Here is a 72089-nt window from a genome sequence, read left to right as displayed (position 1 = left end):
ATAAAATGAACATATCTCGTTATTTTCAAATCCAGAAAAGATTTGTTCCTAATATTTTTGAAATACTTGTGAAAACACATATGAGAATGTTTTTCATGCAACATTTGAGAATCGCAAAAAGTTAAAACAGCTTCTTAGCCAAAAAATTTTTGAGTATTCTTTCATAAAATAATTTGCCCACATAACATGTAATATTTTTGCGAAACGTTTTTAGGAATATTTTTTAGTATGTTTTAACAAGCATTTTATCATGTTCCCATTTCAGAAAAGTAACGTTTTGTGAAATATTTGTAATATATGTTTTAAATATTTTTCAGAAAACATATCACGATACATTTTCTTCATGTTTTATGTTTATAAAGATCTAGAACATTTATTGAAAACGTTTGATTAGAAAACGTTTTTAAAACTGACTTCTAATATTTTAAGAAAGTAATTACTCAGTTTTTAAAAATATTTTATAAATGATTCAGGCATTCTTGTTTTGATTATGTAACATTGCCTATATTATTGCTGCAATGTTTACAAAATATTTTAAGGAAAATTTTTTAAAATCATTCATTTATATTTCTCAGTAAAAAAAACAAATTTCACGTATTATTTTAACAAGATTTACGCAACATTGTTTGACATATTTAAGTATAAAAAAATAATGTAACCGTGAAATTCTTTTTGAAATATTATAAAATTATTTGTTGTAATATTTTTTTTATAATGTGAAAAGTTTAATCAAAATATTTCGTATAATTTTTATACGACTTTACAACCACATTTCCCTTCGCCTTCTCCAACCTTGCTCTCTCGACCAACTTCCACCTCACCCTTCTCTCCTCCATCGTCAAATTCTCATCTACCTCCACCCCCCAATTTCGTCTTATTTCCCATCCTTTCTCTAATAATTCCGACCTGTCCCTCAACAGGTCGGAATAAAACCCTCTGACTTTCCCATCTTAACTCAGCACCGTGCCATCCCCTTCTTCTTTTTTTTTTGTTTTTTTTTTGTTTTTGTTTATTGACAGAGGAAAATGCATTACGCACACCCCCCGGTGCATTCGGCGCACCAGGGGTAGTGTTGGACTCCCCGGCCCTTGAGAGAAGGCTAGCTCCTCTCCCAAGGAGTGCAATGCCGGGTATACCAACTAAAAACCCCTGTCACGCAGCCTCCTTTGCTGCTCTCGCCGCCCGATTGGCCCCGGGTACCCGCTCTCGCAATACCCTGGAGCCGGGCATGGCCCAAGCCATTTAAGGCTCCCTTCTCTTCGAGGTGCCGTTATCCCATTCTCCTCCTATTGGAGCGGAAAGGGCGACTCAGGGCTGAGTTCTGAATCGCCCCTTCCGGTCCCGCCTCTTCTTCGTCGGGGCCGGTGAAGCGGATGAGGACTCCGGTTGTTGCTCCTCGGCCATCTCCTGTCCACTCTGGACGGGGGGGGGACCGCTCCGACACAGTCCTCTTCAGCGACGACCTAGTCGGACGACTCCCCCCGACTTCGGTGGAGCCTTTTTTCGAGAGGGAAGAGGAGGGACCCTCCAGGGTTCCCCCTTCCCTCCCGCAGGCCCTTCTGGGGTGAGGGTTTCGGAGGGTTCTGCCCCACAGGGGCCCCTCTTACTCCCCTCACCAGGTCTCGTCGGGGACTTGTCCTTGGAGGACAAAGTCTCCCGGGCTTTGGCCTTCAATTTGGCCAGCCTCCGCTGGGCGACTCGCCTGCCGGAAACGCAGGCGGCCGCACCGAGGGAGTGCTCCGAGTTTTATCCGAGAGGGACCGCTTCTATCTACCTCCTTACACATAGTCGCTCCGTACCCTACCTCCAGGCATCGGAAGCACCGCATCCGGCGTTCCGGCAGCGGCAGAGCCGCAGGCCTGGCCAGCCCGACGCGGGGCATCCCCTCCTCTAAAATCATCCCCTTCCTCTCCTTAACCTCACTAATCTCTACTTCTCTCCCCAACTCTTCCTCCACAATCCCTTCCATATTATTTTTAATATTTTTTATATTTTCGGCAGCTTTTATTGATGTTTTATTAAATCATTTCTGAAATATGCCTGCGAAGTTTCTGTAACGTGATAAAATGCTTGTTAAAACATTACAAAAAAATATTCCTGAAAATGTTTGCAGAAATATTATATTCTATGGGTGATTAATATATTATTTTTCTTTTAACATCTGATTATATTAAATACAATCTGATTATATTGAATAAATATGTTGATTAATTATACGTTAATAGTAGCAAAGCTTTAAACGAATATATAAAATAATATCATCATTGGTCCGTTGAAATAAAATTTTCGTGGCGGAACTCCTCTCTATTTAAGAACAAAATTCGATGAAGTCGGAGGGTTTTATTCTAGAAAAATATTTTACTCTGTGGTAGTCCGATTTTGGCATACCTCACCGCTGCCACCAAAATTTTGCTTATTGTTACGTCTCACTCTCTGTTTCCTCAGAACAAATCTGCAAGGCTTACCTATGCAGGCGAGTGAGGTGTTGAAATACATTCAAATTAATTCTGCCATACATACATCCATTTCCTTGAATAAATCAGAAGTCCACATAGATCTAAATCTCTCGGCATCCCGAGGTATAGCCAGCATCGCAGGTTGCCTCGAAAAATAAATTCAGAGATTCACCTCACTCGCCTTGCAGATCTGTTCTGAGGAAACAGAGAGGTGTGAAGCGTTAGGACGTAACAATAAACAAAATTTTGATTGAATGTTTATAATATTGAAATAAACTTTCAATAACTTTCCTTTATTTTTGATTATTCTTAATACAATTTTATAACCGTGGAGATAATGGTAACATATATATCTTGTATGAATGGTCTATTTATGTTTATTTTACGTTCTGAGGATAGTTCAAGGTCGTCAATGCAGCCTAAGAACTCCTCACTACTGAGGTAGTTGAGGGTATAGTTAATTTCTTCATCTGCTGAATCTTCAAGCGTCAGTAGACGTCTCAGAAAATAGCCGGCTTAGCAGGTTGCTCTAAAAAATAAATATAGAGTCATAATTTCTTCCCCTCAAAGTAAACCCTGCGGAGTCTCTCGAGACGTAACAGAGTGAAACGTGACATCTTAAGATCCTCAAAGATCTCGAGAGGAATTTATATTTCTTCCCTGGTTTCTTTCGAACAGGGCTATTTCAAAGTAAGAAAATACACACTCACAAGGGAACACCGCGAACCCGAACTCTTCGATTTGGATCAAACTTTGGGAATATGTAGAGGCACTTAATACATGAATAACGATATAAAAAGTTCGTACCCGTTTTCACTTTAAAGATATAATTCTCGACCTCAAGGGTAAAAGGGCGCTTATACTTTTTTGCGTATACCTCGTAAAATACAAGAGATACAAAAAAATGTTTGAAATAAAAGTTTAACGGCAAGTTAATTGTTACAAAGTGGCATAAACAGAAATAAAAAAAAAGTTTTGTTTATTGAAAAAAAAAATTTTTTTTGTTTAAAAATATTTCTTGTAATTTGGAAAATTACAAGAAATTTCTTGTAATAATGAAAGAAAGAGAGTATTTTTCTGAATTCAACCATATATATGTTTTTTATGACACACTGTTTCATAATGCATTTACATGTCAAAAATCCTTCATCTAGTACGCGCATTTGCGTATTTGACATTTAAATATTCTTGCCTGACCTGTATATTGATACATAAAAATATGGGATTAAGCAGATGAAATAATAAATGTTAATAATGTGATAATAAAGAGATATAATGAAAGTCAGACATATAATATCAAAATAGTGAATTGTAAGTTTATTATAAATATATATTATATTTTAAATATAAAATTTTATGTTTCTTCTTGAGAGCTTTGTAAAGCCCATTTTTTTAAATCAATATCATGAATCATGAATCCTGATTCAACAGCTGCAATAAATTTATTATGTGTAAATTTGGAGATGTAAGATAATTTTTCTATACGACTTACACTTGATTGTATTTGTTCATCGTTTTAACTGACGTTCAGATGAAACTCTTCTAAATTTACTTCGTATTACTTTTAGAGGACGATTTCTTTTTTTTGTCATTACTGTTTTCATTAGTGTCCCGATGTTGCTAATACTCAAGAGCTCGTCTTTTATAAGAACTATCAAAATTTGTATCATCATTTGAACAATGAGGATGAGAATTTAAATTATCTTCATTCCATGCTTCTTCATCATCTTCAATTATTTCAAAACTATGTAATTTATAAAATTTTTCATAATCGAGATATATTTCTTCCGTTAATTACTTCCAATAATTATAATGAAAAACGCTAGGGAGCGTTTATAACTAATTTTCAAAAACGATATTTTGTAACATAACTTTATTACACATGGTTGAATTTGAAAAAAAAAAAGTTTTAAATTAGGTAAAGAAATTTTAATTTCGAAAAAAAATAAGTAGGATTTAAAAAAATAAAAATAAAAAAATTTTGATCATATAATTTTAAAGTACTTCAAGCCATTAAACTTGGTTGCACGTTTTTTTTTCTTTAACTCTTATAGTTTAGCAGATATTCGAGACAATACTTCGAGACTTTCGAGAATCGATTTAATCGATGCACTTTTTAGAAAGGAACTCACCGACGTAATCCAATGAAAAATACGATATGCAAAATAATTATCCAACTCATACTTAAAAATTTTAAACCGTGAATGACAGGTATTTCGTCAGCATTCAATTTCGTGTTTAATATTATTTTTGTATTTGTGTATATGGAAAAACACATTAATATTTGTCCAGTTCTACTTTCTCGACTAAAGATGTTATTTCCATTTCCTCGGATATATTCTTCATATCTGAATCGCAATACAGAATTTTCACAATAGTATATTTATATAAAAAGTCAACATATGCTCAATATTATAAATGTGATTTATTGTTGAAAAAAGTTTTTAAGTGATTTCAAATACGATTTGTGCATCAAAAATATTTCATCGTAACGGATAAAACTATCGCTAGTAAGCTTACTAGCAAATATAGAATAATAATAATTATATTTTATTTGCACATATTAATATATTTAAGATAAATATTTTTATATAACATCCAAATATTTTGAAATAACAGATATATTTTTTGTATTTATTTTATAATTATAGTGTTTTAGCGCTTACTTTTTCTATGATGATAATCAGAACAACATATGATATATTTGTGCATCAAAAATATTTCATCGTAACGGATAAAACTATCGCTAGTAAACTTACTATCGCTAGTAAGCTTATTATCGCTAGTTTTATCCGTTACGATGAAATATTTTTGATGCACAAATATATCATATGTTGTTCTGATTATCATCATAGAAAAAGTAAGCGCTAAAACACTATAATTATAAAATAAATACAAAAAATATATCTGTTATTTCAAAATATTTGGATGTTATATAAAAATATTTATCTTAAATATATTAATATGTGCAAATAAAATATAATTATTATTATTCTATATTATTATTGGTAAAGTTAAATTAATTGTATATTTTGTTCGTATTTTTCGACATATCAGATAAAAAATATTACATCCTTAAATAACTCTTACTGATTATATTTTAAATTTTTAACTTCGACCAATTTGAAGTCTATAGAATAAAAGTCATTAATAAAAAAACTTTATTACGAAATATTTGTTCCAAAATTAAATTTAAATCATTTACAGAACATGATGCCGGTAAACAAAAACCGATGTTCAAGCAATGAGCAATGGTTATGAATTTGGCCTTGATCGCAGTTAGGACGGCTCGACTTAGGATACGGAAAGTTAACCAGACCTAGTTGATATAAGATTGACTTTATTCGCGAAACGAGAATGCTCTAAAAATGTTGCTCGTGATTAGATCGATTCTTGTACAGGCCAGAAAAGAGAGCGAGATCTCACAAAAGCATCGCTTAAATAGATCGATCGGGAAGAATCTCCTTACTACCTTATCGGACCAATTATTACCGCCAGTTGAATTCTATCGCTCTGATTAGTCGCAGTATCGGTGGTAGCAATCGAATTCGACACATGATTTTGACTCTCGAGGAGATAACTCCCGTCCCAAGAGAGAGAACTCTATCGGCTCCAAAACAAATAGAATCAGTTGAAATACCGTTCGCTATTTGAAATCGACTTGTCTTCTAAGATTATTGCCTACTGTTATATCCTATTTATGTGTTCATCTTTTGTGTTTACATATGATATACACATTTATTGTAATATACGCTAAGTGTTATTAGTCTTCGGAAGTTTCTCGAAATAATAAGAAATCATAAGTGCGCATATACAGGATGGCCCTGAACGTTCCAGCCAGACTTCAAGATCTTATAGGAAATTTAATTCTGAACAAAAAATTTACGATAAACATGGATCGAAAAATGCTTCCTTAAGAAGTTATCGCTCAAAAACCTTTGATGAAGGAAAAGGTGAAAGGAAAATGAAATAAAAAGAAAATGAAACTAAATAAATTTCTTGAAAAAATGATAAAAATAAAAAATAAAAATCTTTTTCTTTTATGAAAATAAAATAATTTTTTTTTAACTAACTTTTATTTTATTTTCATAAAAGAAAAAGATTTTTATTTTTATTTTTATCGTTTTTTTTTTCAAGAAATTTATTTAGTTTCATTTTCTTTTCACCTTTTGCTCTTCCTTCATCAGAGTTTTTGAGTGATAACTTCTTAAGGAAACATTTTTCGACCCATGTTTATAGGAAATTTTTTGTTCAGAATTAAATTTCCTATAAGATCTCAAAGTCCGGCTGAAATGTTAGGGGCCACCCTGTATATTTTTCATGTTACAATGATAGTGGATAAAACATTAATTTATTGCAGCTAATTATTATAACGAAACATACACTTGCATAGAATTTGTAGTATATCTCATTATACAAAGTAAGTTATTCAAAATTCAGTTTATTTTTATATATTTGTCTTAATTCTTTCTTTTTTTTCACTAAATCATGGTAGAGACAGTGCTGTGTTTAATTTGTCCGTTTGTACTTTCTAACAAAAATATATTTTTACAAACATCTAAGATAAAAGTAGTATCATGTTTTTTAAACTTGTTAAAATTGTTAAGTAACAGTTTAACAATCATCGTCGCGGTGGCTTTTTTAACCGACGCTCAGATAATTAAAATATCTCAAGAAGAAATTTTCTGAACAATCAAATATTATTTTAATAAAATATATCTTAGAATATCAATTGTTTGTATTATTTGTTTCGGTTCTATCAATTTAATAAAATACTTTTATTTTTCTAAAAACAAAAATGTGCATTATTAACTATTCTAACTTCTATATTATATTTAATATTATAGATAATTACATATTAATCGTACCTTCTCCTTTTAACAAATCTTTCCAGGAATTGCATATTATCGAAAAATTCAAACGTTTTTCTTTTTGATACTCCACTTCCAGTGGTTGTTTCTTCTTGTTGTTGCTTTTTTTCGCGTGAATAGCGCTCCCTCAGTCGAATCCATCTGGTTTGACACTCTTCCACTTGCAATAAAAATTTCATTAAATTAAAATATAATAATTTAATAATATTTATAATAATTTAACAATGGATGCTTTTCATTTACAAGTCGACATAATGTAAAACAAAAATAGAATGACGCTTGTGTTGATTTGTATTGCTAAATGGAAAGCACCTAATAAAATTTATTTTAAATATAAGTTTTAATTATTCAAAAAAATGTCAAAATTCTTTTATAATTTTATTAATTAGTAACTACTTTTTTTTATTGAAAATGAGTTAAAATAATAACTTAATATAATTCAAATGTAGAAAGGCATTATGTACGTACCTGTCATGTTCATGATACTTGCTATTTCTACCCAAGCATTCTGTTTCTTAATGGCATCTTTAAAATCCGTCAGTTCCTTATTGTATAAATAAGGATGGTCACGCACTAAAGAAATCAGCAAAGCATCTCCACTCACTTCTTCATTTTTATTTTCATCATAATCAAAATTTTCATCATCCTCATCTTGATATAATGAATCATGATCCATTTTCCTATCAATATTTATATAATTAATAATAGAAAAAAAAATAATTTTATGATAATCAAAGAATTTTATTTAATAATAATAAAGAATATTTAAACACACCTTCTCAGATATATTTCGAAGGAGATTTTTGAATGAAGTTATGTGACGTCGATAGTGGGTTTTTCCAGTTTGATCACCGGTTGGTGAAATAATGTCTTTAACCTCGTATTGAGGTTATATGATGTCTATGACGTCGATATATTTCGAAAAGGTTAGAAAGGTTGGAAACAATCTTGGGCCTGTTCTTTTTAGCTGCACTGCTGCACTAGTGCAATTAGTTTAGAGTGAAAGAAAGTGTTTGTCTCTTTCTTAATTTATTGCACTAGTGCAGCAGTGCAGCTAAAAAGAACAGACCCCTTGTAAAATTCATCGACTCTTGCACAACCACAACCCATAACCATAAAAAATTCGTTCTTACGAATTTTTCGACGCCTTATGCATTATGCTGTATGCACAATGCAAGCTCCTCGGGACAAGGAGTGGGGATAAAAATAAAAGATCCTGATTGGCTCATTTCTTTATGCTTATGCGTTATGCGCTTATGCGAAAGTGTGTGCTCCCCGCTTAACCATGGGTGCTTTCCATTTAGCGACACAAGTCGACACAAATGTCATTCTATCTTTTTTCAATGAATAACAATAAACAAAGATAGAATGACACTTGTGTCGATTTGTGTCGCTAAATGGAAAGCACCCCATGTCGGCTATTGGTGAAAAGTTTCACGCTAAATATCTCACTCCTTCACCGGGGTGTTTACGACAACTAATCGGATCTCTGATCGGACTGAGCAGTGGTACTCAACGATAGACTTCCTAAATTTCCCTAGATTAATCCGGATCAATGATGTGTCTCTGAAGTAATCGAATTAGATTAACAGCCATCGAAAGAATTAGCGGTCGGAATGCCCAGACTCTGGAAGTTTAGACAAATTTTCATACATATCTAGGGGAACTGGCATTTGGGTTCCAGTTGCCAGATTAGAATATCCGGCGACATTATCTACCCACTGAATCACGTGATGTGTGGCGGTGTCTGGCCCTTTTAGAAATAGTAGCGGGGCATATCTGTACAAATCGATGGTTACTGATATATGAACATTATGGCTGCCCAACTCTGGTTTGGCAATTATACCCATGATGTTTTTTGACCCGTAATGTCGAAGAGAGGTTACAGTGACACCGGTGGGGCTGAGGTGGAAAGGCGAGATCCCACTGAAGTTGTATGCGACGGCACGGCGACGCGCGTCATGCTTGTCTGCTTGGTCTAAGTTAAATTTGTTCGATTTCATTTTTCCTGTCTTGTCCAGTGCACTACCATCATAAGTCCAGCTACCCCAGAGTGGGAGAGCCGAAGCTCTCCCCTGTCTCTTCGATATTATATTATCTCTCTATACTTTGCGTGATTCTCAGTACAATTTTGTACCTGTATTGACAACGCCTGAAAAAGGATTGGAATTTTAAGGGAAGTCGAAAGAGGAATCAGCTCTCGAAGATTTAATTAAAATAGGAGTAAACAGTGCTATAGAGCTCCAAGGTGAACGAGGAGTTCGTGAATCGCTTTGTAGAGATTCTGGACGAACAAGGAATTGTTCGTGAACTGCCTTGCGGAGATTCTAGACGAACAGAGAATTGTTCGTGAACCGCCTTACGGAGATTCTAGACGAACAGGGAATTGTTCGTGAACCGCCTTACGGAGATTCTAGACGAACAGGGAATTGTTCGTGAACCGCCTTGCGGAGATTCTCGACGAACAAGGAATTGTGTGAAGGTGGATTAAGGAAAAGGAATGAGCCAGAGAACAAGATTTAAATGGTTGATGAAATGAAGATAATTATTTTTATTGTTGATTTAGGTAAAAAATAAAAAAAAATATATTTCCCAATGACAACTTAATCGTGAAAGGTTAAAGGGAGTATAATCGGATGAGACTTACTAATTATTGAGTGCGTTGACAATAAAAAATTTTGATTCAGGCCGGAGCGTGAGTTGCAAGCCAACAAGTAATTGATTGTGAAACTGCAACGTCTGGAGGAGCCCAGGGATCACACTCACTTCAAACTATTCAATTGATTTTTTTTTTTTCTTAATATTGCGAACTGGTGTAAAAATTAGCGGAGAAATGCAGTCAAAAAAATCCTGAGAATTAACTATGTGTCCGCGCTTTCGGCTCGTGAGTTTTAAAGTTTTTGCTCCTCCTTCCTGCTTGGAATCTTTTTTAGTCGAATCAAATAATTTCTATTACTCCCTTCTTAGGATCAAGGAGTTAGATTTTTAGGAAGAGAGGAGTGTCTTAAGGCTCTAATTAATTAAGCCCCTTTTGCTCGAGATTTAGCTCCATCCAGTAGAGAGTGAGAGCGAGGAGCTGATTATCTTATTGCTTAATGATTTGACGATTGAGAATGGCCTGTCGAACGAGCGCACGTGCAATATTAATTTCAGAGGTTTGTTTTATGTTTACCTTTGATCAATTTCTCGAGGACCACAGGCTCTTTAATCTCTAAGAAACAAGTTATAGCCATAGATACGGGTGGTTCAAATTTGTTGAACAGTGGCAAAGAGATTCTTGTGTAACGAAAAAACAAATCTTCATCACTTTTCAAATCTTGAAAAAGTGTTTCATAATCTCCGTATCTGTACCTTAATTGGTTTATTGGTCTCACGTGCCATCTTCTAATATACTTAATACATCTTCTCTTACGTATTAATTTATATAAAATCATCCAATATAATGCAACTATCAACAATTTCTTTCTCCTTTGCATTTTATTTTGCACTTTTAACATTAGACGTTTATCTGTAAAAGAATTTTTCAGTTTAATTTTAACATTTTATGATAAATTGTACATGCATGCGTGTATGTGTGTTTGATACAGGTGATCTCCTTGTACGATATATCATTTTAATGAAAATTTATATAAAATAAAAGAAATACAACTGTATGTTCTAATTTTAATTTTATAAAAATGATATAGCGCAATATATATCTTGTTCAATTTTTTAGAAAAAAAGTAGTTCTACTATTTGAATAACGAGATAATTATTTTAGAAATATAATAATAATTAAACATATAATTAGATGTAAACATGTAATATTGGATAAAAAATTTGATTTATAAGTGTCATAACGAATCTCTTTTAACAAAGAAGTTAGGTTATATTCGTTTATTGCAATACACTTCAACGTATAAAATTGTTATTACATATTAAAACATTTAAATATATTATATTATAAATGTTTATGAAAACTTACCTATTATTAGCAGTCGTATATTATACACTATTGCTTTTTTACGTATATTCCTCACATACGCATACGCGAGTTCTTGCAAAACGCACCGTTAAGACTCAATACACAAGACAGTATTGTGCATGAAGACAAAGTCTTAAGACATAAAGACATGTCTTAATACTATAAGGCAGCCATTCTGCTCAGGCCCTTAGACTTTCTTTACCGCTATCTCGACTGGCTATTCTGGTTGTTGACGCGAGTTAGGTTCCGTTTGCTTATTTCAAATTCGAGCCTATCTTTAATTACTTCTAAGATAGCGTTTCAAAGAAAGAAAAGAATCGTGAAATCCACCGGACGTAACAATATAATCATGTAATATATTTTCATTTTCTATGTTCGAAGAATATTTTCCAACAATTTAGCGGTATCTTTTGGTTAAATTCTGTATATATATATATATATAATTTATAAATAATTAAATAAATTGTAAAATAAAACATAAATTTTACTTTGAATTTTATTTTCTGATAAAGATTCCAAATTTGATATTGTCGGAATAGCATGTGGTTGAGGCCTATTTTTCAAATTGTTTCAAAAACATTGAAAATGTGAAATGTTCACTACAAATCCTGTAATTATTATATAATTTTTCCAAAGGTGTTTCTATATATCTATTACAAAATTTTAACCATAGTTGAGCTCTAAAACACATATGAAAATTAGTATTTTTAAATAAAAAGTAATAAGAACTATAAATCAAGTTAAATTTAATTCACAATAAACACAATAAGTTTAACAATAAGTTTGATGCTACATAATTAAAATTACAAAGATCTTTCTAACAAGAGTGTAATTTATTTACTGTCGTATATTATTATAATAACATTAATAAATTTTATCTTTGAGGATCTTTCGGAAATCTAAAAAAACTAATTCCTTTTATACCTGTAACGTTTTTACAGTTTTTGACCGCGCAAGCATATCCACCCATTTTTATTACTTTTTTATTATTTTATATAGCCTATTCATAATCTATTTATAACCTATTCACTATAATAACATGACATAAATCATAGACATAGTAAGTATAGCATCCATTGTATAAGCGTTAAGGGGGGAAACCACATTATGAGGCTGATTTTTAAGCTTTTTTTGTGAATTTGTTTGAGACGGAAAAAATAATTAGAATTTATTTAAACTTTGAGGTCATTTTATTCATGTTTTGAACTACATCTCAAATTTTTTTCAAGTTGTTTTTGACGGAAATGTCAAAGTTATAAGCTGCCGCTCATCGAAGGTCGTCGTCAGAGTTAATTGCTTGCGTGCAATGTGGAGGTCACAATTGTCACGTCACAGACAAATATTTAAATTTTTAAACTTAAATCTGTTTACATAAACAATTGTTGTTTGTTCATATATAAACAGGTATGTTTTCATAATAGAAAACATACACTTTTTTATATTTACACAATTATTTGCCCTTATAGTTGATTGCTCTGTTAAATATAAAACAGGAATAGATAGAGCATCGTACATCATGATTAGTATAAAATAATAGAGAAAGCAAAAACTATTAAAACTATCAAAGTTTTTCCAACCTTGAAGGTCGTTGACATTTCTTTAAGAATTTACTGTTGAGTGAAGTTTGCTGACTCCATAGTCTGTCTTTATAAAAAAAATCTTTTATAAAAAAAAGTTTATTTTTATCTTTGTTAATCTTATTTTTATCTTTAATGAATAAAATATTTTAGCATTATTACTTATTTTTATAGCATATATACTACTATTTGCTAATAAGCGCTTATTTCAATAAACTTTCTAAATTGCAAACTTTTTCTAAAACGTTGGCATGTTTCCGTAAGAAATTTATTTTCTTGACCACGCTATTTTGTTAGCGGACACTCGGTTTCATGCTAAGAATATCGACGCGGTTAGGCGGATTCTTTCGAACAATTGCTTTCCGAATCAAATCATCAACCGTCATGTGCAAAAAAGATTATATTTTTTGAAACATCGCGATAACACGAATACTGACAATGAATTTGACAATGCAGCTACACCTTCGTACATTTCCTTGCCGTTTGTTGACGGCTGGAGTGATGATGTGGATAGCGTTTTTAAAAAAATAGGCTTTAAAGTCGTTTATAATGTACCTAAAAAACTCAACTCATTAATTAAACGTGGTAAAGATAGGTTGCCCATTAATAATAGAACGGAAGTCGTTTACAAACTAGACTGCAAAAATTGTAACGTATCATATATCGGCCAAACAAAAAGACATGTAAGCACTCGTATAAAAGAACATCGCAACAACATAAAAGTGCACGAAAGTAATTTTTCCGTTATTAGCAAGCATAAAGTGGAATTTAACCATGACTTCGATTGGTCATCACCGACTATTTTACACAATGAGAAACACGTGAGAAAGAGAGAAATTGCCGAAATGTTTTATATAAAAAAGTTTGACAACACGATTAACTTACAAAAGGACACTGAAAATTTAAACAATATTTATGATAGAATAATAAAGGTTGTCTAGTCTTTCTCCGTGTGTTGATGGAGACAGTGACATGATAATCTTGACGAAGTGATTTCTTATTTCTCACGATAGAACCGTTAATTTAATTACTGTATGTATATAACTTGTTGCTCAAATCTTATTTGAACATCTATGTAATTTAAAGTATCATTAATTTTTCTTGTTTGTTTTATTACTGGAAATAATTTTTTTATAGTTCACTCGAAAAGGACCTAAACCTATGGTCGAAACGTCGTGATTGTGATTTTTTACCTCAATAAATATTGCCAGTGTTGATCGATTTTAACTACTTCTTAAATTTATTTTCATTATGTCATCTAGGAATTTCATCTGATTATACAAGGCAAAAACAATCTTCTTATTTTGTACACCAGGAGATCCACTTGGCACGTATGCCTTTTCTTTTTTTTTCGCCTTAACATAACTGTCACGAAGTTGCTTCCATCGTTTTTGAACGAATTCTACATCATTTGTACCTTCCATTAAATTTGCGATTTCATTCCATAATGCCTTTTTTTTTTCAAACTTGTCCTTTCTTTTATTGGTAAACGATAGTCGTATAATGCAGGTCTAGCGTACACAGCATTAATCAGCGCTTCATTGTAATCAGTAATATTGTTTGCTTGGATGTCTTTTGATTGATCCTTTTCAACTGTAAAATATACATAATGTAAAATATACATAAAATATACATAAAATATACATAAATATATATATATATATATATATATATATATATATATATATATACAGGGTGTCAATTAAGTCCCGGGACGGCTGAATATTTTCTCATGTAAGGTATTTTTGAAAAAGGTCAAGGTCATTTCTGAAGTAATTTTCAATGAGGAATTCAACGGTGACCTTCAATTTGACCTTGAGCTTGACCTTCAAGGTTATTTGAAGGTCAAAGTGTTTTTTTTAAATAGGAACCCCTATTTTTGATTGTATATTCTTATAGCTGACCTCGAGAGCTTTCCAAAACACTATAATAAAATATTTTTCCCTCAAGCATTTATCGAGTTATGATGCTTCAAATCATTTCTTAATTTTACATAAACCGTAAAATATCTTGTAAAATATTGACTTTTCGATTATTTTACCTTAATACTTTTATGTACAAAATAATGAGAGGAATCAATTGGCGTAAAGAAAACATATAGTTGTTTTTAAGAAAAAATATGTAATTTGCAATTAACAATTCCATATTTTTTCTTAAAAACAACTATATGTTTTCTTTACGCCAATTGATTCCTCTCATTATTTTGTACATAAAAGTATGAAGGTAAAATAATCGAAAAGTGAATATTTTACAAGATATTTTACGGTTTATGTAAAATTAAGAAATGATTTGAAGCATCATAACTCGATAAATGCTTGAGGGAAAAATATTTTATTATAGTGTTTTGGAAAGCTCTCGAGGTCAGCTATAAGAATATACAATCAAAAATAGGGGTTCCTATTTAAAAAAAACACTTTGACCTTCAAATAACCTTGAAGGTCAAGCTCAAGGTCAAATTGAAGGTCACCGTTGAATTCCTCGTTGAAAATTACTTCAGAAATGACCTTGACCTTTTTCAAAAATACCTTACATGAGAAAATATTCAGCCGTCCCGGGACTTAATTGACACCCTGTATATATATATATATATACAGGGTCTACCAAAAGTGTGGAAACCCCTAAATATCTCGGAAAATATACGTTTTAGAAAAGTGTTTCCAACAAAAGTTGTAGGGTTTAAGAAGATCTATATACTGATTCTATCAGTTTGACCTTGGATGGCGTCGTCAAGGTCAGGTCAAGGTCACATTGACTTTTTTAAATGACACCCCCTACATTTGATTGCATATTCTTATAGCTTAATTCAAGAGCTTTCCAAAACACTATAATAATGTTCATTTTTATTAAGTACTTTGCGAGTTATGAGGGTTGAATGATAGAGTAGCGCCGGTATTAACATTATCCAAGGTGTACTACATGGAGGTTACTCGCTCGGATTTGCATCTGTTGTGTGTGTGATCCAGCTAACTAAGGCAAGATCGGTCGTGGATCCAGTCAGCAAAAGCAAAGACCCAACCAAATTACAATCGAGCATTTAAAGACCTGGAAAGCAATCGACATAGTAAACAGTAAATAAATTTGTGGATGCTCATTTATCATAATAATTGTTCGAAATGTGTGCGTGTGCGTGCGTGCGGTGCGTGTATACAGAGATCAGGTTAGGTTGCACCAAACGATTGCAAATGTGTTTCAATGTGTTAAAGTAAATGCTGAAAGTGGCTGCCATTTACTTCCTGACAATATGCTAATCTTTGGTAGAATGTAGAAATGACTTTACGATTCGTTTCAAAAGGTATCAAAGCCATTTCATCCCTTATTCGCTGTATCAATTCGTGAATGGTTTTAGGTTTTGTTCTGTAAACCTTACTCTTCAGATATCCCCATAGATAATAATCAAGAGGAGTTAGATCTGGTGACCGAGGTGGCCAATCCTCTCCTCCCTCATTTCCGTTCCTTCTTCCTATCCACCGTAGCGGAAAAGTCTCATTTAAAATACGACGTGGTCCTGCACCAAAATGAGCAGGAGCTCCATCATGCTGAAACCATATTTCTTGGAAATTATTTGGAAAAGTATTCTGTATGGCTGGAATTATTTGATCAACAAGTAATCTCTCATACCTTGAGCGTAGCGTTCAAATATTCTTCAAAAAAAAACGGCCCTATTAAATAGCCATCTATTATTCCGCACCATACATTTATTTTTTGTGGATGTTGTGTGTGAGTTTCCCGCACCCAATTCGGATTCTCATCTGACCAGAAACGAAAATTTTGATTATTAACTTCTCCCGTTAAGGTAAAAGTTGCCTCGTCTGTGAAAACAATTTGATAAGGGAAGATGGGCCGGACATCTATTAGTGCCATCATTCTTTCACAGAAATGTATACGACGCTCCTCATCTCCGTTTTGCAATTCTTGAACGTATTGCAATTTATATGGATGGAACTTGTTCTTCTTTAAAATTCTCCAAACCGACATGGGAGCAATATCGTGAGTTTGAGCGACTCTCTGAACACTAGAATTGGGATCTTCAATAAATGTCTGCAGAACATCAAGTTGTTTTTCTTCGTTGGTTGCAGACAATGGTCTTCCTGACTTAGAGCGATTTCTTACGCTACCAGTTTGTCTAAAACGTTCTATTGTTTTTAACACAGTGGACTTATTAATTCGACGGTTCGGATACGTGTCATTAAATAATCGAACGACATCAGAGAACGATCTTTCGTTATTTCATATGTACTGTATTATACTGTATTATATTTCATATGTACTGTATTATGTAACTGTATTATGTATTCCAACTGTATTATATATTTATTTATTCACCATTCAATTCATCAGCAACTTCTTGCCAAAGTCGTTTCCGGATTTCCCTGGATCTCTGGTCTATCGGCTGGCTAATGTCCCACAGTGGTTTTCTATTTTGGACGGCCAAAATTAAATGCTCTTCTTCTTCTAGCGACAATTTCTTTGAGGCCTTTCTTTTGGAAGGAACTTTAGATGTTTTGCTGCCCACATTCTTTACAAGATTTTCTTCAGATTGACAGCTGGAATTCGCCAATTGACAATTTCCTGCCACGACTAAAATCAAATAAAAAAATATTTAATTTCATTGAAGAGGAGCAGAAGAGTTCATTATTGTGCCAACTGATCCATAACTTACGTATATCCTGGCTGAAAGTTGCACCAATTTCGGCCTCAACTATTTGCTCTTCGCCGTTAATGTAGGCACGGCGTAGGCACGTTTTTCCATCACATATAAAAAAAATATTAAGTTTAGAAATATACGGACAACAAAATAAAATGCACTTATAAAAAATAAAATATATACTTAAAAGCGGGTAAAAATAGCGTGTCGCAGCATCCACATAACACCCGTATCCCTTCAAACATTCGTGGTTGGACACTTCGGCGAGGTAGCAAATTGTTTCGCAAACCCCGCAAGTCTGCACCATTGCAATTTCCTAAAAGAAATCATTATTAATTGTTTAATATATCCAACTAATCCAAACATAGATCTATCCGTCTACAAAAGTTTTATCATTCATTGCGACGCCGTTGCCCGCCTCGAGAACGCCGATCTCGAGGAGGTAGCGTGCAAGGTCTTGGCCGGTATAAAAATTAGATTATAAAAATTCAGTAGGGTATCTGAGAAACGGTATCGTGCGGTAACTGAAAATGCGGTAACTTATAATACGGTAACTTATGTAATTGGGCGCCAGGCGCGGTACTTCCGCGCCACGATAACGATACGGTAACGGCAAGATCCGGTAATCCCGGGCTCAGTATTTGGCAGAGGGGCAGGGTTCTCTGTGGATTAGATGTCGAGAGAGAGAGCGCTAGACAGTATTGAGGAGAGAGAAATAATCGACAGTCGGTTATTTTACTTATAATTATCTAAATATATTAAACAATAATGGTACAGATAGTAAACGGTATAACAAAGATAAGATCCATATAATATATAACTTTCGGTATCAAAAAAAAACAAACTAAGAACGAACAGATAAATCTCGGAATATAAACAATCGAAGATCCGAGTTTGAAAGACAAAGGACTTGACTTGTAACGGCTGACGCGAAGGTCAGTGATAACGAAAACGGTCTATTCAAAATGTGTGACTATAATACAACGATGAAAGCGGTAATAAAGTGATGGATAATATCTCTCAACTCGCGATACGGAAGCTCAAATAATAAGTTACAGCGGGATAATCTTGCATACGCGAGATACGATACTCAGTCAAATTTCCAAACACGGCCGGAGTCGTGAGACCCGCCGCAAGATTTCGATATAAATTGAACGGTATTTCTTACAATAATTCACTAATAATGAGCGGTAATCGACTACAGGATAAAACTCGCGGTCGGCGTACAACCAACACGTACGACTTCGGAACACCGGTCGAGGCACGAGCCTCGCGCGAATCTCGATATTAATCGAACAGAACTAAATACACTAGTTGACGGTAATTTGCGATACAATTATTCAACAGTAACGGATAATGAATAGAATATCATAATCGAGTATCCTGTTAGTATCGTTTCAACGGCACACGTCTCTTCAAAAATTTCGATATATCTCGAATCGAGTTTACGGTACGGTAATCGGCGATAATATTTCACGGTATATTTTTGGCAGAAAAACCAAGGCTTCGGAAAACGGTAGCGGTAACAATGTTTATGCGGAACTGTTTGCTTGATTTAACGGTCTTCTCGCGACCTTGTGTACTCGGCAACAAAGACTCTCAGTCGAACAATAGAATTTTTGAATAAGCGGTAACAGGAAGATGATTCAGCGGAGATTTCGCGTTAACAAATATTCTTGCAGAGCGAATTGTTCATTTACGGTAACACACGCTCGCGAAGAAATTTTTCGCGCAAATCCCGCCTTTCGATATGCGATACGAAACGACCAAAATTGCCACGTCACGCTAGGACTTAGATTTCGGCACGTAACATAACAGTACCTACACGCTTAATATGACACGAAACAACATTTAACGGTAATTAACGATATCAAATTCTACGGTACGGCACGAGACTGTCGGCGCGAGCCCCCTGAGAGGAACAAATCCGCGACACCCGGGGACAGCTGGCGTCCGGTAATTACGGTACAAGTACAATTACTTTACACGGTAGCTTTACGAAATATTCGTCGCCCTGCGACGGTATCTCTAGACGACGCCAACTGATCCCGGATGAACAATAATTAGGCTACCTGTGCGACGGCTTACACTGATCGTCGGCTATGGCTTCCTTCGGGGTCGCTTCCTCGAGGTTCGTCACACGTGTATTCGTGGCACGAGCTCACCGAACAGTGACGAATTTCAAGTGCTTCCGTGAGGTCCTCGGATCCCGCGCCGATCTTCCGCGCATTTCGTCAATTTCGGATGAACGGGGGTTGATTCTCCGCCCCCTTCCAAAGTTGCTGCTGTTGTACGGCGTTGCCCTTACGCAGGGGTTCAGAATCCACGGGCGACGGTAACTTGTGATGATGCCGATTCTCGGGGACGTGAACGGCTGGCCAGGCCGTATCCGCGTCTGCTTCCGAGATTTCTGTTTTCCAGTCAGCTGCCTGGAAAGTTGCCCTCATCACCGTCGTCTGGATTTGCTACCGTTTCTTTATCAATCTGAAAAAATGCAGATTTAATTTCCCATTATATTATAAAGAGCGGCGGCGCGGGACCTTATTACTTGACCTTTTGTTTTCTTGCGGTATCTTCGGTATCTTCTGCGGTATATCCGGTATCTTCCTATACGGCTCCCTCTCCTTCCGGTATCTTACTGTATCTTCATGTACAAAGGAGATAACGCACGCTCGCACAGCAGCCGCACTTTATTCGCGGATCTTACATTAAAGCTAAAATAAGTCTAAACAATCAGAGTATAGTTATTTCAAGTTCCCTCTCAGGCGCGAGGAACGACCCCGTGCACGCTGTTTCCCCTCGACAGGGCAATGGTGACGGAGCTCAAAAGCGTCACGTCACATCATATATTTGCAGATATCGAACTAACCTAAAAATATAGTTTTCATGACTTATTAATATCCAAAAAAGCAGCTTATTTCTGCACAACAAGAATGATCAAAATATTCCACACACACACACACACACACATATACTATATAATATTAATATATTATTATATTACTTACTTCATTCTCGTAATTAATCATTATTAATCTGTATTACATATACACTATATACACTATATACATTATATTACACATCAAATTCTACAAATTACACATCAAATATTACATTACACATCTTCTTCTAAAACAAAAATGCGAAGGACGCGCAGAACACGTCCGCTCTCGTCCAAAGACGGTAACGGACTTTTTACAAATTACACAATGGATCTGTTCTTTTCAGCTGAACTGCTGCACTAGTGCAATTAGTTAGAGTGAAAGAAAGTATGTTTGTCTCTTTCTAACTTATTGCACTAGTGCAGCAGTACAGCTGAAAAGAACAGACCCTTACACTTGAATTTTGCGACACGCTGAAAAAGTTAAAACTGTTTGAACTTTATTTTATTGACGCTGAATCTAGAGAAAGTCTAGTAATTTTAATTTGCCGCTGGTTTCTAGCGTCAATGAGGCCGCACCTTTACATGGAGCATATTTTGAATGGAAAAGCGGAACGGAGAATTATAAAATATTAATTTTTAACTGTATTTGTTGATTAAAATGCTCATATTCATTAGACAAGCTGATAAGGTAAGCATATTAATAAAAATTGCAATGAATTAAGTATACATAATTTTTAAAAATGAATATAAATACCTATTTGTCACTATATCGTTCCGCTTTTCCGCGTAATTGTCCTCCATGTAATATAAGGACAAACAAATTCGCAGAACGAGCGCGAAAATCTGTTGTCAACGCGAATATTCATTCCTTCGCGGAGTGTATTCTGAAGTGTCATTAAATTTCGGAACCGGAATAACAAAGAAAATTGTTAATTCTTCTATTATATTTTAAAATAAGTGGCTGTATATAATGGATCCAAATATCATACTAATAATTATTATGAAGTATCTTATGCAAGCAAGAGATGAACCATTGAGATATGCTGAGATAACTATAAAAAAAGTTATTTCATTGTTTTATTTGTATTTGCGTTACAAAAAATTGGGAGAACGCAAAAATGATCGTAAAATGGGTACGGCCTATTTTTACCGAGAGAAGAAGACTTCTGCAAGGTGCCAGCGACAATTTACTTGTGGAGATGCGATTGACAGATCCGGAAAAATACTTCAACTACCTTAGAATGTCACCAACAACCTTCAATGAATTACTTAATATTGTTGGACCACTAATTGAAAAACAAAATGTAGTTCGAAAATTAATACCGGCCAGAACGAGATTAGAAGTGACTGTACGATGGTTGGCATCTGGCGACAGCATGACATCGTTATCATATGCTTATCGTATTGCCCAATGTACGCTATCACAAATTATTCCGGAAACTTGTCAAGCAATTTGGCTTTCCTTAAAGGAAAAAGTTATGATTGATCCAACTGAAGAAAATTGGAGTATGATTGCAGGCGATTTTGAAACAACATGCCAATTTACCAATTGTATAGGCGCTATCGATGGGAAGCATGTCGTTATTCAGGTATGTATATTAGGAATTTATTATATATTATTTATTAAATTTATTATATATATATTTGGAATGAAAATGTGTTTATTACAATGATAGTTTCCAATTTCACGCCTCGTAGTGGTTCATGCTATTACAACTATAAAGGAAATCATAGCATAAACCTGCTCGCAATAAGTGATGTCAAGAACCGCTTCACTATTGTTGATATTGGAGCTGAAGGAAGGCACAGCGACGGAGGTGTTTTTGATAGTAGCGGATTACCGCATTTACTTGAGACGAATGCTCTCCATATTCCTCCACCTAGGCGTCTAAATAATATGGATTTTGATTTTCCGTACGTTTTATTGGGAGATGAGGCCTTTCCTCTAAGCACATATATGATGCGACCATATCCTCGGAGTCGACGGCTGAATATCAGCAGAAAAATTTTTAACTATCGCCTGAGTCGAGCAAGAAGAACAGTTGAATGTGCTTTCGGGATTTTGGTTGCAAGATGGAGAATATATCGTCAACCTATTGTTGCACGCACATCTACTGCCGTAAAAGCTGTACAAGCAACGGTTATTTTGCATAATTTTATTATTAATAAAGAACTGGACTTACCATTTCCAGAAAGAAGATACTGTAATATACAAGAAGAAGAGCGCATTCTCTTGGCTACAAGTAATGGACTTACAGCTGTAAGTTACAGAAATGCTTCGCAAAAATCTGCAGCAGTGAAAATTCGAGATAACTTTGCACATTATTTCGAGCATGTCAATCCTCTATCGTGGCAGTGGGACAAAGTTTTAACTAACAACTTTTGAAACATCATGTAATTTTAACGCACTTGTCAATAATTTTGTAAAAGTATTTTTTAAAAGTATATAATTCGAAAGTTTTTTACGACACAACATTCGTACGTAGTCTTTTTATATATTTTCAAAGTTTAATAATACAGAGTACTTCGTACAACAATTAATGAACTGAATGCAAAAATATATTTTATTCTTTATAATAACACAAATATATTTTATTCTTTATAATAAACAAAATGAAAAATTTATATTTAAAATAAAATTGATAATATTAAACTTAATACTTATAATATTTAAAATAAAATTTATAATAAAAAAGAACATTTCTATTACATCTTATCATTCCCTTTCTCCAGAAATTCGGCATCCTCCTCTTCTATAGCAATATTCATAAGTCTTCTTTGCAGGTTTCTACGTCGTACGTATGATAGTCGGCGTAGAATGTCACCAAGTTGGTCCATAAAACTATCGACTATATGTAGAAAGGCATTATGTACGTACCTGTCATGTTCATGATACTTGCTATTTCTACCCAAGCATTCTGTTTCTTAATGGCATCTTTAAAATCCGTCAGTTCCTTATTGTATAAATAAGGATGGTCACGCACTAAAGAAATCAGCAAAGCATCTCCACTCACTTCTTCATTTTTATTTTCATCATAATCAAAATTTTCATCATCCTCATCTTGATATAATGTAGCATAATAATATGAATCATGATCCATTTTCCTATCAATATTTATATAATTAATAATAGAAAAAAAAATAATTTTATGATAATCAAAGAATTTTATTTAATAATAATAAAGAATATTTAAACACACCTTCTCAGATATATTTCGAAGGAGATTTTTAATGAAGTTATATGACGTCGATAGTGGATTTTTCCAGTTTGATCACCGGTTGGTGAAATAATGTCTTTAACCTCGTATTGAGGTTATATGATGTCTATGACGTCGATATATTTCGAAAAGGTTAGAAAGATTGGAAACAATCTTGGGTCTGTTCTTTTTAGCTGCACTGCTGCACTAGTGCAATTAGTTTAGAGTGAAAGAAAGTATGTTTGTCTCTTTCTTAACTTATTGCACTAGTGCAGCAGTGCAGCTAAAAAGAACAGACCCCTTGTAAAATTCATCGACTCTTGCACAACCACAACCCATAACCATAAAAAATTCGTTCTTACGAATTTTTCGACGCCTTATGCATTATGCTGTATGCACAATGCAAGCTCCTCGGGACAAGGAGTGGGGATAAAAATAAAAGATCCTGATTGGCTCATTTCTTTATGCTTATGCGTTATGCGCTTATGCGAAAGTGTGTGCTCCCCGCTTTATACTTAAAAACTTAGCCTCGATTTCTGCTTGCCTTTGCGCATCTGTAATATATGCGTATATATGGTAAGTACCTAAAAAACACAAAACCAAAAAAACAATTGCCACTTACTTTTCCTTTTCACCCCTGGCGATAAACATGACGATTTTCGTGATGATTCTGATGGTGAACCTGCAGAATTCTGTGTAGAATCATCAAAATCGATCAAGTTGTCTGCAGTCATGTCCACTTGCATATTATCCATGTCAACATGGGATGAATTCGCTTCAGAAATGTGCTGGATGGAGCTGACAGTCCTGAAATCAAAATGATTTTACAAATTATTAAATCCAATTGCACACAATTTGAATATTTATAAAATCTCAGTTATAAAAAACAATGCAAATACTTACGGTGCTGTCTTTATTGTATCGTCGAGAAATCTCATTTCTTCGTGATGAGCAAAAGAACTTCGTAATGGATGGCCAGATTCCACCCCTGATCCACTTCGCACGTATCCTCGCATTTTCTTTCTAGCCTTCATATACGAATCTCGAAGGTGTTTCCATCTCTGCTTTATTGCTTCCATAGACAGGGATCCTATGATTGTATAAAGAATCGTTTATTATTTACTTTTATACACAGATAATATAATTCATACAAGTAATTAAAAAATGATCTTACCATCAAATGCGTTTACAATCTCTTGCCATAAACTATCTTTTTTTAATCTTGTTCTTTCGCTGGTCGGAAGGGAATGGTCCCACAAACCCCTTCGGATACGAACAAATTCAATCAGCAACTCATCTTGTGTGAGTATAGACTGTGTAGATTGTACAGCTCCTTCTTTCGAATGCTGTACATCTTCAGTTTCATGTCTCTTTCCTTTAAAATAAATAAGTAAACAATGACTTACCGAAAATGTTTACCGTAACAGACAAAATTTATAACGGATAATAAAACCTTTCTCAAGAACTACACAAATAAATAAATATAATAACTTACTCATAGTGACCACGGCATTTTCGTCAACATTAATGACGTGGGCATTTTCGTCGTATGTACTGAAGCAATGGTGGTCTAAAATTGTTCCACATGACCTTCGTAAAATAAACCCGCAATAGCCACATTTCGTTGCCTGCGAACAAATATACAATTATTTAATTATCTTTATTTTACATAAAGTGAGGTTATGACAATGTTATAATCACTTTAATTCTGTTCAATTTGATTACGGCTGTTGGGTATGCCGAAATTAAGCACTGGAAATCTATATGTCAGGGTGCCGTCACATGAGGCGTAACCTGCGTAAAGCGTAATCTGCGTATTCTAGTGTTATCTAGTAATTTAATAAAAGTTACGCCATTCTGAAAGTCGGCATTCACATAGAGCGTATTGCGCGGAACGCGTAACTAATACAACCAATCGAAGATTAGAGTTTCCGATGTATGCTCTAACAGAAATGCTAAATATGATTTGTGATTGGTTTTGGTAACCTACGCGTTACAAAAAGTGCGCTTCATGGGGAACCGATACTTTTGGTTCCGTAAAATGTGCATGTTTAATAAAAACCGGCAAGATAAACGTAGAAGACGAATGCGTAGTAGTCGATGCAGGACAGCTTTGCATTTAGCAGCATTTTTAAGGTAATAATATATTTCTAATAATCAAAATATTAAATTTAATCTCCTTAAGGCTCCATAAGAAGAAAGATTAATGCAGATGTCCTTTTTGTCCTTTCTTTAATGTTTAAAAAGATAAACTATGTTGAAAGAGATGTTTGTTCCAACTTGTAATTTAATTACTTCTGCATTGATCTGTAATATTAGTTTTATGTATATACCGATGTTTTTTTTACAAATGTTATCTATAATATAACTTGCTTTTTTATAAGCAGTCTTCGGCAAGTTTTAAGAAGCCAAGGTCAAGTTCTGCTAGAAGTATACGAACATCAAGGAGGACAGCGAGAAAAGTACGTATAGCAAGTACGTAAGTAATAATGGATCCTGACATAGTATTATTAATTATATGGAAACGATGGCGAAAATGGAAGAAGATGAAGCAAACACTTCAACATCGGAAAGTTGGGAAACGCCATATATTAAAACTGTTTGCAATATGGAAATTGATGATTGAAGAGGGAAAAGCTCATGATAAAATGTGGGTGCGCCCGATATTTAGAGAAAGACAAAGATTTTTACAAGGTGCCAGTGACAATCTGGTCAGAGAAATGGAATTTGAAGATCACGAAATGTTTTATAATTATTGTCGAATCTCCACAGAGATGTTCCATCAGTTGTTGAGTATTGTTGGGCCATTCATTGAAAAGCAGTATGTCATTCGAGATCCAATATCAAGCCGTACACGGCTTTTGGTATGTTTACGGTATTTAGCGTCTGGGGACAGTATGGCTTCAATAGCCTATTCTTTTCGGATTGGAGTAAACACTGTCTCAAAAATTATTTCTGAGACATGTGAGGAATTGTGGAATACTCTCCACAAATCAGTTTTCCCTGAAATAAAGGAAGAGAATTGGCTGAGAATTGCGAATGATTTTGCAATAAAGTGGAATTTTCCGCATTGCATAGGTGTGATAGATGGGAAGCACGTAATAATACAGGTAAATCGATTTTAAATATACTTATATTTATATTTACTTTATTGTATTTATATTTACTTTAAGAGATGAAAATGGTCATTTTCTATTTCAGTCACCTCCTCATAGTGGCTCAACTTTCTATAATTATAAGGAGAATCATAGCATTAATTTATTAGCGGTTTGTGATGCCAATTACTGTTTTACATTAGTTGACATTGGTGGAGAAGGCAGACAGAGCGACGGTGGCATCTTCACGCATTCAAACTTTGGTCAGCGATTCCAAAAAAATCAAATAAATTTGCCACAACCGAGACCAATTGAAGCTTCCGGCCCAGCATTACCGTTCGTATTAGTAGCGGATGAGGCATTCGCTTTGACTCATTACATGATGCGACCGTATCCACGAAGTGGACGTCTAAATCGTCAAAGAAAAATCTTTAATTACCGTCTTAGTCGAGCACGAAGAATGATCGAAAGTGTGTTTGGCATTTTGGCAGCGAAATGGCGAATTTATCGTCGACCGATAATCGCATCTGTCTCCACCGCAGTTAAAATTGTTCAAGCGACTGTATGCTTGCATAATTTCGTGATTCACAATGAAAACAAATTGCCACTCTCCGAAAGACGTTATTGTCGTATTCTCAGTGAAGGGGGAGTTATGACAAGCGGTGCATTGCAAGAAATGAACAATGCTAACAGAACTAACGCTTATACCCGACTTGCCTCTAGAATTCGAGATGACTTTGCTACATATTTCGAAAACAACGGGGCAGTACCCTGGCAGTGGGAAAAAGTTCTGCTCAACGATTTTTAAAAAGATAGTTGTATTTATATTAACAATGAAGATAAATAGATATTTTTTATGTTTTATTTTCATAAGATATTGATACATTTGTATTAAGTTGCAACTCCACTACCATTTATATATACAGTTAATAACTGAATAATAGTAACGTTTCTTCTACGTACGGAATTTTAAACCTAAATTAATCGAGCTATCATTCTCAAAAGTTCTTAGATTATTACATAGATCACAATATCGTTTTACATTGTTTGCAATTTTCATTCATCTTCTTGCGCATGCACACGTATGTACACATTATATTACATTTAAGTATCCAACTTTTTTATCAATATAAGCGTAATGTGTGTAAATAAACTTATTCATATTTAACTTCAAAATAAAAAATCTAACAAGAACTTTCTTAATAATACAATAAATATAGACTTAGAACTACGGATGGATCATTCCAGAAAAGAATATCGAGAGATACGAAACGTGTCAAGAGTCTGTATTCAGCTTAGCAAAATAAAAATAAAAATAAAAACCTTTTAATTAATAACGCGTTGATGGATAAAGATCTTCTATTTCAGCGAGCAACGTCAAAAATCGTATTTCCAGGTGAGCTCTGTCGCGATATGGCAACCTTCGCATGCCTTCTCCCAACCGTGCTAAAAACCCATCTAACGGATCAACAGTTTGCGTTGTTGGCTCTTTTAAAGCTTCTATTAAAGCTGTTTGCAGGACATCAGTCTTTTGCTTTGAAACGTAAATAATATACATTTTATTAAAATTTATTATATTATTTATTTATTTTTTTAATTTATTAAAATTTTAATATTAAAATTAAATTATTATTAATCTTTTCATTGTTAATAAACTATTTTATTCTAAACTAAAACGGGTTTCATCGAAATAGTTGTCAACAGTTTGCAACGGTCCTGAAAACAAGGCAACAATGTTATTGTAGCGATACATATTTCGATACGTGTAGTTAATATCATCAAGGGACACAGAAGAAAATATACTAACTTTTCGCATTTGTGGCCGGTATTCGCGAAGTCGTACTAAATGACGTTTGTGGAGAGACGTTTCTGGGTGTTGAGGTCCTTGGAGGAACGAGAGTTGGTGTAGGCGTTCGTAGAGGAACACAAGTGGAAGTCAGTATCGGTGGAGAAGCATCAATGGTAGTCTGCGTTAAAGGAGAACTATTGGTGAATCCCAAAGCACTGTTACTATCATCCTCGTGTGACTCTAATGTTCCATATTTTTCACTTTCATCAATGTCTGGCAATGAGCTCACAGTCCTGAAATAAATATATATTTATATATACATATAGCATCCTATGTGAGTGTATTGAACATGAAAAATTGTCTTCTATATCTATTTTCCTTTACAAATTGACAAAAAAAAAGTGAAACATTTTTGCACATTGAAGAGAAAGAACTTACTGCCGTGTCTCAAGAAAGTCGTTCAAAAATGTCATAAGGTCGTAAAATCTGAACTTGGACTTCTTTTGTCCACTAGCAGTATTGGCTGCCGATCCACTGGGAATGTAGCCTTTAACCTTTTTGCGAGCTTTTGCATAATTATCTCTCAAATATTTCCAGCGGGCCTTAGCCTCCTCTGGATTAAAAGCCCCTAAAAATTTAATTTCATTATTTAATTATAATGTATAAAATACATATATATTCACAAAAGATATTAATAGTACCTCCTAGAGTGTTAGACACTTCTGCCCACAATGCATTTTTACGCAAATTGGTTCTTTCATTAACAGGTATACGATAGTCGTAAAGTCCCTTTCTTGCCTTCACTGCTTCAATCAAGAGTTCATCCAAAGAATCTGCACACACAGGACCTTCCGCAGTCTTTGTATTCTCTTGGATTATTAAGCAAAGAAATACATTCAATTATTATGATAAAATAAAATGATACAATAAAATATATATGCAAAGAATACAAGAATGCAGTAAACATACTGTCATAACATATTGTCACAACAAAATTTTCATCTACACATATGCGATCCTTATTCTCCACATAATGCTTGAAACATTCATGCTCGAAAAAATTAGTAGTGAAATTAAACAGCCATCCACAATACCCACATTTGTACTGAAAAGATTAAGCATGCAATGTAAAAAAACAATGCATTAAGATGTTCATATTGCTTAAAATTCTCAAATTCATGCATTTAAAACAAGAAAATAAATATACGTTAAATATTGGAGAAAGAGAAAACAGATTTCAAATGCAAAAAGTGCGAAGACCTACTTATATACAATTGTAACCTTTAAATTTTGTCACATGCCGTGAGCAGTGGATCGGTTATTATAATCGAACGCTTTAAGTTTTATATAATAAATTCGATATTTGTTAACTTACCCTGTTTTGATTATTCTTGTTCATCTTTATTTATTTATACTTAGAAACGCTGATATATATGGATTAATAATAATTAACAAACGCCGCACAATTATTAAATACGCATATATCAGCGTTTCTTCCGCCAGAAATTGGATTCGGCGTAATGATAATAGCGTAAAGAACGTAAAATAACTAAGCGGAAGCTGATACTTAAATGAAACGATGTGATTGGTCGGCACAAGTTACGCTTACGCAAGTTACGCCGCATGTGACGGCACCCTGAATCTCCTCCTGCTTGATTCGTTGCGTAGTTTCCTTTTCTAAGTTTTTTCTAGTGTTTCTTCTAGTGATCTTTTTAAATCAACAACTTCATTTTTTGTATCCTTATGTTTCTCCTGCGAAGGATTTTTGTGTTTATTATGATAAATAATATCCAGTTTATACAAATTGTGTGGTCAATTCAATATCGTATATATATATATAGGTTTTTCTGTAGCAACCCATGTACCAGTTTTTCAGTAAGAAGAATGTTTTCTTTTCTTAGGCGATAATTTAATTCATTAACTACTACTTGTAATGGACACATTGATACTTTTGATGATTTAAAAGTCTGCACATGGTCAGCATTCCATTGAAGAGATATCATAATTGGCTATTATTCCTTTTTTTCTCAATTTTTTATGTACTCTGCCATTCGTTACATCAGAGAGCATATATCTTGGTCCTGGCAATCTTTTTGCCTTCTCTTTTTTTTCCCTCGCACCTTTTCACCCCGGCATTGCGAAGGGATAGTGCGGGACTCGGCCTATTTAACGACCCCTGGCCCGCTAAAAACTCCTCTCTTCCGCGTCCTTCCGCGTTTCGGTCAGACCAGGAGCCCGTTACCTGTTTAACAAAATCCCCGGGCTACTGGTTTACGATGTTACGTGCTGTCAGCAGCACTCAATCCTATTCCGGGGTTTTCCTTCCCTTCCTGACTATCTGCCCTTGCCCTGCCTTCCCTATCAAGATCTTCTATTGAAGGTTTTTATCCACGATCTCCTGCGCCCGATTATCTCTTCCGTTTCGATAATCAATCCGTTTCTCCTTTCTGGTTCTATCATCCATATTCTCAATTTTGTTTCTGTTGAAATAATAATTTTATATTTCCAGGTGCACGCTAAATTACTAGTAACACTAGTAATTTGTTAGTTATAAGAAGAAAGATTTTTTGTTTTTTTTTGTCTTTTTTTTGGATGACACTTCTTGATATACGTCGTCGCTGAACATATATCCGAATTCTCAGTTATGTACGATTACTAAATATAAAAGTAAATGTATCAATGCGATTATATTAGCTGTAAAATGAATAGCTAAAGTTTAAGGTCGAATGACCAATCTAATTAATTCAATTAATACTATAAAAGGTATAAGGATGATTCGTGTTCCTTGTGGGATTAAATGAGAAAAAAATCATTTAAGAAAAATAATATATATTATTATTGAAGTTCATAAAGATAAAGACAGAGATAAGGAAAAGAATCCTTAAGGCCCTTGAACGTAACAATTCGAGAAATAATCCAAAAAGAAACGTAGTAATCGATCAGAAAATTATTTAGAATTGCTTTAATAAAAGGCATGTATTAATTATTACTGCGTCTTAAATTTAAGGGTCTTGTACCAATTGGATTTTTCTTTGACTCTTGGATGATCTTTGGTCTTATTCCTGGTTTTATCTTTGGAGGATATTTGCCAATTGTTGCATGTATATCTGTTGATGAAAGCGCGGTGATAACCAAAGGGCGATGGATGGCACTGATTGATCACGTTGCCAATTGGTCAATTTAAAATAAAATTCTCTGACTGAATTGTTGCTAGTTATCCTAGACACAAGTTGATATAATGGTCAATTGCAATGTGATCAAACAGGACATTTCCATGTGAATTTTATCGTAGATGTTTATTGTATCTTGGAAAAAACAGCGCCTAATATTGTAATGGCCTCCCATTGATTATTTTTAATATTTAAAACGGTTTTATAACGTAGCTTTTAAATAATTAATATTAATAATTAAGCTCTAATGTATGAACATAATGATGGCCCTTCAAATCGAATCTGCGTGACCAGCTTCTGGACATTGTATGAGTGGAACAATAATATTTCCTAGATTCTTCTGAATATAATCACCTGGAAATCGGATAGCGAAATGAGTCGTGAAGTGGAATTGCTTGTGACCAGCGCAGCCGAGCTGTATCGCAAAATTTCGCGCCCATACGAAAACCTCATGAGACTATGGGATCAAGATTACGCGGTTGAGGCATGTCCACAAGTCCTAAAAAAATTGCTGGACCAAGTTCGAGGCATTAGGCGACAAGTTGTTGGACCACCTGAATCAAGTTACTGATCTGAATGATCTTATGTAAAGCAAAACATACTTACTTTGGCTGAAAATTGACCAAAGGCATGATCTTAGACTTGATATGCAGTCTCGAAACGAAGAATTCTGCTTCTCCCTCAATACCACAGCAGGAAACATTCTCGCAAGTATCACACATCACACTTCCTCGTATTCCATTGCTGCACTTTTTGAGGAAGTATGAAGATTCACCAACGTTTCACGATCTTTTCGATTCGATCTTGGGAAAGGATTCGAAATCATCACATGTAGAAAAGCTCTTACTTGATCATATCTTCAAGGATTGGAGCTGGCTGATCCAGAGTATTACTCTGGTTGACTTGCTGCGCTTCTATCCTTACTCAAAGTCTTCAGGAAGGAGGAGAACCTGCAGTAGAGAATGTTACACTGGGATCGACTTCAGGAACGACTTTATGTTGATACAGTTTCCAGATATTATTATTTACTCTTACCAATATTGAGGTGAGGGGAATTTCGCCAGTTTGGTCAATTTCGTCAATTCTGAAAACAGAAGGAAGTTTCTTCGCTTGGAACTGACTCTCTTTAAGGAAGACCAATAGTGCGAGGAGCACTTCATCCGCACGCACTTACGCTCGAAGGATTCTGGTAGCTGTTACTCGGTGCGATTTTCTTCTCTTCACCAATGCTGGATCTAGTCAGTCACGTCCAGCTCGTGCAAGTATGCATCGCCACATCGAGCTTCGCCAAGTCCATCAGCAAGCTCCTCATCTCCTTCCTACGAGCGTCACATCGAAGAATCAGACAAGTAAGGTAAGCGAATAACTTTCATAAATTTGGTCTCTGATTTGTTTTCGAAAATTCGTGAAATTTAATTTTTAACGTACAGGGTGTTTCAGACCACCCATTTAAAAACTAAAGAAGTAGTTATTTCAAAAAAGTAAAAATATTTTCTTTATAAATCGGGCGCTCTATCGAATGGTGATATTTTCAACATCTGGTTCCGGAAATAGGCGATTCAGACCGGAAGTGCATTTTTTTTAAATGGAATCCCCTATTTTTCATTATATATTCTTGTAGCTTACCTCGCGAGCTTTCCAAAACACTATAATAAATTATTTTTCCATGAAGTACTTTTCGAGTTATGAAGCTTGAAATCATTTCTTAATTTTACATAAACTATAAAATATCTTGTAAAATATTCATTTTTCGATTTTCTTACATTAATACTTTTATGTACAAAATAATGAGAGGAATCAATTGGTGTAAAGAAAACATACATTGTTTTTAAGAAAAAATATGGAATTGTTAATTGCAAATTACATATTTTTTCTTAGAAACAACTATGTGTTTTCTTTACACCAATTGATTCCTCTCGTTATTTTGTACATAAAAGAATTAAGGTAAAATAATCGAAAAATGAATATTTTACAAGATATTTTATAGTTTATGTAAAATTAAGAAATTATTTCAATGCATAACTCGACAAGTACTTCATGGAAAAATAATTTATTATAGTGTTTTGGAAAGCTCTCGAGGTAAGCTACAAAAATATGCAATGAAAAATAGGGGGTTCCATTTAAAAAAAATGCACTTCCAGTCTGAATCGCCTATTTTCGGCCGGAATTAAAAGTTGAAAATATCACCATTCGATGGAGCGCGCCCGATTTATAAAGAAAATGTTTTTACTTTTTTGAAATAACCACTTTTCTAGCTTTTAAATGGGTGGTACGAATAGTCTGAAACACCCTGTATATTAGTAGTGTAAAAAGTTTTCTTGTACATATGGAGCAAAAAAACGAGATATTTATAAACATTAAAAATACTATTATTTATGCGTTTTACTCCTTGCAATTCAATTAATCTTGGAAAATATCAATATTCTGCTTCACAAACATCTTGAAATAAAAAATTCACTTTAATCTTTCTTGTTGTAATAGAGCAAGACGCTTAGCTGCCTTCGGCCACACGCGATTCCAGCTGCCAGTTATCGAATAAAGTGGGTCCACTCAATAAACATGGGACATCGTCGATCAAGGTCACAGATGATAGGTCACAGATTTCACAGTTCTCATCACCTAACCACTCACGCAACCAGATACGACCGCCAGCAACACATGCGTTAAATTAGATGTAACTATCGTAGAGTATTAATAATAATAAATAATCAACTGATTGTGCGATCAACGCGATATCAATATCTATACAGCACAGAACCTTGCAGTAACATTGCTATCATGTTGCAACATTGTACATTGCAGTATAATGTAGTAAAGGTATTGCAAAGATATTATTTTATAATATTATTTTACAATATTATTTTAGCAATGTTGCAGCAATATTTAAAAATAGTGAAAATATATAATAGTGGTACACGTATCTTTCGAAGTATATTTCTTTTCTTTTATCAATTTAATTTCTAATGAACTGATTTAATTCAAAATAATTTAATAATCTGGATTCCTTGTTGGATTTAGAATATTAAACAAATTATTTAAAATTAGACGGATAAATAGGAAATAGTCCATTTATTGCGTGTAAGATTACTATTGCCGAGTGTATGTAAGATAGTTGTATAGATTATCGACATAAAAAAATAGATTTTTTAATTAAAAGTTTGTTATTAAATTTATTTTGATAATTTATACAACTATTATTAATAGATGTTTTTTTTTAAATATTTTATAAGCAGTTAATGGACTTTTAAATAAATGTTTTATAGAGATCTAATTCGAAAGACAAAAATGTCTAATCGACCACATTTTATATATCTTTATAAATTTCCAAGATTTTTATAAATTTTCTATTTTATATATTTTTATCAATTTTCATGTATCAAAAGTAAAAATATTCTGTATGCAATATTACTAGTTACAATAACGTTGCGTTTTTTCAACTATATTACATTGCAATATTGCTATTATATTTCATTGTAATATTACAAAAAACGGACATTTTAACGTTGCTACAATTTTACAACCGATTTGCAATATTGCAATGTTTCAATGAAATTATTCTCAACTTTTCTGTGCTGTATGGGAATCACATGTATAAACAAAAGTTAAGTGTTAGTGTTGTAGGTTTAGTGCGAAAGTTTCATAGAGTTCAAACAGATTAGATAAAAATATATAAGTACATATATATAACGTTAATCAATGTTTTAGATAAAAAAATGTAGCATTGGTCATTCGTATATTTTTGCAATTTTTATAAAAAATTTTATAATTTTATAAAAATTTTTATAAAATTACATACAAATGATTCGAATAGTACATATTTTTATACATATGTATATAATAAAATTGCATGACCAATAATGCTACATTTTTTTCTATAAAGATTGATTGGCGTTAAATTGACTTCGCCTCGCATGCGCGAAAAAATTAAAAGTTCTACCACCGACGATTTATTAAATTTAATAATTGCGAAATATAAATAATAACAGCGAATTATTTTTAAGTTATAAATATGTAGTTTCAATTTTGAAGTCATTTGACAATTTAATCTCATATAGAGGTCTTGAAATTCAATTGTAATTAATTAATTCGTAAATTTCATTATATGACGTGGAAATGTTCGAGGTCAAACGTTAATTGTAACATATAAAAAGAAAGAAATCTAGTGCGCTACGAAAGCCAATGGAAATCAAGCCTGTATCAAAAACCTATCGATATAAGCCAGGCCGCTAAAAGAAAATAATAAAAATTTGAATTAATTTTTTGCGATCTTCTCTCCAATTAAACCGACGAAAAATCCATTGTTCTCGCAATAGTTTAAGATCTTTCTCGAATCTCAATGTCTCACCGGAGACAGTGTGTTGTCATCACGAGAAAATTAAAATCGCTCGCTTTAATTTTTAACAAAGCTAATCGTCGAATGTCACCGAGTTATAGTGATTTCGTGGAGTTTTATCGCTCGTTATTATTATTATTTATCACAACTATTTCATTCGCAATATTTTGACCGGTCAAGTGAATCGTTTTTTTTCGTCTCCGTTTTTCGCGAAACTCCACTTCTTTTCCATCATTTGTAGAACTCGGCTTCTCTCTTTGTCGCTCGCGATATATTAAAACTTGTATAAATATTAAAACCTTGTATATATTCGGTAAATATATTTTGATGTAATATTTTGTAATATTTTGATGTAATATCAAATATAAAGGCTGTGAGATGAATTTAATTAAATCTCTATGTTAAGTCAATAATCCTTCCATCGCATTGTACTCGAACAATATTAATTTTACTAATAATAATAGGTATATAGTTAATTTCACAAAATTATTTCTTATAAAACTTGCCTTATAATTCTTTAAAAAATAAAAAAATTTTTTAAGAATTCTATAAGTAAACTTGCATAATTTTAAATGTGTTTAGTAATTAATTGAATTTATAAATTCATATAAATATTCATAAATTCATATAAATATAATTCGTTATAAATTTAAGTTATAAAATAAATATAAGGAAAGTTACTTTTAATAGTTTACGATTCTTGTAAGTTTCGATTCTTTAAATTTGAAACAAAATATATTAGTATCTCATTTAAGAAATTAAATTGACAAAAATTTTTAAATAATGAAATTAGATTAGTTTTCTGCCAAGAATGCATCTTTATATAATTACAAAAGTAAATATATCTAATTTGCAGGCTAAATGACCACATGGAATAAGAATATGGTAAGTAACTAATAAAATTATAATTAATATACCTTAATTATGAAAATCTATAATGACGATTAAAATTGATAAAATCAAGTAAAATTGAAATATAAGCAAGCAGATTAAATTTCCATTTTATAAGTATAATACAGAAATGAAATTAATAAGCAAATAGCACTGAAAATAGAATTTGAAAATGGCGGGACAGTAAAAATGGAATAGTTCTATATTTAGAAATTGAAAAAAAACAAAGGATAAGAAGTATAAGTTCAAAAATAAAAAACAAACATCCAATAACATCGATTGTTTGACGTTATTTATTTGGAAAGAAAGATAAAGATAGACATATATTTAAGGCCGGGTCTATAATAGGTAATTTAAGCTTTAAGAAATTGACCAATCACAATCAAGTATGAAGAGAATACTCGACTGTGATTGGTCAATTTTTTAAGGCTTAGAGCTTAAATTACCTAGAGAACCTCAAGGAGAGAGAATGGACAACTGATCATGTGACATGTGATCAAGCTTTTTCATGATTGGCTGGCAGAAAATGTATCAATTTTAGCTATTGCGACGCCAATGCAAAATATGATGACACACAAATAGGACACACATGACACACATATATTAACTTATTTGTGTGCATCATATTTTGCATTGGCGTCCCAATAGCTAAAATTGATACATTTTCTGCCAGCCAATCATGAAAAAGCTTGATCAGTTGTCCATTCTCTCTCCTAGAGGTTCTCTAAAATTACCTATTGTAAATTGGGACTAAAGCCGGGTTTACAATCTCTTAAGGCTTGAGGCTTAAATTGCCTAATGTAGAATCGGCAGCGTTTGCTGGTATCTAGATAAACTTATCTAGATAATCATCTAGATAAAGAAATGAATCATCTTTATTTTTAACTAGATGAAGAAATACAATGTATCTTTATCTTAGATGAAAAATATGTCATCTTATCTAAAAATTGTCTAAGATGACGTTTTCATTATGCAAAAAAGTTTTCCAGACAAGCTTCTAAAAATTTATCTAAAATATCTAAAATAATTTTTTATATTATTATTATAAATATATTATAAATATAAATTAATAAATAAATATTTATAATATCATTTATACCTTTTTGCTATTATTTCTTTATAATATTAAATATTTTTTAGGAAAAGAGAAAGAATATGTGTTTATGATTTTAATATCTCATTTATAATCTGCGTCACATTTTTTATAAATATTTATAGTCTTCTAAAATAAACAAAAATATCTAGATAGTTATCTAAATTATCGCAATAATCATCTCATCTTTCATCTAGATTAAGTAAAAGCAAAATCATCTTTATCTCATCTAAGATAAATTTACAGATTTTTATCTTTATCTTTATCTAGATAATTTTGAAATTATCTACAGCAAACATTGAGAATCGGCCTAACAATTGAACATGATTGGTTTTTACTTTCAGATTCGGCCAATCAGCGTCGAATTGCATCGGAAGATTTAGTAATATTGCCCAATCCATCTGAATGCGGCCATTTAGATAGCTAAATAAAAAACACCCTATATCCACCGGTTTCTAGAGTAACTCGTACGATTAACCAATCAGAGAATCCTACTTTGAATTGGCTAATAAGCGATGTCGGGAGATTCCTAGCAAGAGACACACATAAACGAAACGTTACACTATTGGCTGTCAAATAGGAACATTTTTTTACAACTAAAAATCCTCCGCTCGATAACCAATCGTGTGACATAATCGCGTTGACGTATTTTTCTGACGGAGAACTTCCTACATAAATAAAATTTCGAAAGTTAACAATCTATTTACCTAAAAATCCGTGATCAGAGTCATGGCTCGGAGTCGACACGATCATTCGTGTTTGACGAGTGCGGAGAGTTGCACGATCTCGGTGTCGTTACGGGACGAACGATGCGCGTAAGTGACAGTAATGACCTCATGAAATCGTGGAATTGACGACGAGTGAACGTGAGCGTTGGAAAATGAGGCAATCGTGCTTTTCGTACCTTTGTATTCAGCGTAAAGGTGGACGATCGTAAATCAGCGCAAACGCGGGTGTGCGAGCTGTTTCCATCGACCCGACGTCGCATGCCATAATTTGACAGGTGGTGCTCGCTACACCTGTTATCCGCGTGCTGGCTCCTTAGCGCGGCCCTGACGCGCCAATCGCACTATGTTCGCTACCTTGAAGAATAAGATACGCGAGGAAATCGGGAGTGACGTGTCCACCGTTATCAGAAATGCCGGGAGTATACGCGCCATAAATTCCAAGCATGCGTCTCAGGTAAATATTCCTTCGATTTCAGATTTCGCTCGGTGAATTTTCCTTCAGGAAATTTTCTCGACGACTCAACTTTGGAAAAATTGTCCTGTCAAATTTTTTTGGTTTCATATTTACGCAAACGTAATCAGATAAAAGAAATAGTCGTGTATTCTAAAATATTAAGTTACTTTTGATTTAAATATATAGGGTGTCCCAGACTTAATGAATCAGCCGTTGATGGTAGATTGCTGAGATCATTTGGAGACGAAAATCTTAATACCAAAATGTTGACCTATGTCCTTGAACATAGGAGAACGTAACGCCGATTGGTAATCTTTAATCTTTTATAGCGCCGAAACTATATCTTCCTTGACATTTTGGTATTAAGATTTTCGTCTCCAAATGATCTCAGGAATCTACCATTAACGGCTGATTCGTTAAGTCTGGGACACCCTATATATTTAATAGTCATGTTATAAAATATTAAACTATTAAATATTAAATTAAATAGTCACATAAAATCAAACTAAATTATATTTAATTTAAATATATATTATTTTAAGATTCAGAAGTGTCTCCCTGTAAATTATAAAATTCATAGGAAAATATAGAAAAAGATATAGAGAAAATACACAAAATTATAAACTTATAAACATACAAAAAAAGAACTTTTAATTGTAAACAATATAATGTATATTTTTGATTTAATTTATTTGTGAGAATATAAAGCTATTATATAATTTTATTATACAGCTCTTTTAAGATTGATTATATTATTATTGTTACAGACAGGTTCTACAAGTAGTGTTAGCGGTTCTCAGGTATCATTAGATGGATTGAGGGAAGAAAGTGCATCTCCGTTGCCATCAGTTTCATCAAAAGGAGAGAATAGTCTTGAACCCAAGCCTAACGATGGAATACAGTTAACTACAAAAGATATGAAGAAGCTTGAAAATAAAGAAGATGAGTGGCGAAAACGTTTAGCAAAGAAAGAGGCAGAAATATTGAAGCGAATGGAAAAACAGGAAGAAGAATGGAAAGTCAGGCTTCTTGAAAAAGAGAAAGAATGGAAGAAGGTCGTAGAAAAGCAGGAGAAAGAAAAACGGAAATTACAAGAGGAGATAAAAAAGATAGAAATAGCGAAACAATCTTTAGAGCACGCTCTTAAAGATGCGGAAGGTATTTATAGCTTATCAAATTTCTAAGATATTAGTGTTTTCATCTTTTCATGTATATATGCACATATGTAAACACAGAGTATCACGTAAAAATTACTTAAAACATATAATACCATTATATTCCTAAACTAAAATGGATTAACTTTCTCCTTCTGCAAAAGTTTTGATAACGCTTAGTTTTTACCAATTTTTTAATCAATTAGATTTCATTGATGAAATATAATTGAGATGTACATGTTAGATTTTTAGGGAATCACATGCACATATACAGGGTGGCCCCGAACGTTCCAGCCAGTCTTTGAGATCTTACAGGAAATTCTGAGCAAAAAATTTCCCTATAAACATGGATCGAAAAATGCTTTCTTTAAGAAGTTATCGCTTAAAAACTTCTGATGAAGGAAGAGCAAAAGGTGAAAAGAAAATGAAATAAAAAGAAAATGAAACTAAATGAATTTCTTGAAGAAAACGATAAAAATAAAAAATAAAAATCTTTTTCTTTTATGAAAATAAAATAAAAGTTAGTTAAAAAAAATTATTTTATTTTTATAAAAGAAAAAGATTTTTATTTTTTATTTTTATCGTTTTTTTTCAAGAAATTTATTTATTTTCATTTTCTTTTTATTTCATTTTCTTTTCACCTTTTGCTCTTTCTTCATCAGAGGTTTTTGAGCGATAACTTCTTAAGGAAGCATTTTTCGACCCAGTAGGAAATTTTTTCTTCAGAATTAAATTTCCTATAAGATCTCAAAGTCTGATTGGAACGTTCGAGGCCACCCTGTATATGATCAGATATTCTGTATAAAGAGTAAATGTTTGATATAGAGATTCCCTCTTTAATCTTTTTAAATATGTATATATTTATATATATTTTTAGTAATGAAAATCGATTCTTCTTGAAAAACTCATTCTCGTTTTATATAATTATATTTTTGTATAATTTTGTTTCAATGCAACTCTATGCAATAATATTATAACAGTAAGCATTTACAATAATAATAAAGTATATACATTGCAGATTCTTTATCATCTATTTTATGTATTTTGAGAGAAAATTAACATTTAAAATGCTCGAAAAAATTATCACTTTTATTTAATTTCGTTTTTGTATAATGATAAAGCAATAAATTTTTTCTTCAAATATTATTAGAGTGCAATATTATTTACAAGGATAGACTGTAATATTTTATAGTTATTTAGTACGCTTTATGATTGCTTAAGGAAAAATAAAAAATTAACATTTTATGCACTAAAACTGCAATTAATTATTTTTTTAATAGCTTAAAAAATTATTTTAAAAAAGATTTAACAAGGATTTTTTGTTTGATTCTTTTCATGTTCTTCTTTAAAATCATTTAACCCATTTTCTTCTACATCTGATAACATTAATATAAATCAATGTGATAATTTCAAATGTCTCATTCTGTACATAATGTTTTGAAATAGAAGATATTAGTTTGGAGATTATGATTATTATTACTCTACACATTTCGAAATATATAAAGTTCTAATAATTATGAAATTATGAATCATTCATTAAGAATGCATTTTTTAAACTGACAATCTTTATATTTAATGAATTAGACAAAGCAGGCTAGTATAGTCGATCAGATAATAAATAAAATAAGATTAGATAGCTGACTAGTTAAAGCAAACTTATATATGTATAATAAACATATCAAAATTTTTTAAATAATTTTTTCTTAAATATTTTGTTTTCAATCGATGAAACTTTAAAAGAACACATTTTCTTATATTTACTAAACATTTACATTTCTAATCTTATAATTACTTTTAAACTTTTTCGTATCTTGAAAAGAATGAGGAAACACTTCTTTCTGATGACTTCTATTTCGAGCATATCTTGTGTTTATATGTTGTGTATGTGTGTGTGTGTGTGTGTATTATCTTTTCTCATTATGTTTTAGAATATAAAAAGAAGTTGTACAGCTTTCAAGAAGATGCAGAACAGCTGGAAGGTTTTCAAACACAGGAGATGGCAAAAGTTAAACACCTTGTATGTGTTATTAAAATAATAATATATGTAGGAGAGGATTGATTTATGACTTTCTGTTTCTATTCTATATAGAGATGTACATATATTAACAGAATTCTGTATGTTGGTGCTGTATATAAAAAATTGGGACATTAGATATTGCAATATGAACAAATTTTTTAAATAAGTATTTTAATTTTAATTTTTTTACATATTTAATTTTAGTTATTAGTAAAATGAATCTAATAATGTATGATAAAATCGTTAAAATTTGTTAAAATTAAAAAAATGACAAATCGTTAAAATTTGTTAAAATTTAAAAAATGTTAAAGCATTATTAATTTTTAATTTTTATTATTAATTTTTGAATTCTATAAATAAAAACAATGAAATTTTTATAAAATATTTATGATTTTATTTTTGCATCTGTTACTTGATTATTATAATTTTTGCAACCTGTAGATAATTTTTTAATTCTAATATATTATTGAAACAACTTAGATTAAGTATGTAATAATTTTTTGCAGTTATTGGCAAAAGAGCAGGAAGTAGATGAAAAGACGTATCATTTGAAAGCTGCTACAGCGGAAATAGAAAGCTTGAAGACAGAAGTTTCCCGTCTCAGACGATATGAAGATGAATTAAACGATATACAAGTAAGTTGAATTAAGTTTAAAGCTTTTCATATATTTGTTCAAATTTATTAATTTATTTACACAAACGACTTTTTAATTTTTTAAATAATTGTTTATGTCTTGTACATTTTATGATATTTTTAATATTATTTATATTTAATATTATTTATAAATATAATTATATAGCATTTTTTATGGGATATATTATTTATTATTATACAAATGCAATTATTATATAATTATTATACAAATATTATACAATTATTATAATTTAAATTGAATTTTTTAATAAGCATAAGTAGCAATTTATTAGTCTAAATATTATATGCTTTCTGATTTATATAAGTGATATGTTTGATGTTATTTTTTAAAATACGATATGGCAACACTGAGCATTGAAATTGTTAAAACTATAATTAATTTAGAATTTTGCAAACACAAAAAAAATCATATGCAATTTGATTAATAATAATTGTAAAGTACAGTATTTCTTATGCAAGCGAAAAGAATTCATCAAGGCCCGTAAAATTCCATTTTTCTGATAATACAAAAATTTTTTTAATAAGAAAATAATTTCTTAAAAAACAATTTGCAAATTTTTATTGTGCATAAATTATATTGTTGTTACAAATAGAAAACTTGTAATAACAAATCGAGAATAATATTTTAAACATTGAAAAAAAACAAGGCTTTAAATATATCTCATCAACGATTGGAAAATACAAAATGTTTTTAATGTGAATTATCCATCACATTATCCATAAATTTTTTCTATTACATGACATGATTAACAAACGAGCTTTCATTTATCTCACAATTATTCGCTTTATTGAGTGGATTAAATTATATTGAATCTTGTGTTGGCAAAATTCTTAAATTTAAATTTAGTTGCTCTTGAAGAGAAAATGTTCAATCGGCACTGAAAGATTATTTATTATTTTTATGAGAAGTTGTTTATAATTTTATATACATGCGAGTGCACACTACACACATATAGTCAAACAAAATCGGATTTGTCACTTTATGAAGTTTGTTCATAGTATTAGTATTTAATAATTCTAAACCTGTGATTCTCTATCTGTGTGTTTTCTGTTTGTCACATATGTATGTACCCAGAGATAAATATAGTTGTAAAATTTTCTCATGATACATGCTATCAGTGGTCGTATTCCACAAATAGTAATTTAAAAAATTGTTTAACACCAACAAGATTTTAATCAAAACATTTGAAAACTTTTTTCAACATAATTTTCGACAAGAAAATTATTTATATTAAAAATGCGAATTTTATTAAACTTTTAAAAGATTATCTTTATACAAGATGTCCCATTTTCCACCCTCATAACTTTTTTAATTTTGATTGTAGAAAAAAATGTTTCAGACAAAAATTATATGGCTTGAAGGGGGACATAAGGTGGTGTCATTAGTTTGACATTGAAGAGTCACCTGAAGGTCACGTCCAACTTTTTAAATGGGACACCCTATATACTTTTGCTATATACTTTGTTCTTATAGTTCATCTCGAGAGCTTTCCAAAACACTATAATTAAGTTAGTTTTCATTAAGTACTTTCCGAGTTATGAGGCTTGAAATCATTTCTTAATTTTACATAAACCATAATATATCTAGTAAAATATTCATTTTTCGATTATCTTGCCTTGATATTTTTATGTATAAAATAATGAGAGGAATCAATTGGTGTAAACACATAGTTATTTTTAAAAAATATGTAATTTGCAATTAATAATTACATATTTTTTCTTCTGTATATCTTTTCAAGAAGCTAATATTATCACTTCATGTTTCTTTTCAAATTATTGTCTAAAACTGTTATCTAAAATATTTTGTTTTAATAATGCTTTATTTTATGTTAAATTTTTTCATCTGAATCAATTAAATAAATTATTTAAATACATACACTGTACGTGTATGTGTGTACGCGGGAACATATGTGTGTGTGGGGACTTGCATCTCTTTAATTAGCACTTCTCTTATGCCGTGCGTGCGCGCTGGCCTTTTATATTTGACCACATAATAATACAAATTAGGATATTTATAGAGAGAGAAGATATATTCTTAATTTAAGATTGTCTTAAATAAGGTCGGAAAATGTGGATGTGTAATTTTAAAGTGACCTTACTTAAGAAGCCATATTTGAGATGATCTTAAATATATTAACAGACTATGGCAAGGCTTAAACATTGCCCAATTAAGAAATTATTACATCATCATAATTACAATATAAGCTGCGCACGATTGGACGACTTAGGTCCGGTTCCACAACTCGAGTTAATCCGAGTTTGATACGTTAAACTGGATTCTGATTGGTCCATTCACTGCTTAAACTCGGATTAACTGGATTGTGGAACTGGGCCTTAGAGTTGAATAGATCAATTGACAATTTAGAATTAGATAAATATATGTATGCATTTGATGAAAGCTACTCAATTTTTTTTAATTTAGTGAAAACATTAGGAAACGCATATAATTAAAAAAAACTTATTTTAGAAAATTGCGCCAAAAATCTTTATAAATATTCTCCTTTTTTGAAATTTTCAACAAAGATATTTGGAAGATCAAGGAATTTTTTTTACAAGATTTGAATAGAATATTCTCATTTGGTGCATTTTTCTAATATCACCATTTTTTACAGGAAAAACTGACTTAAGCAATGAAATATATTACATATTAAAATATATAAGAAGCAATTCTTTATATTTCTTTGTACTATTGTGTATTTTTTTAGACTGGCGTATAAAAATATCAATTAAAAATATAGAGATTAAAAAATGTACATGGGAATAATTCCTTGTACAATAGTTCATTAACGAGCGCATATATTTTATATATATATATATATATATATATTTCTTTCTTTTTTTTTTTTTCTAAAGCGATTATATACTATTATATTTTGATGCAACTTAAAAAACTCTTTCTTTTAAATGATTTCGCATGAAAAAATAAGCAGTGTTTACTAAGAGTATTAATTTAAAATGTAACTCTCTCTCTCTCTCTCTTTAATTTTTCCATACTTAATCAAATCGAATAATATTTACACGCGATGGTGTAAACTGAATAAAATATATAAGTAAAATATAATTTTTATAATAAAGTAATATAAGTAGTACATAATATAAGTGGTTGTTGATAGCTTAGAGTTGGCGCATTTTTAAAGCACGCTTGTTTGTGAAAAGGGATTTTTTTATATTCGGAATAAGAGAGAAATAAGGGATTTTATATTTATATATCACGTAATTTTATATATATATTTTGTATTTGTATTAATGTTTTTGAGTATTATCTCGCTTTTTGTTTCGTCACAGTTGCTCTAGTTTTCTCTGCACCTTTTTATTATTGACATGCCGCTCAAACATGAACTCATAACATACATATTACATGTGACTCTTGCTGTAGTAAAAAAAAAAAAAAAACATTCAAATTACGTGAGTTCCATAACTCTTAGATGTAATATCGCATGACAACTTTATTATCTCTTAGTATTTTATCTGTCTCTCTTTCTCTCTTAATAATTTTTATATGTATATACATATACAGGGTGTTTTAGACCACTCGTACCACCCATTTAAAAACTAGAGAAGTGGTTATTTCAAAAAAGTAAAAACATTTTCTTTATAAATCGGGTGCGCTCTATCGAATGGTGATATTTTCAACTTCTGGTTTCGGCCGGAAATAGGCGATTCAGACCGGAAATGCATTTTTTTAAATGGAACCCCCTATTTTTCATTGCATATTCTTGTAGCTTACCTCGAGAGCTTTCCAAAACACTAATTAAATTATTTTTCCATGAAGTATTTTTTGAGTTATGAGGCTTGAAATCATTTCTTAATTTTACACAAATCATAAAATATCTTGTAAAATATTTATTTTTCGATTATCTTATCTTAATACTTTTATGTACAAAATAATGAGAGGAATTAATTGGTGTAAAGAAAACACATAGTTGTTTCTAAGAAAAAATATGTAATTTGCAATTAACAATTCCATATTTTTTCTTAAAAACAACTGTGTGTTTTCTTTACACCAATTGATTCCTCTCATTATTTTGTACATAAAATTATTAAGGTAAGATAATCGAAAAATGAATATTTTACAAGATATTTTATGGTTTGTGTAAAATTAAGAAATGATTTCAAGCCTCATAACTCGAAAAGTACTTCATGGAAAAATCATTTATTATAGTGTTTTGGAAAGCTCTCCAAGCAAGCTACAAGAATATGTAATGAAAAATAGGGAGTGCCATTTAAAAAAATACACTTCCGGTCTGAATCGCCTATTTCCGGCCGGACGCAGAAGTTGAAAATATCGCCATTCGATAGAGCGCATCCGATTTATAAAGAAAATGTTTTTACTTTTTTGAAATAACCACTTCTCTAGTTTTTAAATGGGTGGTACGAGTGATCTGAAACACCCTGTATTTTGCTTTTCGCTGTCCTCTCAGTCTCTTAATTGAAAAACTTTCAGACTAATTTATTACAGTATTACTGGTGTGTTCGAGAGAAAAAAGAATATATTTGTAAATTATTAAGAAGTGATATTAATTGTCCTGTTTGGTAAATTATTAAGAAGTGATATTAATTGTCCTGTTTGGTAAAAAATAATTGATGTTCTTGCATGAATATAATTGGTCTCATTTTTGAGATTTATAGATATATATTTTCCGTACATATACATATATATATATATATATATATATATATATATATATATATATACATTCGCGTGATATTCGCCGGATAAAATCCAATGGGAGGCAATTTCTTTGAGTTATGGAACAGTAGCGTTGTTAAAAGTGACATGAAAAAGTTCTGTGAATACAACGCACGCATGAAGATTGGAAAACTTTGGTAAACGAGAGCATCGAAGATCAGAGTTAGGCGGTTATTTCCGCTAATTCGTTGCTGCTATCGCTGATGCTAGAGGTACGTTTTCAAGGCTTCGCCGCTATTCTGTTCATTTACGCTAGAATGATCATGCAACAGCCCCTTTGCTTCTGCCTGCTTCAACATATTCGGAATATAAATTCTTAATATTGAATAAAAAAAGGCTGAAACGAACTCTACCTGATACAATAATGCATGTATTACACACTTAAGTGCGGCATCATTTCAGATACAAAGTTGTTTTGTCTTCCTCTTCTTTTTTATGATTTTGTACTTTTATGAAATTTCTTTTACAAAAAGTTATATTAACTCAATGAATTTTTTGCGGGAAAGAATTATATTTTTAACATATAATTGTTTTAATAATTGTTTTAATTTTAATTTAAAAAATATTAATATAATATTTATTTAAAAATATTAATTAATATTTATATAATTCATAATTTAATATAAAAAATTGAGAAATATTGACGAATGTCAGATCTCATAATACTGCTCTTCGTTTGCCTTTTCGTATTTTTGCTGTTTCGTCTGAATGGAATGATATACAGAGTGTCCTAAAAGTCCCGGACCGGTCGAATATTTCATAAACTATGCACTTTAGAAAGAAATGTTTCAGACAAAAGTTGTATGGCTTGAAGGGGATCACATAGTTGTTTTTAAAAAAAAATATGTAATTGCAAATTACATATTTTTTTCTTAAAAACAATTATGTTTTTTCTTTACACCAATTGATTCCTCTCATTATTTTGTACATAAAACTATTAAGGTAAGATAATCGAAAAATGAATATTTCACAAGATATTTTATGTAAAATTAAGAAATGATTTCAAGCCTCATAACTCGGAAAGCACTTAATGAAAACTAACTTAATTGTAGCATTTTGAAAAGTTCTCGACGTGAGCTATCAGAATATTTAATAAAAAATAGGTAGTTCCATTTAAAAAATTGACGATGATCTTCACGTGACTTTCAAATGACTCTCCCATGTCAAATCATTGCCACTATCTGATGGTCCCCTTCAAGCCATACAACTTTTGTCTGAAACATTTCTTTCTAAAGTGCATAGTTTATAAAATATTCGACCGGATTCCGGAACTTTTGAGACATTCTGTATATACTATCTCTTATTTCTGATTTGGCGAAATTTAATTCGCATATTGTCGCTTTGATAAGACTTGCCAGGGAAGCTTTATATGAAAAAAAAATAAATAAATAAATAAATAAAGCTATAAGTATATTCTAGTGAAAAGCCCAGCGAACAGGGTAATAATTATTTGTTCAATTTCAGGATGAGATGGAGAAGATGCGTCATTCCACGCAGCGAGAGAGATCTCAGCTATCTTGTCAATTGGCACAGACGGAGGAGGAGGTGCGTCATCTGAAGGATAAGGTGTTTGTGCTGGAGCAGAGGATCGCTCTGGAGACGAACGACCAAGTGACGGTTGACGAGAGAATAGCCGATCTAATGCGCGAGAGGACATTGTTGGAAAGGAAGTTGGAGGAGGCGCATCTTCATCTCTCCGACATAAAGACCAGTTGGTCGGGCAAGATTTCTAGTCTGGAGACGCAGGTTGGCAGACTTAGCAGGAAAGTGGGCGAGGAGGGCCTGGAACGCAGACAAGTCGAGCAGGAGAAGGAGAAGCTTAAGCAGAGAATCAAACAGCTAGAGGCCGAGATAGAGGTGAACAATATTGTTATAGCGACAAAAGACGCTAAGCTTTTGCGCATGACAGAGGACATTGACGAGATGGCTACGGAACTGAAAGAGCTCCGGGCCAACGTCGATGACGAGGTGGAAGAATTTAAACGCCAAATTGTGAGTTACCGCGACATGTAGTGACAAAGTGCATGGACTTAGATTGTCTCTCTTGCCGAAAATATTGTCCAAATTCTGATGTAAAATCATTTCTGGTAGGTTTCGTTACAAATGATCACTCGACTGAATTATTTGTAACATATAAAATTCGTTGCTCAGATTAAGCTTCTTTTTACTAGTATTATTGCGATCTTAGAATGCAATCATTTTAATGTAATATATTACTTTGTTCTTCTCGAAGATAAAGACTATATTGCATTTTTTTTTAGAGATTTTTTGTCCGATATCTGTCTTGATATATTATAAGAGTACATAGTTATTATCTACAGGGTGTCCCATTTTAACTTGGACAGTAAAATATCTCAAAAACTAAGCAAACAAAAATGTTTCAGACAAAAGTTGTAGTTTCGAGGGGGACATAAGATGGTACCATTGGTTTGACTTGAAGAGCTATTTGAAGGTCACATGAAGGTCATCTTCAATTTCTTAAATGGAACCTACATTCATATAACCTTCAAACAACTCTTCAAGGTCAAACCAATGGTATCATCTTATATCCCCTTCAAAACTATACAACTTTTGTCTGAAACATTTTTGTTTGCTGGGCTTAGTTTTTGAGATATTTTACTGTCCAAGTTAAAATGGTACACCCTGTATATTTTTTAAACACGTTTGTTGACGATAAATTTTGGAAGCTTTGATGATTTTCGATTTTTGTTAAATTTTTTGGTACATTTAACTTTCGCACTTTTATTTTGGAATGTACGACCGATTGTCACGATTATTAAATTTTACAAGACTGATAAATTCTATTTTCCAAATAGGAGATATACATTTGCATAACTTCTGCAACATATCAATAATTTAAATATGATATATTTAAAATTTTCTTAATGTTCCCTATCTTTTCAAAATCTTATACAGATCTTATATAGTGAAGATTATTAGGTGATTAGTAATAATTGTTCTTGAATATTTTATATGTTTGTAATGTTTGTGTGCAATTATATATGAAATTATATCAAAAATATCTCGTATTTCGATATAAAAACTATATACAATTTTAACAAATACATATAATTTTTATAATACAAAATATATATAGAGTGGTCTCGAAATTCACGAATCAAAATATAGCAGAAAACTTGTCGAAAAATGAAGTAATAAAAGTATTTACAATTTTTCAAGTTTTGCGATATAAAAATTTAAGCGAGTTTATAGTACTTTGATTCGTTAATTTGTTAATCTGTATATATGCGCGCGTACGCGCATGTTAATCGATAATATTGTTCATGTTATTGTTGCATGTTGTTCAGAAGCTTGATGCTTCTTGCTTGATGCACATTTTATTTTTTTTACCTCAGTTACGTGCACGTGCCCTTATCAAAAATTCTTTATTACTTTTAACGATATAGTTGTTATTATTCAAAGCATGTTAAGTGAGTTATTCGAGCGTTTTGAGAAGATCTATATCAAAGAAATATATACATAATTACGCAACAGATTCACTTGTATTGAAAATAGTATACCCTCCTTTGTACATTAATGTTAGTATGCTAAAATAATACACACACATTTTTATGTATGACTGCACTTTCTGTATATTTTATTTGTGAAATAAAGAAGGAAAAACAAGTATACACAATCTTTTGCTTTTTACCTATTTTTCATTTTTTTTTTCAACCAATTTTTATTCCCGAATGATTTGTTGATACCTCGTTACAATTGCACTATGGAATTCAGAAAATTGATTTCAGAATTATTCCTACGTATGCTATTGAAATAAAATTTTAAAATAAACTTTTAAGACAAAATTATTCATAAATATAGATAAATATAGATTTAGCTTTTTTTCTGCCATTATTATTATTTACATAGCTTTATATTTTTATGCTAGAAATATTGAAAAAATTACATTTTATTTATAAGTTAGCAGAGAGAGAAGAGAATTACTTTTAAATTAAAAATATCTACGTATTATATATACAGAGTGTCCCAAAACCCGGACTGGTTGAATATTTCATAAACTATGTACTTTAGAAAGAAATGTTTCAAACAAAAGTTGTATGGCTTGAAGGGGACCATCAGATAGTGGCAATGATTTGACATGGGAGAGTCATTTGAAAGTCACGTGAAGATCACCGTCAATTTCTTAAATGGAACTCCCTATTTTTTATTAAATATTCTGGTAGCTCACGTCGAGAGCTTTCCAAAACACTATAATTAAGTTAGTTTTCATTAAGTATTTTCCGAATTATGAGGCTTGAAATCATTTCTTAATTTTGCATAAACCATAAAGTATCTAGTAAAATATTCATTTTTCGATTATCTTACCTTAATACTTTTATGTACAAAATATGAGAGAAATAAATGAGAGAATAAATGAGAGAAATCAATTGGTCTAAAGAAAAAACATAGTTGTTTTTAAGAAAAAAATATGTAATTTGCAATTAACAATTACATTTTTTTTTTAAACAACTATGTGTTTTCTTTACATCAATTGATTCCTCTCATTATTTTGTAATAAAATTATTAAGGTAAGATAAAATAAAATAAAATTATTAAGGTAAGATAATCGAAAAATGAATATTTTACTAGATATTTTATGGTTTATGCAAAATTAAGAAATGATTTCAAGCCTCATAACTCGAAAAGTACTCAATGAAGAAATACTTTATTATAGTGTTTTGGAAAGCTCTCGAGATAAGCTACACGAATATGTAATGAAAAATAGGGGGTTCCATTTAAGAAATTGACGGTGATCTTCACGTGACTTTCAAATGACTCTCCCGTGTCAAATCATTGCCACTGTCTGAAGGCCCCCTTCAAGCCATACAACTTTTGTCTGAAATATTTCGTTCTAAAGTGCATAGTTTATGAAATATTCGACCGGTCCTGGACTTTTGGGACACTCTGTGTATACAGGGTCTACCAAAAGTGTGGAAACCCCTAAATATCTCGGAAAATATACGTTTTACAGAAAAGTGTTTCCAACAAAAGTTGTAGGGTTTAAGAAGATCTATATACTGATTCTATCAGTTTGACCTTGGATGGCGTCGTCAAGGTCAGGTCAAGGTCACATTGACTTTTTTAAATGACACCCCCTACATTTGATTGCATATTCTTATAGCTTAATTCAAGAGCTTTCCAAAACACTATAATAATGTTCATTTTTATTAAGTACTTTGCGAGTTATGAGGGTTGAAATAATTTCTTAATTTTACATAAACCATAAAATATCTAGTAAACCATTCATTTTTCGATTATCTTACCTTCATACTTTTATGTACAAATTAATGAGAGGAATCAATTGGTGTAAAGAAAACACATAGTTGTTTCTAAGAAAAAATATGTAATTTGCAATTAACAATTCCATATTTTTTCTTAAAAACAACTGTATGTTTTCTTTACACCAATTGATTCCTTTCATTATTTTGTACATAAAAGTATGAAGGTAAGATAATCGAAAAATGAATGGTTTACTAGATATTTTATGGTTTATGTAAAATTAAGAAATTATTTCAACCCTCATAACTCGCAAAGTACTTAATAAAAATGAACATTATTATAGTGTTTTGGAAAGCTCTTGAATTAAGCTATAAGAATATGCAATCAAATGTAGGGGGTGTCATTTAAAAAAGTCAATGTGACCTTGACCTGACCTTGACGACGCCATCCAAGGTCAAACTGATAGAATCAGTATATAGATCTTCTTAAACCCTACAACTTTTGTTGGAAACACTTTTCTGTAAAACGTATATTTTCCGAGATATTTAGGGGTTTCCACACTTTTGGTAGACCCTGTATATATATATATATATATTATTCATAGATATTTTTAATTTAAAAGTAATTCTCTTCTCTATATAATTATAAGATATTAGAGAGAGAATTAAATAAATATATTTTATATATTTATTTAATTGTGCTGTTAACAATATGATATTTTATAAATGAGTTTATTATTTAAAGTGCAAAAATTTTTTTATAACAATATAAGGAAAATCTTTATTTTACTTATATTTACTTTGTTCTCTGTGATGATTTTTAACTTTTAAGAATAATATTATTTAAGAATAATATTATTACTTTGCAATTTTTTTATCCTTAATGACTTTTTTCTTATTGTATTTTCTTAATTGTATAAAATTGCCTAAAAAAACCAGTCATTAAATAATTATTAAAATAAAGATTTTTTTTTAAGATTGAAACTCTACTCTTTTAACTATTTAATTAAAAAAAACTTCGTATAAGCTTTAATTTTTTGAAGTAAAATTTAGATAAATATACAATTGTGTTAAGTATTTTCTCATATCGTGAGAACATTTACTCGTTTTATCACTAAAGAATATTACAAATAAACAAATACATATTTATACATATAAAAATATTCATTTTAAAAAAGAGTAACATCACCATGTCGTCAATTAGGTATGAATGCAAATTGTTAGAAAAATTATATGTTCAAATGCCAATTTATATGAATTTATATTTGTGTTTTTTAGGAATCTTCCTCGAAACAGATCACTCAATTGAAGTCAGACCTCGAGAATACGACGAGCAAGCTTAGTGCTGTTACTAACGAATTAGCAAATCTTCGATTGTCTTTGGAAAAGGAGCAATCGAGTAATTCTTCTTTACGTCTAGAACTGGCGTGTCTGCAAGAAATTCTCGAATCCGAACGATCAACTGCAGCGGAACTGCAAATTTCCTTCGAGAGGGAAAAGGATGAGAAGGATGCTGCTTTGCTGAGGAACGCCCAGGTATCTCAGGATATAGAAATTGTGAAGCAGGAGAATCGGCAGCAGGAGATCGAGAACATGGAGCTGCAGAATAGAGTAGAGAATTTGGAGGATCATCTAGTCGGTAAAGCGAAGGAAGTAGAGCAAGCAGCGGTTACATTGAAACAATTCGAGCAGAAAGTTGCAAAATTGGAAGAAGCAGAACGTAACAGAGAGAAGATGGAGAGAAACGAAAGAATACTCAAAAGCAATTTGTTAGATCTGGAAGAACAATTAAGCGAGAAAAATAAGGTAGAGGAAGATTTCAATTTGACTTGAGCAGAATATGTGCGACACAATTATTAAGCGATTATATTCAAAATAACTTGATTGTTGCATGATTAATATTTGTTCCATTTATTTATATATGTGCGCATAATTTGCTTATACAGGGTGTCCCAGACTTAAGTATTTTTGTAACGTTGAAACTACATCTTCCTCAACATTTTGGTATTAGAATTTTCGTTTCCAAATGATCTCAGGAATTTGCTGTTAACAGCTGATTAAATTTGGGACACTCTATATACTGGGTGTTCCAGACTACCTGTATCACCCATTTAAAAATGAGAGAAGTGGTTATTTCAAAAAAGTAAAAACATTTTCTTTATAAATCGGGTGCGTTCTATCGAATGGTGATATTTTCAACTTCTGGTTCCGGCCGGAATAGAGCGATTCAGACCGGAAGTGCATTTTTTTTAATGGAACCCCCTATTTTTCATTGCATATTCTTGTAGCTTATCTCGAGAGCTTTCCAAAACACTATAATAAATTATTTTTTCATGAAGTATTTTTCGAGTTATGAGGCTTGAAATCATTTCTTAATTTTACATAAACTATAAAATATATTGTGAAATATTCATTTTTCGATTATCTTACTTTAATACTTTTATGTACAAAATAATGAGAGGAATCAATTGGTGTAAAGAAAACATACAGTTGTTTTTAAGAAAAAGTATGGAATTGTTAATTGCAAATTACATATTTTTTCTTAGAAACAACTATGTGTTTTCTTTACACCAATTGATTCTTCTCATTATTTTGTACATAAAAGTATTAAGGTAAGATAATCGAAAAATGAATATTTTACAAGATATTTTATGGTTGATGTAAAATTAAGAAATAATTCAAGCCTCATAACTCGAAAAGTATTTCATGGAAAAATAATTTATTATAGTGTTTTGGAAAGCTCCCGAGGTAAGCTACAAGAATATGCAATGAAAAATAGGGAGTTCCATTTAAAAAAAATGCGCACTCGATTTATAAAGAAATTGTTTTTACTTTTTCAAAATAACCACTTCTCTAGTTTTTAAATGAATGGTACGGGTGGTCTGAAACACCCTGTACACATGCATTAGCACACACACACACACACAAATCACTCTATCAACTATCTAAATAAATCATACAATTTAATTATATTAATTTTTTTCCTCATTTTTAGACAATCAAAGTTTTGCAGCAACGGTTAGCCGATATGAAAAAAACACTTCAACGCGAGTTGAAAATTCCGTCCTCGTCGTTGGATAGTGATGCTGAAGCTTCTGCCGCCATTCTCAACCCGAGTTCATCTAAAACCGTCACTGCCAAGCATAATAATTCGAGAGAAGATGACGTTAATTTTAAATATCTCAAGCATGTTCTCATCAAATTCCTCACTAGTAGAGAATACGAGGTGCACATTTATTTTGATTTAAATTTACATTCCATTTCGATAATAAATAAACAATGTAATATTAACTTTTTAAGGCTCTCCATTTAACGAGGGCAGTGGCGACATTATTGCACTTTTCGCCAGAAGAGGAACGTCTACTTCAAGAGACTTTAGAATGGAAAATGTCATGGTTCGGTACTAGGCCTAACTTAGGATTCGGACAAACTGCCAAAGCGATACCACCTAGCTGATAATTACAAGATGTTTCGTACCTGACGAAACGTACTAGAGCAAAAGTAAATTCTTGTTCGAAATGATCAATATGCAAATCACTTGAATTGGAAGTGATTTACATGTTAAAGCGACCGCGACTAATTTAAAGGATATAAAAAAAATTAGAAGAATAATATAAAGTCATAATGCGATTTTACAAAGTTTAATAAGCACGTTTAATATTAGTGCAAGTATAATAAACAAACTACAATAAATGGCTATGTGTACGGAACTAAATTGTGGTAAAAGGTGGCTTTATGAAGATTTGATAAGATTTTATGAATACATCATTAATTATTGATTTCTGTCATACACCTGTCATCATGTGTAATACTGAAGTGCAATTTTGATTGTTGAAACTGAACTATCATGTGTGATGGATTGTGATACTTTGCGCATGTATAAATCGTGATGCAAATGCAGTTCTGATATAAATTGATTTGTAACATATATATTTTGTTCAAGTGAAATTTGTTTTGTGATAATGGTTACAATGGCATTGTACAAAACATTTCTCATTTTTATATGGCTTTTGCACACTTTGCACATCAGCGAAAAATAGTGAAACATATCTCAAATTAAGACTTCAAAACAGAATTAGAATTTAGTTGCAACAGAATTTGTTGAGCATAATTTCATAGTTGATTCTCTCTTTCTCTCTTCCTCTTTCGTTTCTCTTATATTAGCAACAAGTTTTTAATAACGATAATACAATAATACAAAATTTTTTATCTTTTATTTGAAAAGTCTGATTTTTGACATTCCAGTTGTATCTTAATTACAATAATTATGCGCGTGTTTCTTTAAATAATCGATTATATTTTATCATTATCGATTATTTAATTAACTATTATTTTAATATATATTGTAAAAATAAATAGGTGATTTGATCATTCGAAATGAATGCAATGACAAGTTAAAAACTTTAATTATATAAAAGTAAAATTTTTACATGAATTATATATTTATATATGTATATATATATATATATATATATATATAATTATATTATATATAAAATTTATATTATATATAAAATATATATATATAATTTTATAAAATTATTATATATATAATATAAATTTTATAAAATTATATATAAAATTATATATAAATTATATATAAATTATATACAGAGTGTCCCAAAAGTCCCGGTCGAATATTTTATAAACTATGTACTTTAGAAAGAAATGTTTCAGAAAAAAGTTGTATGGCTTCAAAGGGGCTATAAGATGGTGTCATTACTTTGACCCTGAAAAGTCGTTTGATCATGTAAAGGTTATTTTCAATTTTTTAAATGGAACTATTTATTTTTTATTGAATATTCTGGTAGCTTACGTCGAGAGGTTTCCAAAACACTATAATTAAGTTAGTTTACATTAAGTACTTTCCGAGTTATGAGACTTGAAATCATTTCTTAATTTTACATATACTGTAAAATATCTTGTAAAATATTCATTTTTCGATTATCTTATCTTAATATTTTTTATGTACAAAATATTGAGAGGAATCAATTGGTGTAAAAAAAAACACATAGTTATTTTTAAGAAAAAAGATGTAATTGTTAATTGCGAATTACATTTTTTTTTTCAAAACATTTATTTGTTTTCTTTATATCAAATGATTACTCTCCTTATTTTGTACATAAAAGTATTAAGATAAAATAATCGAAAAATGATTATTTTATAAGATATTTTATGGTATATGTAAAATTATAAATTATTTCAAGCCTCGTAACTCGGAAGATATTTAATGAAAACTTAATTAGAGTGTTTTGGAAAGCTCTCGACGTAAGCTACCAGAATGTTCAATAAAAAAATAAATAGTTCCATTTAAAATATTGAAAATGATGTTTACATGATCTTCAAACGACTTTTCAAGGTCAAAGTAATGACACCATCTTATGGCCCCTTTCAAGCCATACAACTTTTTTCTGAAACATTTCTTTCTAAAGTGCATAGTTTATAAAATATTCGACCGGTCTGGAACTTTTGGGACACTCTGTATATAAAATTTATGTGCTGTAATAATCTAAGAATTCTTGTAAATCATACTTTTTATATATTTAAATTATATTATATTAATTTATATTAAATTTAATTTCTTATATTATTATATATGATATAAGGAATATAATTTTAATTATTTTTTAGTAAAACCAGATATTAACATGGAAGAGATATTGATATAAATTGAGTTTAAAGTTGCAACTAATAACATTTTTTGAAGCAAATTTTCCCCAAGAACAATCGAACCCAATTTCCCATGTACGAATATTTGATTAAAAATAGATTTTGAATTCTAATTAACATAAATATGAAATAAATCCTGTTTGATTTAAAAATTTTAAATTTATTTTGATTCTAAATATGAATTTCTTGCAATCCCTAATTCGAAGTTTGAATCCTAATTTTGAGTTTTTTTAAAAAAATCTCAGATTTTCTCATATTTTTTATTTTTGATCGCACTTTGATCAACTTATTTCATTTAAAAGTGTCATAAATCTCGAGGAATGAAAAATTTCAGATATATTTTTCAGAAGGTGTAATTGAGCCCCAGACCTATAAATTTGCGAATTTGCTATCAATTTCGTTCTGTTTACGTCCAATCGTCCCGTGCGATCTAAAATTTATTCCCTTAAAGTAGAGTCATTTTCGATCGACCAATCAGGATAAAGGAAAAAAAAAATTCTTTCTCCTTTGATTGGTCAATCGAACGATTGTCCTGGGAGTAAGTTTTTGAACGTAACCCAGGCTATTTCAGAGTTTCAGGATTACCAAGTTGGTGAAACTGACGCTGATAAACAGACGCATGTGGAGGCAAAGAAACAAAAACACAGGACGAACTTACGGAAAATGCATACCAAACGAATCTTTCTTTTCCTTACATAATTAATTTACCAACTGCTATGAAATATAATAACAATTATGAGAGCTATTTTTATTTCCTTGCATGGTCCTGTGCCATTTCTTATTCTGCATACGAGTTTTATTTATCGAATAACTGTAAGACATAAAAAGTCTAATTAATGCAATTTTATAATCCTATTTTATTATATTTTTCATTATATTTTTATTATATTTTTATTATATTTTTATTATATTTTATTATATATAATGTATTATATTTTTAATTATATTTTTATTATATTTTTATTATATTTTATTATATTTTTATTACATTTATTATATTTTTGTCATATTTTATTATATTTTTAATTATATTTTAATAATATTAAATTTTCATGCAACTTGTACTTTCAGATTTTGATGATTATTATGATGCGTACAATGATTTCGACAGAGGATGGAGTTGGATTGGAAGAAAACGAGATATCTCTGATCAAGAGTGGGGTGTATGGCTTGCCTTGATAAACAGACTAATACCATGCATTTTCATCCATCATTTCTTCAGTCAGATTATTAAAGTCAATTGTAACATCATGGTAATACACTTATATTTCCAAGGTAACTTGTTGAAATAATTATGCCTGATTTAGGGAAATGACGGAGAAATTTTGGAAATTTTGCAGATTTTGTGTTCTTGGTATATCTTGTCGTCTACAGCTTTTCTGTATTATTATATGGGTTCGTTAAGTGCACTGTGTATACTATTGCAACCTAGTTTCTTACACATAATAACATATAAATGCAGTAAGCACGCAGCATGGTTGATACATGTTTCCTTCCTGTTTGTGATACATATATTAAAAATACCAAATGGTACTTTTCAAAGTTTGCTAGGCCTCGACGATGAGCAGCATTATATTTTGACGCTTACAATGTGTTGGATACACTTAAGAAGCATCAGTCACAATATGGATAGCATTGACAAGAAAGTTCTCCACTCAAACAGCTTTATCGAGAGGCTAGCATATTGTTTATACTTGCCCACATTATTTTCAGGGCCACTTATTTTGTATCAAGAGTTTGTTGAATCTGTATGTATGATTTTTACAATCGTATTAAACTTTAAAATAATGAATATCATAGAAAATAATGTTGATAACAAGTTTATAAAATAATAAATTTTTAGATTAATCAACAGCATCGATATTGGAATTGCCAAAAATTACAAGCTTTTGTGCTAAATTTAATTAGATATATATTCTGGTTATATTTCACTGAATTTTTGCTACACTTTATTTACGTAAATGCTATACAATACCATCCTCAGGTAATAATTTATTCACGCATAAATATGTATATACATGTATATACATATAAATATGTATATACATGTATATACATGTATATACATGTATATACAGGGTGTCCCAAAAGTCCCGGTCCGGTCGAATATTTCATAAATTATGCACTTTAAAAAGAAATGTTTCAGACAAAAGTTGTATGGCTTGAAGGAGACCATCAGATAGTGGCAATAATTTGACATGGGAGAGTCATTTGAAAGTCGTGAAAGATCATTCGATTGATGTGAAGATCATCGTCAATTTCTTAAACGGAACTCCCTATTTTTTATTACATATTCTTGTAACTTATCTTGAGAGCTTTCCAAAACACTATAATAAATTATTTTTCCATGAAATACTTTTCGAGTTATGAGGCTTGAAATCATTTCTTAATTTTGCATAAACCATAAAATATCTAGTAAAATATTCATTTTTCGATTATCTTACCTTAATAATTTTATGTACAAAATAATGAGAGGAATCAATTGGCGTAAAGAAAACACATAGTTGTTTTTAAAAAAATATGTAATTGTTAATTGCAAATTACATATTTTTTCTTAAAAACAACTGTTTTTTCTTTACACCAATTGATTCCTCTCATTATTTTGTACATAAAATTATTAAGGTAAGATAATCGAAAAATGAGTATTTTACAAGATATTTTACGATTTATGTAAAATTAAGAAATGGTTTCAAGCCTCATAACTGGAAAAGTACTCAATGAAGAAATATTTAATTAGTGTTTGGAAAGTTTTCGAAATAAGCTACACGAATATATAATAAAAAATAGGAATTCCATTTCCATTTTTTAAAGAAATTGACAGTAATCTTCATGTAACTTTCAAATGACTCTCCCATGTCAAATCATTGCCACCTGATTGCCATCTGATGGTCCCCTTCAAGCCATACAACTTTTGTCTGAAAAATTTCTTTTTAAAGTGCATGAAATATTCGACCGGTCCGGGACTTTTGAGACACCCTGTATATATTATATTTGCGCAAGTGTATGTTTTATTTGTTTCTCTTACAGGTTGCGCAAAATTTAAATCCTTGGGCATTGTATGGATTGGGATATTGCATGGGGCAGTTCTTTCTGAACAAATATGTTGTAATCTATGGGATTTCCAAAACTTTATGTAATTTAGATGATGTAAAAGCACCACTGCCACCTAAATGTATAGCTAGGATTCATTTATATTCCGACATGTGGAAATATTTTGATAGAGGACTATACAAATTTCTTATAAAGTAAATATGTAATTAAGATCTTATGTCTCAACTTATTTGTCAGACGTACTTTATTTTATTAATTATTTATACTTATTAATATTAACATATATAATCGATAAGATTCTATCTTATATGTCTATTTTATAAAAGAGTTTAATTATTATAATAAATTGATCTTTATTTCTTTCAGATATATTTATATCCCTTTACAAAAGTCAAATGGGTGCTTTGGAAAATTGTTTGCATCATTTTTATGTTTTGCTTTTGTTCTTATATGGCATGGAATACAAATAAGTATTTTTATCTGGTCATTATTAAATTTTATTGGAATAACGATCGAAAGTATAGGGATATCAATTGGCAAAAGCAAACAATATCATAAAATACAGAATATGTATTTATCCTCAAAAAATATTAAGAGATTTCATTGTATATTAGCAAGCCCTCTTTTAGCAATATCAGCAATATCTAACTTTTATTTTTTTGGAGGCCAATCAATTGGTAATATTTTTACATATAATCTACTGCATGGTAAGTTTTTCATATATTTTTAATTTTAACACTTTACATTCTATATATTTTATCATGTTTAATATGTAGAAAAAAAGATTTATCATAACATTTTCTATAGATATGATAATATTTATTTGTTCAAATATAAATATTTTATCTTATTAGCAGTTTAATAATTTAATGAATAATTTAATGTTAATAAAAGCATTAAGAAATAATAATATTAAATTTCTGCTTACAGGATCCTGGAAAACTTTATCTATTCTGTTCTTCTTTCTTTATTGCTGTTGTCAAGTTTCTGTAGATGTTAAAAATTTGGGAATTTAAAGATCGAAATTTGACTTGATTAAATTAGAGTTAAAATGCTTTATTTACCAAAATATTAGGTCGTCCAGGACTTTGGAGCCATATATCTTGTATAATTTTATTAAAATCAAGACACAGTCGCAATTCTGAATATTAAGCACAGATTTTTCGGAATTATTTATTTATTTATTTCTCGTATTTGTTCGTTTAGCTTATCATCCAAGTTCAATGAATAGACGAAGCTAGGACCACATATGTCAGTATCATACCAAAAATCTATATAAAAGTATATAAATATTAAAAGTAAATATATAAAAACATTGGATAATATTACATTATTCGAAAATTAATATTCAAATTATATTTCAAGAAAGCAATATTGTAGAAATTAATTTTCGATTTAACCACATTATTTAAGTAAACGAATAATTTGAATAAATTGATTACAAAATTTGATTTAACAAACTTAATCTTTTCATTTAATAATTTCCACAATTTTATGTGAAGATTTAAATAATGTTTTGGATGTTGTACTCTTAGAAATACATTTTAATTACATATAAACAGAACAATGTAACAATAATAAACAAATGAAAATAATTTGTTGTAAAAACAAAAAACTGCATTCAATAAAATAAGATCATTATTTTTGTTGAATCAATTTCCTATGCTCGATAGATTCAATTTTTTAATCTTGATAAAATTTAAAAAAATTAAAAATCATCTTTCTAGTTCTGGTTGAGCCTTTAAATAGTCGAAATTTGATTTCTCAATTTTTTGTAAAATATGAATTGCCAACATAATTATAATAGTCTTAATATATTTATATAGTTTAGCAATTATAGATAGATTATAGATTATAAAATTATATATTATATAATATATATAAAATATATAAAATTATATATATAAAATTATATATTATAGATTTAGTAACTATAGATAGATTATAGGTTATAGATTATAAAATTATATATTATATAATATATATAAAATATATAAAATTATATATATAAAATTATATATTATAGATTATAAAAATATCAATTACCGAGAATGCAAAACTGTTATCTAAATTAAATAAACCACAGACTCTAATGCGTAACGGATAGATTCGAATACGTATTCCCAAATCAATTCTTTCCTAAAAACAAAAAAACATTGCGAAAATGTACACATATTTATAATATTTTATATTAAGAGAAAATTATTATACTCTCTTAATTATTAATTGAATAAAAGTAGCTAAAAATTTATCTTTAATACACAGTAAAGGCGATTTAAGAAAAAGATGCATTAAAATAATGAGTAATTACTCACACTTGAAAATTCGGTTTGTTTGAATGCAGGAGTTTTCGTTAAAAATATCGTATCGGCCAATGCGTTTGCCTAAAATATTTTATTAAAATTGGCATTAAAACAATCATTTCGCACGTCAGAGAGAACATCAAATATACGTACCTGATCGCATGTTACTTGACAAATGCGACAAATAGAGATAAGTTGAAGTATAAAATATAACAATATAGTACATTGGATGCAAAGCATGATGATTCTTATTTCATATAAAATAAGGAAAATATACGTTATGATGTCCATTCCCATGCACACGATCCAAAAAAATAACTGCAGACTATAATAAGAATTCAAATGATGTGTTGCATTCATCAAACAGCTGTGCAGTTGTTGAAGATTCGAAATTGTAAGACGTTTAATATGAATTGCAGATGCGATATCGATTCCTATGTGAAAAAAGTTTATTATTAAAATTATATTACAAGAATAATACGATGAAATTGTTTAACCCTTTGCGGAGCGAAATTGGGATAAGTTCCACCTTTTCTTTCTTGTTCTTTTTTTTAAATATTTCCGTCACATTTAGCTAAAAACTTATACATATTGAGATAACTTATACTTGTCAAAAGTTACTAAATTTTACTTTTTCAAAATATATTTTAATTAATTAAAGTAAAATTTGTAAATAAAATTAAACAACTAAAAATTTAAAGAAATACTAAGCATATCTTAATATATAATATATAATGAAAATTAAAATTTAATGTTTGAAAACAAATTTGATTATTGATATACTGAAAACTGATGTTGATATAAAAGTAAATAAGCATGTATTTCTTATTTGTAAAAAAGCAATTTAGATATTAAGTGTTAGTAATTAAATGTTTAAGTTTTTTTTAGAGGTGAAGCGGAAATACTTGCCCCATTTATTTAAAGAGCAAATATAAATACAATATGTAAATAAGATATAACGAAAATAAGTATGAAATTGCATATTTCAGGAACGGAAATAAAGCCTCAAAATATAATAGAATATTATTTAGGAATATACCTTCTACAATATATGTCGAAATAAAAATCGATAACTGAAAATAAATATTTACTACAATTTATCCTGCTTAGTCGGCCATTTTGAATTTATAATATTCAACTTCAGATTTCCAGCAATCCAAAAAATTAGGCTTAATTTGAACGAAAATAATTTTTGTAAACAGATTTTATTAAACAGATTACTGCATTAATCCATTCAAAAGAAAATTCAAAATTTGAATTTAAATAGTAACCAAAAAAACTGAAGTTTAACTTGAGCAAAAATAAAAAAGTTCATAAATAATTTGTTATATTAATTATTTTTCGAAATTTTTGAAGATTAATTTCAAATTCGTAATTAGCGACTCAAAAAACATACAAATACAAATTTTAATAAGAATTCTTTTAACAAATAGAAACGGCCCCACAAAAAGTTAAAGAATCCATTCTATCTAGATATCATACTAGCTTTTTAAACATGCATTAATTTTACATGAATAATTACATAGGCCTGCGAGATTTTTTTTTTAAAGATGCAATAGTGATTTCCGACATAATTTTGTGAGCTAAATTCGAATCTGGTCGCCGAATTTGCGTAGCACGTCATGTTTTTGAGTAATTTGTTATTGAATGGCTCAAAAATCGCTTTTTTGGCCAATTTCATGAATTTATTGCGAGGAAATCAAATTTTTTGAAATATTTCTGCCAATGGTATCATATAATACTCACTTTCGCTTTTCAAATCCATCTTCGATTACCGTTGCACGATTTTTTTTCGCTGAGATATATAAGTGTGACGTTGTAAGAAAATTTACGTTGAAGAAAATTTATATAGACATCAATATGGTAGATCCATGATCTTGAAATTTGAAAAGACTGACACATGTCAGGTTCGGTTGGTCAAAAAAATATTGTAAAGAAATGTCTAATACAGTTGTTACACATTTTGATAAATTTGTTTAAATTTTATGCCTTTTTATTGTGATTCTATTCGTCATAGTGGATGCGCCATTTTTTATTTCAAAAGGTGACAGAAGGTATTTAAAAATGTATATTTTTACCCTAATTTTAATTCGTAGTGAGATAGAGAGGTGGTACGGTTGATTTAGAATGGCTTATTAAATGACCAGTCTTATAACTTGTATATCTGAGCGAAAAAAAATCGTGCGGCGGTAATCGAAAGTGGATTCGAAAGATGAAAGTGAGTACTATACGATGCCATTGACAGAAATATTTCAAAAAATTTGGTTTACTCACAATAAATTCATGAAATTGGCCAAAATATCGATTTTCGGCTATTCAATTACAAATAACTCAAAAACCTGACGTGCTACGCAAATTCGGCGGCCAGATTCGGATTCAGCGCACAAAATTACGTCAAAAATTACTATTGCGTCTTAAAAAGAAACTTTCATTCCCTTTTTTGCAGACCTGTATAATTATTATAAAATCAATATTTGATCATTGTAAGCAATATTTTAAGATTAACTTATTAATTTAATATTAATTTAATTTATTTCTTTATTTAATAATTTATTTATTTATTTAATAATCTATTTAATTAATTTATTTATTTAATAACTTATTTAATAATTCATTTATTTATTTATGTATTTATTTATTTAATTTATTTAATATTAATTCAGTAATCTAATTCGTTGATCGATTCATGACTCGATACCATTCAGTTTACGACACAATCCATTGATGCGGCAAAATCTGCGACGCAATGCATCGTACAGGAAATAAAATTTCGCAACCTCCATCGAGAATGTAATTCGCATTACGAGTTGTAACGCAAACGCGTACAAAGATAGTGGAGTCCTAGCAAATACTACTAATATGTAAATGTATATCCAAGAGACGAAAATCAATGATATAATCAACCATTGTGCACAGTAATTTGTTCGTTTATTATCGATGCACCAATTATTATAATGTCGTATTAAATCATCAAATTTGCGAGCGACAGCCACAGCTCGTTCGAATTCCGCGTGTCGGATGCACGACAGCAACGTCGACAGGATCATGTAAAGGCATCGATTGTACCGATTCATCAGCTGCTGAGCACAACCCACTATGTTATCCTCCTCGCAATAGTTCATGGCGCCTTTCGCATAATATGTCCAGACGCAATATACACCGCACGCGATTAGCGAATATGCTAATAATAGACGAAATCTGAGGGGTACGCGAGATCGCTCGTCGATCGTGTGCGGATGACACCCGTAAAAACGCGACGCGTACAGCAACCATCGGCAATTTTCCAGCATGATTTCACGTGAGAAAAACCGTGACTGATTGTCGTCATAGTGTGCTACCGTATTACCTTCGCTTAGATAAAATAAAAATGTCCCTTTATGAACCGGGTCGACAAAGTAATAATAACGATTTATTTTATCGCGTGTAGATCTTTCACAAATAGTGATTGAGATCTGTCGCTGTGAAATTTCTTACAATTACATTGACCATTATTTTTTCTTTAAGAGATTTTTTTGATAGTTTCTGGGAAAAAAGAGATCATAAAAGTAATTTGTTTAATTATTTTTTCCTTGTTTATTACTTGATATTTAGCCCCATTTGTCTTGACAAATGTTTTTATTTATATTTGTGAAACCATTAATGTGTATACACGTAATATTTATCATATACATTTGTATTTATTGATCAAATAATGTCAGAACGCATACAATTGATTGATGGGAAAGATTTATAATGGATCTTGCAATGGGATTATTACTTTTATCATTATCGTTATCTGTAAAATATTTTCCTCGTATTTTTTCTATTTTTATTTCCTATTCTTAGTGTTTTTCTATCTTATTTTCTAATTATTATTGTTTTATTATTATTATTTATTATTATTATCATCTTTGATTAAAATCCATATTCTAATATAAGACAAATTCAATCTTTATGACAAATTTTTATATATTTTTAATTTCTCATTCCACATATTTCATCATGTTTAATATGTAGAAAAAAAGATTTATTGTAACATTTTCTATAGATATGATAATATTTATTGTCCGAATATAAATATTTTATCTCATTAAGAGTTTAATAATTTTATGAATAGGATAATGTTAATAAAAGCATTAAGAAATAATAACATTAAATTTCTGCTTACAGGGTTCTGGAAAACTTTATCTATTCTGTTTTTCTTTCTTTATTGCTGTAGTCAATTTTCTTTAAATGTTAAAAATTTGGGAATTTAAAGATCGAAATTTGACTTGATTAAATTAGAGTTAAAATGCTTTATTTACCAAAATATTAGGTCGTCCAGGACTTTGGAGCCATATATCTTGTATAATTTCAATAAAATCAAAGCACAGTCCGAATTCTGAATATTAAGCACAGATTCTCCGGAATTATTTATTTATTTATTTCTCGTATTTGTTCGTTTAGCTTATCATCCAAGTTCAATGAATAGACAAAGCTAGGACCACATATGTCAATATAATACCAAACACCTATATAATAATATATAAATATTAATAAGTAGATTTAAAAAAACATTGGCTAATATCACATTACTCGAAAATTGATATTCAAACTATATATTTCAAGAAATCGATATTGCAGAAATTAATTTTTGATTTATAATCACATTATTTAAGTAAACGAATAATTTGAATAAATTATAAAATTTGATTTAAGAAACTTAATCTTTCCATTTGATAATTTTCTCAATTTTATTTGAAGATTTAAATGTTGTTTTGGGTATTGTACTATTAAAAATAAATTTTAATTATATATGAACAGAACAATGTAACAATAATAAACAGATAAAAGTAATTTGATGTAAAAACAAAAAGAATGCATTAAATAAAATAAAACAATTTTTTTTGTTGAATCAATTTCTTATGCTCAATAGATTCAGTTTTTTAATTTTGATGAAATTAAAAATTTTTAAATAATTAAAAATCATTTTTCTAGTTCTGATTGAGCCTTTAAGTAATCGAAATTTGATTTCTCAATTTTTTGTAACATATGAATTGCCAACAAAATTATATTAGTCTTAATATGTTTATATATGTATATAAGTTTAGTAATTAATAGATTATAAAAATATCGATTACCGAGTATGCAAGACTGTTATCTAAATTAAATAAACCACAGACTCTAATGCGTAATGGATATATTCGAATACGTATTCCCAAGTCGATCGCTTCCTAAAAAACAAAAAATATCCACAAAAATGTACACATGTTTATAATATTTTGTATTAAGAACAAAATATTAATTATACTAATTATTAAATGATTAAAAGTAGTTAAAAATTTGTCTTTACTAAACAGTAAAGACGATTTGAGAAAGAGATGCATTAAAATAATTACTCACACTTGAAAATTCGGTTTGTTTGAATACGGAAGTTTTCGTTAAAAATACGGCCAATGCGTTTGCCTAAAATATTTTATTAAAATTGGTATTAAAACAATCATTTCGCTCGTCAAGGAGACCATCAAATATACGTACTTGATAACATGTTACTTGACAAATGTAACAAATAGAGATAAATTGTAGTATAAAATATAACATTATAATAAATTGAATGCAAGTCATGGCGATTACTATTTCATATAAATTGAGGAAGATAAACGTTGCAATGTCTATTTCCATGCATATGATCCAAAAAAATAACTGCGGACTATAATAAGAATTCAAATGATGTGTTGCATCCATTAAACAGCTGTGCAACTGTTGAAGATTCGAGATTGTAAGACGATTAATGTGCATTGCAGATGCGATATAGATGCCGACACCCATTCCTATGTGAAAAAAGTTCAACACATTATTAAAATTATATTACAAGAATAATATTACAATGAAATTGTTTAACTCTTTGCGGAGCAAAATTCGGATACATGTACCACCTTTTCTTTCTTGTTTTTTTTTTAATATTTTCGTCACATTTACTAAAAACTTATACATATTGATATAATTATTAGATACTTATATTGATATAATTTATACTATCAGAAGTTATTACTTTTACTTTTTCAAAAAATATTTTAATTAATTAAAATATAAAATTTTTAAGTAAAATTATAGAACTAAAAGTTTAAAGAAATTCTAAGCATATCATATTATATAATATGTAATTTATAGAAAATTTTTCAAAACTTAATGTTAAAAAAATTTTGATTATTATTATACTGAAAAAACTTGATATAAAAATGTGGAAATAAGCATTTCTTTTTGCAAAAAAGCAATTTAGGTCAATGATTAAATTTTTTTTAAGAATGAGGTGAAACCACTTTCACCACATATAAATACAATAGGTAAATAAGATATAACGAAATTAAGTATAAAATTTCAAAATTGCATATTTCAGGAAATATAGCCACGAAATTTAAATAGAGTATTAATACTTAAGAATATATTTTCTACAATATATGTCGAAATGAAAATTATCGATGCTATGTAATATAAATAAATATTTACTACACTTTATCCTGCTTAGTCGGTCATTCTGAATTTATAATATTTTTCTTCAGATTTCCAGCAATCCAAAAAAATTAGGCTTAATTTGAACAAAAGTAATTTTTATAAACAAATTTTATTAAACAGTTTATTGCATTAATCCCTTTAAAAGAAAATTCAAAATTTGAATTTAAATAGTAACCAAAAAACTGTAGTTTAACTTGAGCACAAATAAAATGTTTCATAAATATAATCTGCCACATTAACTATTATTTAAAATTTTTGAAGATTAATTTCAAATTCGTAATTAGCGACCCGAAAAACATACAAATACAAATTTTAATAAGAATTCTTTTAACAAAAAGAAACGGTCCCACAAGAAATTAAAGAATCCATTCTATCTAGATATTATACTAGCTTTTTAAACATGCATTAATTTTACATAGCAATAATTATTATAAAATCAGTATTTGATCATTGTAAGCAATATTTTAAGATTGACTTAAATCAGTAATCTAATTCGTTGATCGATTGATGATTTGATACCAGTCAGTTTGCGATACAGTCCATTGATGCGGCAAAATCTGCGACACAATGCATCGTACAGGAAATAAAATTTCGCAACCTCCATCGAGAATGTAATTCGCATTGTGATTTGTATCGCAAATATATACAAAGGCACTACTCCAGGCACAGCAAATGCTACTGCTATGGCAATGGATGTCCAAGAGACAAAAATCCCTGATATAATCAACCATTGCGTACAGTTATTCGTTCGTTTATTATCGGTGCACCAATTATTATAATGTCGTATTAAATCATCGAATTTGCGAGCGACAACCACGGCTCGTTCGAATTCCGCGTGTCGGATGCAAGAGAGCAACGTCGTCACGATCATGTAAACGTATCGGTTGTACCGATTTATCAGCTGCAGAGCACAAGCCATTATGTTATTCCCCTTGCAATAGCTGGTGCTGCCCTTCGCATAATATGTCCCGACACAATACACACCGCACGCAATTAGCGAATATGCTAATAATAGACGAAATCTGAGGGGTACGCGAGATCGCTCGTCGATCGTGTGTGGATGACAACCGTAAAAACGCGACGCGTACAGCAACCATCGACAATTTTTCAGCATGGTTTCATATAAAAATCGTGGTCGTCACCACAGTAGGCTACTGTATTGCTTTCGCTTGGATAAAATAAAAGAGTCCCTTTATAAATGGAATAATATAAATGGAATAGATAAAGTAATAATAATGATTTATTTTATCGCGTGTAGATCTTTTAAATAGTGGTTGAGATCTGTCGCTGTGAAATTTCTTACAATTACGTTAATAATTATTTTTTCTTTAAGAGATTTTTTGGCAGTTTATGAGAACAAAAGAGATGATAAAAATTTGTTTAATAATTTTTTTCTTATTTATTATTTGACATTTAATCTCATCTATCTTAATAAATATTTGTATTTATATATGTAAAACCATTACGCATAATATTTATCATGTACACCATGATATACATTTGTATTTATTAATCAAATAATGTCGGAACGCACGCAATTGATTGAAGGTGAAGATTTATAATGGATCTGGAAATAGGATTATTACTTTTTTCATTATCGTTATCTAATAAAATTGTCAGTATTACAGGAATAATAGTATAAGCTCGCGTATTAATTATACAGAGTGGCCCCGAACGTTCCAGCCAGACTTTGAGATCGTATAGGAAATTTA

General features: G+C 30.7%; 8 protein-coding genes and 1 long non-coding RNA gene across 10 annotated transcripts; 4 read left to right on the top strand and 5 right to left on the bottom strand.

The window, feature by feature from the left end:
- Positions 1-2673: 2673 nt before the first annotated feature.
- On the bottom strand, positions 2674-8091 carry LOC112637458 (transcription factor Adf-1-like). The gene is made up of 3 exons (XM_025407230.1): positions 7796-8091; positions 7325-7487; positions 2674-2985 (listed from the first exon to the last, which is right to left on the bottom strand). Exons 1-3 carry the CDS (start codon positions 8001-8003, stop codon positions 2973-2975), a joined length of 384 nt encoding a protein of 127 aa, XP_025263015.1. The 5' UTR covers positions 8004-8091; the 3' UTR covers positions 2674-2972.
- Positions 8092-20586: 12495 nt separating this feature from the next.
- LOC105255501 lies at positions 20587-22955 on the top strand. Of its 2 annotated transcripts, none has more exons than XM_011264820.3 (2): positions 20587-21986; positions 22096-22955. In XM_011264820.3, the coding sequence occupies exons 1-2, from the start codon at positions 21516-21518 to the stop codon at positions 22117-22119; spliced, it is 495 nt and encodes a 164-aa protein (XP_011263122.2). In that variant the 5' UTR covers positions 20587-21515; the 3' UTR covers positions 22120-22955. The 2 variants fall into 2 exon arrangements, with proteins under 2 accessions (XP_011263122.2, XP_019884389.2); XM_020028830.2 differs by having other exon boundaries at positions 22074-22955.
- A 125-nt stretch (positions 22956-23080) lies between these two features.
- On the bottom strand, positions 23081-25172 carry LOC112637463. Its single transcript, XM_025407238.1, has 5 exons — positions 25090-25172; positions 24769-24969; positions 24498-24684; positions 24217-24401; positions 23081-23321 (listed from the first exon to the last, which is right to left on the bottom strand). The coding sequence occupies exons 1-5, from the start codon at positions 25091-25093 to the stop codon at positions 23104-23106; spliced, it is 795 nt and encodes a 264-aa protein (XP_025263023.1). The 5' UTR covers positions 25094-25172; the 3' UTR covers positions 23081-23103.
- Positions 25173-25221: 49 nt separating this feature from the next.
- LOC105251616 (putative nuclease HARBI1) lies at positions 25222-27510 on the top strand. Its single transcript, XM_011258561.3, has 3 exons — positions 25222-25730; positions 25982-26704; positions 26796-27510. The coding sequence occupies exons 2-3, from the start codon at positions 26084-26086 to the stop codon at positions 27495-27497; spliced, it is 1323 nt and encodes a 440-aa protein (XP_011256863.2). The 5' UTR covers positions 25222-25730; positions 25982-26083; the 3' UTR covers positions 27498-27510.
- An 11177-nt stretch (positions 27511-38687) lies between these two features.
- Positions 38688-56812, top strand: LOC105251618 (golgin subfamily A member 1). The gene is made up of 8 exons (XM_011258563.3): positions 38688-39147; positions 39915-40305; positions 42230-42318; positions 42825-42953; positions 49128-49655; positions 54161-54688; positions 55878-56108; positions 56183-56812. Exons 1-8 carry the CDS (start codon positions 39037-39039, stop codon positions 56336-56338), a joined length of 2163 nt encoding a protein of 720 aa, XP_011256865.1. The 5' UTR covers positions 38688-39036; the 3' UTR covers positions 56339-56812.
- Positions 56813-58867: 2055 nt separating this feature from the next.
- LOC105251619 (protein-cysteine N-palmitoyltransferase Rasp) lies at positions 58868-62888 on the top strand. The gene is made up of 7 exons (XM_011258564.3): positions 58868-59365; positions 59624-59805; positions 59893-60300; positions 60396-60536; positions 61580-61797; positions 61970-62310; positions 62534-62888. The coding sequence occupies exons 1-7, from the start codon at positions 59269-59271 to the stop codon at positions 62617-62619; spliced, it is 1473 nt and encodes a 490-aa protein (XP_011256866.2). The 5' UTR covers positions 58868-59268; the 3' UTR covers positions 62620-62888.
- Positions 62889-63318: 430 nt separating this feature from the next.
- On the bottom strand, positions 63319-67198 carry LOC112637462. The gene is made up of 5 exons (XM_025407237.1): positions 66605-67198; positions 64060-64391; positions 63919-63987; positions 63650-63742; positions 63319-63342 (listed from the first exon to the last, which is right to left on the bottom strand). The coding sequence occupies exons 1-5, from the start codon at positions 67194-67196 to the stop codon at positions 63319-63321; spliced, it is 1110 nt and encodes a 369-aa protein (XP_025263022.1). The 5' UTR covers positions 67197-67198.
- Positions 67199-68297: 1099 nt separating this feature from the next.
- On the bottom strand, positions 68298-69324 carry LOC112637470. Its single transcript, XR_003122556.1, has 3 exons — positions 69268-69324; positions 69006-69098; positions 68298-68396 (listed from the first exon to the last, which is right to left on the bottom strand). It is a non-coding gene; the product is annotated as an uncharacterized LOC112637470 (long non-coding RNA).
- A 6-nt stretch (positions 69325-69330) lies between these two features.
- Positions 69331-71296, bottom strand: LOC112637453. The gene is made up of 2 exons (XM_025407219.1): positions 70897-71296; positions 69331-69695 (listed from the first exon to the last, which is right to left on the bottom strand). The coding sequence occupies exons 1-2, from the start codon at positions 71294-71296 to the stop codon at positions 69331-69333; spliced, it is 765 nt and encodes a 254-aa protein (XP_025263004.1).
- Between the last annotated feature and the right edge of the window lie 793 nt (positions 71297-72089).

The sequence above is a fragment of the Camponotus floridanus genome, unplaced genomic scaffold (genome assembly GCF_003227725.1).
Source record: "Camponotus floridanus strain SB8 unplaced genomic scaffold, Cflo_v7.5 scaffold169, whole genome shotgun sequence".
Taxonomy (NCBI): Eukaryota; Metazoa; Arthropoda; class Insecta; order Hymenoptera; family Formicidae; genus Camponotus; species Camponotus floridanus.
The sequence above is the reverse complement of the archived record's forward strand: the minus strand, read 5'-3'. Positions and strand labels throughout refer to the sequence as shown.

What these genes read in the sequence shown, in the direction of transcription:
- LOC112637458 (XM_025407230.1), bottom strand. Translation starts at nt 8,003, where the DNA reads ATGGATCATGATTCATTATATCAAGATGAGGATGATGAAAATTTTGAT. An exon ending in AAGTATCATGAACATGACAG is followed by an intron (nt 7,488 to 7,795) that starts GTACGTACATAA and finishes TTTTATTGCAAG; the next exon opens with TGGAAGAGTGTCAAACCAGA.
- LOC105255501 (XM_020028830.2), top strand. Translation starts at nt 21,516, where the DNA reads ATGATCGTAAAATGGGTACGGCCTATTTTTACCGAGAGAAGAAGACTT. An exon ending in GGAAGCATGTCGTTATTCAG is followed by an intron (nt 21,987 to 22,073) that starts GTATGTATATTA and finishes TTACAATGATAG; the next exon opens with TTTCCAATTTCACGCCTCGT.
- LOC112637463 (XM_025407238.1), bottom strand. An exon ending in GATTGTAAACGCATTTGATG is followed by an intron (nt 24,685 to 24,768) that starts GTAAGATCATTT and finishes ATACAATCATAG; the next exon opens with GATCCCTGTCTATGGAAGCA. An exon ending in GATACAATAAAGACAGCACC is followed by an intron (nt 24,402 to 24,497) that starts GTAAGTATTTGC and finishes TTTTGATTTCAG; the next exon opens with GACTGTCAGCTCCATCCAGC.
- LOC105251616 (XM_011258561.3), top strand. Translation starts at nt 26,084, where the DNA reads ATGGATCCTGACATAGTATTATTAATTATATGGAAACGATGGCGAAAA. An exon ending in GGAAGCACGTAATAATACAG is followed by an intron (nt 26,705 to 26,795) that starts GTAAATCGATTT and finishes TTTCTATTTCAG; the next exon opens with TCACCTCCTCATAGTGGCTC.
- LOC105251618 (XM_011258563.3), top strand. Translation starts at nt 39,037, where the DNA reads ATGTTCGCTACCTTGAAGAATAAGATACGCGAGGAAATCGGGAGTGAC. An exon ending in ATTCCAAGCATGCGTCTCAG is followed by an intron (nt 39,148 to 39,914) that starts GTAAATATTCCT and finishes TTATTGTTACAG; the next exon opens with ACAGGTTCTACAAGTAGTGT. An exon ending in AAGAATTTAAACGCCAAATT is followed by an intron (nt 49,656 to 54,160) that starts GTGAGTTACCGC and finishes TGTGTTTTTTAG; the next exon opens with GAATCTTCCTCGAAACAGAT.
- LOC105251619 (XM_011258564.3), top strand. Translation starts at nt 59,269, where the DNA reads ATGAAATATAATAACAATTATGAGAGCTATTTTTATTTCCTTGCATGG. An exon ending in AAGTCAATTGTAACATCATG is followed by an intron (nt 59,806 to 59,892) that starts GTAATACACTTA and finishes GAAATTTTGCAG; the next exon opens with ATTTTGTGTTCTTGGTATAT. An exon ending in CTATACAATACCATCCTCAG is followed by an intron (nt 60,537 to 61,579) that starts GTAATAATTTAT and finishes TTTCTCTTACAG; the next exon opens with GTTGCGCAAAATTTAAATCC.
- LOC112637462 (XM_025407237.1), bottom strand. Translation starts at nt 67,196, where the DNA reads ATGCTGGAAAATTGCCGATGGTTGCTGTACGCGTCGCGTTTTTACGGG. An exon ending in AACAAACCGAATTTTCAAGT is followed by an intron (nt 63,743 to 63,918) that starts GTGAGTAATTAC and finishes TTTTGTTTTTAG; the next exon opens with GAAAGAATTGATTTGGGAAT. An exon ending in ATAACAGTTTTGCATTCTCG is followed by an intron (nt 63,343 to 63,649) that starts GTAATTGATATT and finishes GACTATTTAAAG; the next exon opens with GCTCAACCAGAACTAGAAAG.
- LOC112637453 (XM_025407219.1), bottom strand. Translation starts at nt 71,296, where the DNA reads ATGGCTTGTGCTCTGCAGCTGATAAATCGGTACAACCGATACGTTTAC. An exon ending in ACTGTATCGCAAACTGACTG is followed by an intron (nt 69,696 to 70,896) that starts GTATCAAATCAT and finishes TTTTTCACATAG; the next exon opens with GAATGGGTGTCGGCATCTAT.